The following is a 72,089-nucleotide window of genomic DNA, read 5'->3' as shown; positions in this document are numbered from 1 at the left end:
TAATAAATTGAATTTGTTTGAATTAGCTCAAGAGCTAAGAGGGCCACAATTGGACAAGGGGAAGGAAAAGGTGATCGAATAGCCGAAAAAGCCGTTCGACAACATCCGAGGTAAGTCCTCAAGAAGTGATCTTACTTGAATTATGTAAGATGAAACATGGATGTGTATGATTATTGATCATGTGTGTATGAGTATTTGAATTCCACCCGGCTAAGTCCCAAGGCGAATATGCTAATGATTATAATTGTGTTTGAGCCTTAGTAACGAAAATGAAATATGTATGTCCAATGATTATTGATGTATGTGTGCATGAGAAATTGAATGATATCCTGCTAAGCCTCAAGACAATTATGCTGAAATTTATATCCGGTTAAGACCAAGGCAATTGTGCTAGTAGCTATATCCGGGCTAAGACCAAGGCATTCGTGCAAGTTGTTAAATCCGGGCTAAGACCAAGGCATTTGTGCAAATCGTGATATCCGGGTAAAGTCCGTTGGCCTTGGTGCGGGTTACCATAACCGGCTATGTCCCAAGGCGATTGAACGAGTACCGACATCCGGATAAACTCCGAAGGTATGTGATTTGAAAATTATGAGCTTGCTGGAAAATTTCAGCTAATGCACTTGTGAAATTTCCCAATGATAAGGTAAGTGCGGTGTGTGCTTTATGCGCTAGGAGTAAGCATATGAATATCCGCTCCTATGATGGAGCGAGTTATCGGCCTTAATGAAGCCGTTATTTGTGTATGAACATAAGAGTTGGGATGGTAAAGTAAGTATGATTATGTGAATGCGCATTAATGAAATGATGCATTTAACTATGTGAATGTATTGCTGTAATTAGAGTTGATTATATTCCTTGAGACTTACTAAGCATAAAAATGCTTACTCACCGCTTTGGCTCTCGTTTTCTAGATTTCGCTCGATAGCAATCGGATTCGGGATCGTTGAAGTCGAAGTCATCCACACTATCAAGCCCCCATTTTGGTATAAATTCTTGGTTGAACTTGAAATGGCATGTATAGGACTACCCTTTGTTTGTTAAATATGTGGTGATGTAAGTATGTACGGCCATGCGAAAATGGCTCGAAAAGGAACATGAACTTAGAATAATTGTGGTTTGTATGTATATATTTGGTGTCATGATGTGGCTATGGCTTGAAATGGGAATGTTGGTCATATGATCAGCCATTGGCATGGTTAAAATGATCATATATGAACCTATGTATGGCAAAGACTAGTTGGTTCATGGAGACTACCAAATAGGTAAGACCTACCTTAAAAACAGATGCTGCCAGCTGCAGTGACGTGAATGTGAAAAATCACCAAAATTCGTAGAAATGGAATTAAATAGTGAATAAGCTATGTAAATGAACCTTGATGAGTCTATTTTCATATGGAAGAAACGAAATGGTCATAGGAGTTACATGTTAAGAGATATTAATGCTATTGTGAGACAGGGCCAGAACGGTTTCTGGGTTCCCTGTCGCAACTTTAAAATTTACTATAAATTATACAGAAATAATTAGGCGACATACCTTATATGTACAGATTCCATTTTGAGTCTAGTTTCATTAGAAACAAACGACACCAGCATTAAAGCCCTGTACAGAGAGATATTCAAGTTATACCGCGCGAAGGTCAGAGCAGTCGATCCCTGTAACATGGGTGACTTTAACTAATAAACTGTACCAATTGGCCCATCCAAAATTCTAGAAATAAATCCATGGATGGATATATGAGTCAAAATTCAGGGAAAATTTACGAAACCAGTTTTCGAGTTTTGAAACTCGAGATATGATTTTTAAGGCGACGGTGATGCAGTCTTCCAGCCTGACGGGAAATGTCAAATTGGTGGGCAAACCATGTGAACTTGGCTTGTTAACCCCTCGTGTCCGACACCGGCAATGGTCTCAGGTTCGGGGTGTTACAGCCCCGATTCAAAATCTATGTATTATTTTTCTTAAAATAACTTTCTCTATTTTTTTTATATACTTGGCATAAAATAGCTAATCATTGATGAATTTCTATAATGAAAAAAACCCAAATAAAACTTGAACTCCAAATATAGGGAATAAGCTGAGTAAAAAAATGGTAAGAAGATTGCAAAGAAAATTTATCTAACAGATAAAAAATGCATTAAAAGAGAAGAAAGAACCGTGGGGAGGCAAATAGTGTATAAAAAAAACTAAAAACTTCTAATTTAATTGAAGTAGAATTATATCATACACCACTTGCGGAGTTTTTGGATTCCGCAAGTCAGTTGAGGGTGTTACATGTATCCTATAAGATATATTAAAATAAATAAAAAGGAAAAAAAATTCATTGAATTCTTGATTTTGTTGTCAAAAACTGAGTTTGGATATGCTTTTCAACTAGTCCTTGAATTTTCCGTTAATAGAGTGAAGAACAAAAAAGATGAATATGTTTATTAGTTTTTATTAAAAAAAGTTAAGGAAATAATATTTAACTTTTAGTTAAAAATTACAAAATGTAACAAAATGATTAGCTAAGAGATTTACTCAATGGTTAGGGTAATTTGGGCAGTAGTATAGTTTGGGTACCACTTTAGGTTATGAAGTATAGTTTAAGAATCATTTGTGACCAAAAAAGGTTTACGTACCAACTTGAGAAAAATAAGTATAGTTTAGGTACCATTTTTTTTATTTAAGATTAATTTTTTAAATAAATTTTTACATTTTTAAATTTTTGTAATTTTAATTTTTTAATTTTTCGATGATGATGTCATAATGATGTTATTACCTAACACATAGCAATTTGTGATTGGATGAATATTTCATTTCATTTTTTGAATGTTCAAAGGATTGAAGTAGTGAACGATTAAAAATGTTAGACTCTAAAGTAAGAAAAAAAATCTTTAAAGACCAAAGTGAAAGACCAGTCTACTTTAAGGAGGAAACATGAATTATTTAATTGGTATAATATTATTTGGCAGCTAATTTAGATGTATATGCCCTTCTTTCTAAAAAAAAAATTAGTGTTTTAGGTCTTTTTTTTCAAAAATTAGAGAAATAGTCCATTTTTTGAAAGACAAGCGAAAAGTGAATCCAGCTGGGCGCACTTTCCCCCAACGGTCAATTCCAACAGCTTTTTGAACATTGGTCGAATGCACTTTCCTGCCAACTATACAGAAAGCGTGCCCAACTGGACGCGTTTTCCCCTAATGGTCAATTCCAGCAGCTTTTTGAACGTTGACCAAGCAACGATAAAAACAAAATTAATGCCCAACAGTCCAAATTTTTCCCTATAAATACCACCCAAATTTACTTTTTTTTTTAACTCACATCCTATTGTCTCAACTCCCTTAGTTCTCTCAATTTTCTCAAGCTCTTGTTCTAAAATTTTTGATATTCTCATTTCTAAAATATTATTTTTCCTACTTATTCCATATTTTATTCATTCGGATTAAGTTTTCACGAATAAAAGCCTCTTTAATTTGTTTTGATGACAAGCATATTCCTATCATTCAAGTAGTAATGGTAAGACGAAATTTTAAATTTCGTTATTTTCAATTAAGTTAAAGTTAAAGTTTTTTTTAATATTTTAAAATAATTTTTTTGTCTTTATAAATAAGTGGATGATCATGTTTTGGAGGGGATCATACATAATTTGACAATGCCTCTGATCACTAAAATTTGTGGTTACTTGTAAGAGGCAGGATTATTTCATACGTCTTGTATGCTCGGGGGCTACAAACACAATCCTACAGTCGTCAACGCGTTGGTGGAAACATAGAGGTCATTACAACTGCATGGTGAGTGTACAATCACACTCGAGGAAATAGCATTACAACTCAGCCTGTCGATGGATGGGTCAGTCATCATAGGATCAATGATCATTCTTGGTAAAGAGGAATTCTGCACGACATTATTAGGGAAGATCTCAAACTTGTTCGAAGGTGGTTAGATACAGATGAAGTGGCTTGAAACCAATTTCAAGAAGCTTCCTCCGCACCGACCTACGTCGTCAAAGAACAATACGCCCGAGCATTCATCTTGAGGCTAATCGAAGGAACTTTAATGCTCAATAAATCTCAAAATTTGGTGCACGTAAGGTGGCTGCTACACCTATTGGACTTTAAAGAATGCGGACGATTAAGTTGGGGATTAGTCGTGTTGGTTACGTTGTACTAAAAGTTGTGTCAGGACACAAAACTAGATAAGATGTTAATCAATGGTTGCCTGCTCCTGCTACAGTTGTAGGCCTAGTGCTGGCTACCGTTTTTACGTTCCCGAGTGAATGACCCATACATGTTCCCATTGATGACAAGGTAAAAATTATTTGTTAATAAATACATAGTTTGTATAGTAGTTACTTTTATTTATTATATGTTTGAACTAGTATATCAATTGTACAGGTAGTGTAACGCCCCAAATTTGGGCCTAGAAGTATTGGGCCTTGAGTATGGGTCCATAAAGAGGTTGTATATAAGTATTTAATTGTGCAAGGAAATAACATAATTAAATGTCTGCTCAAGTGGTTAATGTCCCTGAAAAGTGTTGGACAAATCTTGGGTTCAAACCTGGGCTTTAGCAAATATTTTGGTTTTAAGTGAATAAAACCCTTGGTGCTTGGAAAAGGCCTTTTAAATTATTGTGGTAAATAAATGACACAAGGAAGCATGTGGTCTAGTAGTTGTGGCGTCATTAAGGTTGCAAAGGAGCCTGGGTTCAAGTCTTGGCTCTTGCAACTTATTTTGGTTTTTCTTTTAAAGGAATTTGGACGTTAACACATAAGCTTTATAATTAATTGAGGATAAAATATGACACAGAAAGAGCCTATGGTGGAGTGGCAAGGTGGCGTGTTGTGTAACTGTGAGGTCTAAGGTTCAAGTCTTGGGATGCGCAATGGGGTATTTATTTTGCTATTTGAGCTGTGTAGGATGTGGAGTTGGACTGGAACTCTGTGGTTGAAGTGGTCATAAAAATAATAATAAGGAATTTTCCTAATGGTTGAAAGTAATCCCACATCGGGAAGCTAACATGGGATTTGGCAAGAAGCTGGCTTTAAATAGAGCAAACCAGATGAGTTGGAGGAGGCAAAGTGATTAAGACTAAATGCTGGAATGCCAAAATGCCAGTCACATGGCGATGGCAGCCACACGAGCGTGCGAGCGCATGTGTTGGAGCTTTGACGTGACGGTTGAGGCCATCATGAGTGCTCTCGTGGGCTTAGGTTGCTTTGGGCCCAAGTGGATAAATTGTATGATTGTGTAGTAAATATTGGATTGGACTATGTGAATCTCATATCTGTAGGCTAGTATTACTGAAATACCCCTGTAGGGTAGAATTATTGAAATGCCCCTATAAGGTAGAAATACCCTCGAATTGTAAAATTACTAAAATACCCTCGATTTGTAAAATTACCAAAATACCCTAATTTGGAAAGTTATCAAAATACCCTTAATTTGGAAAATAACAGAAATACCCCTGATTTACAAAATTACAAAAATACCCTTAACTTTCAAAAATTAAAGAAATACCATTGGTTTGCAAAATTAACGAAATACCCTTGGTTTGTAGATTTACCAAAACACTATTGTAGGGTGAAATGACTAAAATACCCCTAATAGGTATAAAGACCGTTCTGCCCCTCTAGGGTATATGACTCACTAATAATACAATTTGATTGATTTGACTATGTTTTGACTGAGAATGCATGACTGTGATTGGACTGTTGTGACTGTGATTTGTATGATTTTGTATGTCATATGTATATTTGCTGCATTCATATAATATTATGTTGCACATGGGTGGGGATTATGAAACGGAGGAAGAAATTGAGGATCGCATGGTTGCTTGACAACCGTGGATCCACCGATTGAGGATCGCATGGTTACTTGATGACTGTGGATCCACCGATTAAGGATCGCATGGTTGCTTGACTACCGTAGATCCACCGGTGGCTTTTAAGCCCATTATATGATTATTGACGACTCTGTGTCGATCATATTTACCCGAGGCTGTATGCCGACTATATTACTGTCGCTGATGGCTATGTGCCTAACATGATACAGCTACCAATGGCTTAAAGCCAATTATTCTTATTATGGCTTGCGCCAAACATACATATTGCTCTGTGCCAACCTGATTATGGTTGTGTGCCAAACGTATTTGCCTAAGGCTATGTGCCAATATATGATTATTGATGACTCTGTGTCAATCACATTTACCTAGGGTTGTGTGCCAGTTATGTTACTCTAGTTGAAGGCTATGTGCCTAACATAATGCAGTTATCGATGGCTTTGTGCCATTGTGCCATTCTACTTACGGCTTCCAGCCGTCTTGTTATCTGGCAGCGTTGCTGCGATGTTTATGGCTATGTGTTGTCCTGTTTACGGCTATGTGCTGTCTTATTTATGGCCTTTAGCTGTCCTGTTGAGGTAGTACCGCAACTGGGCTACCATTGATGTGTATCGGATGGATGGGTCGATATTTATATCCTCACATGATGTGCACCGGGGGACGGAATTGGTGTGTAGTGGTTGGATTGGGTTGGGTTGCATACCTGTTTTGTGATTATACTGTTTTGGGCATAGGTCCACACTGTCACTACATAGGGCTTAGGCCCAGACTGTACTAGTATTGAATAGGGCTCAAGCCCTAACCGTTACCGTATGCACTGTTACTATAATGGGCTCCAGCCCAGACTGATTCTGAATTTTGTCTGTTTACTAACTATTTTAGTTTAGGTGGGGATTACACACTGTTTATTAACTATGCAAGTAATCCCCAGCATTAGGAAGATCGGTGCTGTGAGGGACTCGGAGGTGGCCACACAACTTCCATGGTTTTCGATTTTCTTTTAAGTTGTTTATTTACAAGTACTTATATTTGATCTGGGTTGTAATATGGCCTCTTTTAATTTCTAGCTCTAAATTTGGAATTTTATATATTGTTTTATAACTGCTGGAGTAGAATACAGTTTTTTTTCCAAAACAATAACTGTTTTTCAAAATATCACGTTTCCACAAAAACTTTAAATTAAGCTTCTATAGAAAATAAATTTTTAAAGGTAGTAATGTTTTACAAAAGAATGACTTTTAATAAACCAACGGAAACTGAGGTTTTCACAAGTTTTAAAATGGCCAGAGGTTTTAAATAGTAAGAAGGATTTTCAATGAGAACATGGTTTTCGAAAAACACTTTAATGTGACATGCCAGATTCGGGCCTAACTTCTAGGCCGGGTTTGGGGTGTTACATTTAGTGGTATCAAAGCCAGGTTGTAGAACTCGACTGTGGAATTGGTTTTAAAATTATATTTTTGAAAGAATTGTTTCAAAAAGGTTTGAAAAGATTTGAAGTATTTGAAATTTTTTTCTGAATATATTCCTGAAAGTGTGGTTACCGAGTCTCCGACGCTGAATCCGTAAGTTTTCTGTTAGACTGTACTTAAAGTTAGATTTTGTATTTATTCAATGTATGTTCTGGAAAACAGATTTTTTATTTAGTTAGCAACAGTACTGTGATGGATTCCGAAGGCAAGCAAGGTCACAAGGAATTGCCCGTCTCCCCAGAACATGAGATGGTTCAAGAAACTGTAGTCAAGGTAAGCTCGCCAACTTCGGGTAATAATAACCTGGAGCTTGGTCGGAGGCACTGACCCGGTTGGTAAGGGAAGTGCTGGAAGAAGTGTTCGAGGCAAGAGTTAAGGCGTATAGTGAAACACTTCAGGCTAGGCGCTTGGAGTGCAGCAGAAAGAGGGATAACAGTCCTCTGAAGTAGGAGCCTCGTTCTGTGAAACGCGTTAAGGCACGCCCGAACTTTTCAACTTGTGAGTGCTGCAAAAGGAGCCATCCGGGCGAATGCTGGAGGAAGTCAAGAGCGTGTCTTAGATGCAGGTCTAAAGAGCATCAGGTTCGAGATTGCACAGTTCCTTTTAAGTCAGGTGTGTTTTGTTTGGATGTGATGTTTGAATATAGAAATTGTATGCATGTGTGGTAAATATCTATTTGCTTCTATGGTTAGATGTTTGGTTGGATATGAGAGGTTTTGAGATTAAGTTAAAAGTGTATTAGTGTAGTTTGGAACTAGAGTGTGTAGCGGGGACGCAGTGGTGTAGATTGAGCTAAGCGCTTGTTCAGATAGTTGGAAATTTTGAGGACGAAATTTCTTTAAGGGGTAGAATTGTAACACCCCAAATTTGGGCCTAGGAGTATTGGGCCTTGAGTATGGGTCCATAAGGAGGTTGTATATAAGTATTTAATTGTGCAAGGAAATGACACAATTAAATGTCTGCTCAAGTGGTCAATGGCCCTGAAAAGTGTTGGAGAAATCTTGGGTTCAAACCTGGGCTTTAGCAAATATTTTGGTTTTAAGTGAATAAAACCCTGGGTGCTTGGATAAAGGCCTTTTAAGTTATTGTGGTAAATAAATGACATAAGGAAGCATATGGTCTAGTGGTTGTGGCGTCATTAAGGTTTCAAGTGAGCCTGGGTTCAAGTCTTGGCTCTTGCAACTTATTTTGGTTTTTCTTTTAAAGGAATCTGGACGTTAGCACATATGCCTTATAATTAATTGAGGATAAAATATGACACAGAAAGAGCCTATGGTGAAGTGGCAAGGTGAAGCATTGTGTAACTGTGAGGTCTATGGTTCAAGTCTTGGGATGCGCAATGGGGTATTTATTTTGCTGTTTGAGCTATGTAGGAGGTGGAGTTAAACTGGAACTCTGTGGTTGAAGTGGTCATAAAAATAATAATAAGAAGAAATTTTCCTAATGGTTGAAAGTAATCCTATATTGGGAAGCTAAAATGGGATTTGGCAAGAAGCTGGCTTTAAATAGAGTGAACCAGATGAGTTGGAGGGGGCAAAGTGATTAAGACTGAATGTAGGATGTCCCAAAGTTGGTGATCATGGACTTCGGCGCGTTCTCATAAACAAGTGCGTATTTCGCACTATTCTAGCCGTAGAACGGAAAATGCCAGAATGCTGAAATACCAGTCACACGGCGTTGGCAGCCACACGAACGTACGAGCGTACGTGTGGGAGCTTTGACGTGATGGTTTAGGCCATCATGAGTGCTCTTGTGGACTTAGGTTGCTTTGGGCCCTTGGGCCCAAGTGGATAAATTGTATGATTGTGTAGTAAATATTGGATTGGATCGTGTGAATCTCATCTATGTAGGGTAAAATTACTGAAATGCCCCTGCGGGTAGAATTACTGAATACCCTTGGTTTACAAAAGTACCAAAATACCCTCAATTAGAAAAATTACCAAAATACCCTTAGTTTGTAAAATTACCAAAATACCTCTGGTTTTTTAAGATTACCAAAATACCCCTGATTTGTGAAATTATCGAAATACCTTTGACCTGTGAAATTACCGAAATACCCTCGACTTGTAAAATTATCGAAATACCCTCGACCTGTAAAATTACTAAAATACCCTTGACTTGTAAAATTACCAAAATACCCTCTATTTGTAAAATTACCAAAATACCCCTGATTTGGAAAGTTACCGAAATACCCTTGATTTGAAAAATTATAAAAATACCCCTGATTTACAGAATTACAGAAATTCCCTTGACTTTCAAAAATTATAGAAATACCATTATTTTGCAAAATTATCGAAATACCCTTGGATTGTAGATTTACCAAAACATCCTTGTAGGGTGAAATGACTAAAATACCCCTAATAGGTATAAAGACCATACTGCCCCTCTAGGGTATATGACTCATTGATAATACAATTTGATTGATTTGACTATGTTTTGACTGAGAATATATGACTGTGATTGGACTGTTGTAACTGTGATTTGTATGATTTTGTATGTCGTGTGTATATTTGTTGCATTTATATAATATTATGTTGCACATGGGTAGGGATTATGAAATGGAGGAAGAAATTGAGGATCGTATGGTTGCTTGACGACCGTGGATCCACCAATTAAGGATCGCATGGTTGCTTGACGACCGTGGATCCACTGATTAAGGATCACATGGTTGCTTGACAATCGTGGATCCACCGGTGGCTTTTAAGCCCAATATATGAATATTGACGACTCTATGTCGATCATATTTACCCGAGGCTATGTGCCGACTATATTACCGTCGCTGATAGCTATGTGCCTAACATGATACAGCTACCGATGGCTTAAAGCCAATTATTCTGATTATGGCTTGTGCCAACCTATATATGACTATGTCAATCACATTTACCTAGGGCTGTGTGCTGGTTATGTTACTCTAGCTGAGGGCTATGTGCCTAACATAATGCAGTTATCGATGGCTTTGTGCCATTGTGCCATTCTGCTTACGGCTTCCAGCTGTCCTGTTATCTGGCAGCGTTGCTGCGATGTTTACGGCTATGTGTTGTCCTATTTATGGCTATGTGCTGTCCTGTTTACGGCCTTGAGCTGTCCTGTTGAGGTAGTACTGCAACCAGGCTACCATTGATATGTATCGGATGGGTGGGTCAATATTTATATCCCCACATAATGTGTACTGAGGGACGGAGTTAGTGTGTACCGGTTGGATTGGGTTGGGTTGCATACCTGTTTTGTGATTATACTATTTTGGGCATAGGCCCACACTGTCACTGCATAGGGCTTAGGCCCAGACTGTACTAGTATTGAATAGGGCTTAGGCCCTGACCGTTACCGTATGCACTGTTACTGTAATGGGCTCCGGCCTAGACTGATTCTGAATTCTATCTGTTTACTAACTATTTTAGTTTAGGAAGGGATTACACACTGAGTTTTCATAAACTCACCCCGTTTATTAACTATGCAGGCAATCCCCAACATTAGGAGGATCGGTGCTGCGAGGGACTCGGAGGTGGCCACACAAATACTATGGTTTTCGATTTTCTTTTAAGTTATCTATTTACAAGTACTTGTATTTGATCTGGAATGTAATATGGCCTCTTCTAATTTTTGGCTCTAAATTTGGAATTTTATATATTGTTTTATAACTGTTGGAGTAGAACACAGTTTTCTTGTCCAAAATAATAACTGTTTTTCAAAATATCACGTTTCCGCAAAAACTTTAAATTAAGCTTCCGCAGCAAATAAATTTTTAAAGGTAATAATGTTTTACAAGAGAATGACTTTTAAAAAACCAACAGAAACTGAGGTTTTCACAAGTTTTAAAATGGCCAGAGATTTTAAATAGTAAGAAGGGTTTTCAATGAGAACACGGTTTTCGAAAAACACTTCAATGTGACACGCCAGATTCGGGCCTAACTTCTAGGCCGGGTTTGGGGTGTTACAAGTAGAACCATGGGTTGAGTTACGTGGGATTACCCCAACCAACTGGAAAGATATTAGGTCATTGTTAAATTAATGCTCGGAAGGCGAGGTTAGTTACTTATTCTTTTGAACCTATATTAATTACGCAATGATTTGTAAAATAAAATTCTGTATATAACGGAATTCACAATTATGCACTTCAGTTTAAATGGATGTCATACGTTGGCACCGATATCATATCTTGCATCTCGTCGAAATTGTTGGCCAATCAAAGGATATAGGACGTGAAGGTGTCTTCGATAGTGTATGCAATGGTGGAATTTCACAAATCAGACCGAGTGATATGGTAGTTCAGATGGAGGCAAAAAATTTTGCCGCCACCGCGAGACATGGAAGATATTAGGCTGCTGTTAGATCAACACTTGGAAGGCGAGATTAGTTACTGATTATTTTGAACCTATATTAATTATGCAATTATTTGTAAAATAAAATTCCATCCATAACAGAATTTACAATTGTGCACTTCAGTTTGAATGGATGCCATGTGCCGACACCGATATCATATATTACATTTCGTCAAAATTGTTGGCCAATCAGAAATTATGGGACATGAAGGTGTCGTTGATAGTGCTCGCAATGGTGGAAATGTACAAATTGGATCTAGTGTTACTGTAGTTCAGGTGGAGGCCAAAAATTCCACCGCCATCGCAAGACATGGAAGAGCTGCACAAGGTGGACCTGCAGGGGAAGAATGACGAGGACTGGAAAGAGGTTCACAAGGATTACATTGGCGCTTGGGATAGTAGGATGGAATTCTTACCCATCTGCGAACCATTTTTCTTTTCGGATACGACAACCTGTTTGGAGTACATGTCGTGGTTCAGAGTCACCAGCAAGTCGTATCTGCTTTTGGTGGAGGCGAGAAGTAGGCAACATTGTTAAAAGAGGCAACAACAACCACCCTAGCAATGTAGGGTCAGACACAGTCACACTATGGGTTCGTCAATACAATATCCCAGTCAACTAACTCCACTTATTCCTGTTCATTTCACTAACCCTTTGTTTTTTCACAAGCACCGCACATCCCTGATTCTTTTGTTCCCACAAGTACATATTTTGAGGCATCGATGTTGCCTAAATTCTACACCCCTATGCCAGCTTCAATTATGTCACATATGTTGAACCAGATGCTACCACATGTACCTTCAACGATGATGACACCGATGTCGTCACTGATCCTACAATCGATGCTAGTTTCAATGCTCAAGTCAATGCCGATGTATACAACTTTTGGGACACCATACACTTACATGTCAGTGGTGTCTCAGACACCCACCTCATCATTGTACTATCGAGGTGGATCATCGGTGCAACCATCTTCTACTGAAGTGGAGGATACATGATGGGAGGCTAGGATGACACCACACTCAAACATGGAGGAAAACGATAGAGACCAAGGTGAAAATAAACATGAAGCTGAGCAAGAGGGTGGGTGTGAAGACAAATATAATGAGGATGATGGCAACGATGGCGACGATTCAATTTATGAGCCCTCATTAATAATTGTACGTAGAAATCCTTCTCACAACTGTCACCCACTGTCATCCAGCACACATTCTCCCTAACGACGCTGATGATGTATTTTTTTAACTTATTTATCGTGATATAAATATAGATGACATCAATAAAGAAACCACAAATTTTCATTGCAACTCATACCTATCTTTGTTACATTCTAACGTAAGTTGTACGTAAGTTAATAAAAAACCCCAAATTTTCACCGTAACTCAGATTTGTCTTTGTTACAGTCTACCATAAGTTAATAAGAAGTAACAAATTTGGTACCTCGGAATAATAGAGGCATTGTAATAAATTTTATATCTTTTGAAAGTAAATAAAGCTAGTGATGTTGAGGCCCTAATGTACCCCATAACACAAAACATGTTGTCTTCGGATGTCTTGGGTTTCTACAGTACTCGCATAATCTCTATTGACTGTCCCTCTCTGAAGATCCATATTTTTTCTTATTCGGGTGGAATTCGGGCGACCTTTCGAGACACAACACATGTCCCTGTTTGGTGCCAACTCGAATGGCACACTAGACACTAGCAACCACATACTCTCATCTAGGACGAGTGGGAATTCAGGACTCCATACACTATGCATGCATTCTAGCTTGTAGACATCGTTGATGTAAGGCGTGTACTCAATTCTTAGGTTCCCACATGCAAAAATTACATGTGCACATGAGAACCAAAGTGCTTGGAATCTCCCACAATCACAAATCCATCCTGGTAGGTCGACACAATATAATGCTCCTAACATGTCCCGGTTAGGCCTAGCGTCCTCCGTGACTAGAAAATCTTGGTTCCGATGTGAGTGGCACACTACATACATAGTGTTCACTTTCACTATATTTTGTTTAATCTCTTTCATGACATCCTCGCACTAGGTATGGTCGTCTGTTATCTGTCCAGCATACCTTATTGCCCACTTTGGAAACAAGACAATCAGACGAAAGTATGTTTCTTTGACAACCGATGTTACCAACAAATAATGCATCCTTTTCAATATGGAATTGATGCACTCAGCTACATTTGACGTCATGTGCTCGTATCATAAACCCCCATCATATGATTACATCCATTATTTGAAGGGTATATTCACTAGGTATGCTACACTGAAGTTGTTGATGGTATCCAAGTTATTCAACATTTAATAGAAACGATGTTGGACGAGTTTGTAACCTGTTGAGAAAATCATACATGTGAATGCAAAGAACAAGCCCAGTATGGTATAACAAAACTGTGCAAATAGTGGGAACTACAAACCCATGTCAATGACTTGATCCCGCTCACTTTTCAAAGGCTATTTTGTGTGGTAGTTGGATACAACATGTTGTAAACAGTACCTATGATGGGTGCGATCCCAAAGGCTACCATGCCGTTCAATCTCAGACAGTATTCCGATTCTCCTATCCAATATGACACATATGTCGAGCTACGGGTAAATACAACAACATAATTGGTTTAGAAAGAAATCCTAATCATCTGTTATTTCTACGGGAGTTATTGCAAATTTTTTCGATAGAATCTTCCAATTACCATGCTAAGAAATAGTAATCAACAACCAATGTTGATACCTTCCGTATAGCCAGGTGCTGTCAATTTGCACCAAAGGCTTCCAATGCCGGAAAGCTTTTCTGTATTCCTCAAAGGTCTAAAAGAATTGATGAAATACTCTTTTTCCAAGGACCAATTGATTGTTGGAGTATGTTGGGTTCATTTCTAGACCGGTTATAGAACTTAGAACGTATCAATCCAACACCTGACATTATTGCCATAAATAATTGTAAGAAAAGTCCTACCCATGATGCAACTTATCCATTGCCTTCTATTTTGCAACTCACGCTTTGTAGTACGATGGAGTATAGATGTACTAGCTACGGATGTTCACAATCGACATCAGAACAAGAATCTTAGGACTCGTCTTCACTATCAGTAGAATAATGTCAGAAATCATGTCCAAGTCTAGCCTGGGATGATCCTAACTTGCACTTGCCACAACACAAGTATGTGGATCGGAATACTTCTTTATCATCCACAGCTAAATTTTCTTCCACAAAGATGCCATGATTTTCCACTTGCATCTCCGTCGCGTATTGCGTACTTTCTCTCGAATTTCTCAGAAAGAGACTTCGTAACATAGTAGTCTACACCATTCTTGAAGTTGTACCACTTTAGTGCAGCAAGAAAAGCATCTTTGTTTTGGTATTTCATTTCAACTTCTAGTACTTGTACATCACTCGATGTGCTTGCATGACTAGGTGTTCTGTGCAGTAGTTGCGAAAACTCTAAACCACCTTTGATCAATAGGTCGATGTTGGTCATGTGGGGCAAAGGTTCATATACCCTAAAGAGTGAATCTAGTTCTAAAACATTGTCCGAGCTGTCATCATTAGACCCGCAAGGTTTTAGCTCTATTGGAACCGGCTCTGGTTCAGAAAATAGTGCCACCTCTGAACCATCCGAACCGCACTACCAGATTGGCTCAAGGTTTGACTCATTCCCATCAACTGCATCTATTGCCTCTTCTTCCTCACCTGCATCTCTTTCTCGACTGTATCTTCTTCTTCATCTGTGCCTTCATTGTCACCTTCAAGTATGGGGTTCAACATACCCTCACCAGCCCCCATCGAGAGGACTAAGTCATCGATTTTCCTATAACCCATATGCCTGCCAAGATCAACATTTGTTTTGGGTTCAGTGTATGTCGATGAACCCCTAGTATAAGTGCTTCTTCCCCATGACATCAAGCCCGTACTGAAGATGAAACTGAATGCACTAACTGAATGTTTAGCCTAAGTGTCAAGATTTACGTTATGATCATAACCCAACTGGTACTGGCCATCAAAGTTTAGAATCGATGAATGTTTACCCATAGATGTTTAAGGGATACCGTAGTAAGGGCTTTGTAACAAGCCAGTAAACCCACTGTACAATCGTGTAGTAAGACTTTCTACCAATTTCAATTCCAACATTCGCCGCAATGGTGGTCGAAGATGGGCCAGATCCATCAACCTCTGCAAACTCGATGTATAACTCCATTACAACATTTCTGCTTAAGCAGTGAGATGGTATGATTGTCTCGAGCTGGAGCTCGCCATTCACATCAAATAGGTCATACCTATAGTGGTCAACAGAAGCAAGATATCTACATTGCAACCTTAAAATTTTTCCTCGGGTCGATCCCCCAACTTTTGTCCCTATTCTAGTCCGTAGCTTACGCATTTGAATGGTAGGATTGAACACCATTTCAACGGACCGAGCTCCTAGAAATACCACCCTAACCGCTATATTACAGATTTGACTATCATAGTAAATAACGAATTTTACTCATCGACTCATTTAAATATTAGTCACGAATTGGATTAACAAAAGTAATAAGATAAATGAGGGTTGTCTAAAGAAGTACATACGACTCTCGCAACTCAACTATTCGATGTTTGATATTAATTTACTGCATGACTAAGTTCTGAAAATTACATCTTTTTAATAGGAAAACTAGACAGCGAGAAATAAAATACATGCTTCGAAATCCATTTGTGAATAAATGTATTCGTCAAATAATGATGATGAAATACAAAGTACTATTTGAAAACACATTCCTAAAGTCATCTAATGTCATCAAAACTGTGCTCCTTAAGGTATTCTACGCCTCATAACGTGTATCAATTATATAGAAAGATTCTCTGGGCATTGTACTTTTAACCTGTAGAAGAAAAAATGTTAGAAAAAGCATAGGCGTGCTTTCTCTAATATTTTTCTTCTGCTGTAAGTTAAAAGTACCTAACTAGTCGTATTTTTTAGTCAATTGTAAGCACGTTTTGAATATATTCGTCCAACACTCTAGTTCTACAGTGCATTTTCAACAACGAGAAATTTCTTATTTGCAATCCAACATTTCCCCCGTGCCTATAAAAGGGGTTTCCCACTCAATGCTTCATCATCCCTCAAACAACTTCTCCCCAAGCCTCTTCATTCCTCCATTATAAAACATTTATCAGTTTTAAAAGTTTGGGTCGCTATAAATATTTGGTTCATGTTAAAGGTATTCTTAAGTTGTTGGTGATACGATATCACTCCAAGCCACACATATTTCATATATCATGCCGAGATGAGACCATTACCTCCGAAGCCTATCCTGGGGAAGCCGAGTTCTGAGGTGATTTTTCTTTGTATGATCATGAGTGAAAGTCTGCATGGAGGTCTCAATTGACGACCATTGCAGTCATGGATCAATGTATAACGGAGAGCCTACATGGCTACGAGCTTAAACTTTTCTAATACCCAAAAATGTTTCCTTATAAATACCATGCAGAAGTTTGAGGGCATAATCATATGGAAAAACTATGGGCCTTCTAGCTAATTGGCATAACTTTTTTCTCCATTTCTATTCAACTAGTACCTTTAACCTTTTATCTTATCCAAAGGCCCACACTGTTGTGGACGCAGGAGGACTCTCAGGAGGGGAATGGCTGTTTCAGTAAAGTAAAGGTGATGCTCCTTTCGGGCTGACGACGGTTCTCGTTATTAAACAACCTATTAATAACAACAACCACTATTGCGTCAACCCGAGTTTGACCTCTACTTCCATTGAAACATTGGTTCTCCCCTTGAGAGTCCTCTTGTGTCCACATCGGTGTCAGCCTTTGGATAAGAATGAAAGGTTAAAGATACCGGCTACTTGGAAATAAAGAAAAAAATTACGTTGATTACACTAAAAAATCTTCTGTTTTTCCTTAGAATTATGACCTCAATCTTATATATGGTATAAATAAGGCATCATTTGAAGGGTATCCAAAAAGCTTGAATTTGTGTCCGTGTAACGACCGTTAACTAGCTCCCAGTTATACTCAAATTCGTGACCGCATCACGACCTCCAACTGAGACCTCTACCTAGACTTTGACCCTTGTTCGTATCAAGCACTATCACCCAAATCCTGATTTCCCTAAAATTAGTTTCTGAGGTGATGGTCATTTCCCGCCATGACATATGAAATGTATGTGTTATGAAGTGTGTTATCATATCCCCGACTCCTCAAAACTACATATGAAATTCCGTGATTCCAATTGAAAAACCAAAACCCTCTTAAAAGCCCTAAACCTAAAAATATTAAAAATCCTAACCTAAGGAGAGACGCACTTTCCTACTAAGTGTACAGAAAACGTGCCCAGCTAGACACACTTTTCATTTCTCTCTCTAAAAATGACTTATTTCCCTAATTTTTGAAAAAAAAGGGCCTAAAACGCTAAGTAAAAAAATGGCACATACCTCTAAATTAGCCTTATTTGGCTCTCCAACTTTACAAAAAAAAAAACGCATTTTAGTCCTCCATGTAATTATTGTCTTTTTTAACCTTTGAACTTGCACTTTTTGTCAAATTAGCCCCAAAATGGATGAAAAAGTTAATAAACGTTAACTTTGCTAATATAGACATACTCATGGGTGCCACATCAACAATTAATTAATTTTTAATATATGATTTTGAATTTTCTAAAACATCAATAATATTTTTTTAATTTTACAAAAAATTTTAAAAATTTCTATTTTGGAAATTTTTAAAAATTTTAGTTAATTATTAATGTAACATATACGTGGACTGCCACATTAGTAAAATTAACATAGGTTAACTTTTTCATCCATTTTGGGGTGATTTGACAAAAAATGTAAGTTTAAGGGTGTTTAAGGGTTAAAAGAGGCCAAAATTAAATGGAGGGCTAAAAAGATTTTTCTTTTAAGCTGCAGGGCCAAATAAGTATTTTGCCTATTGAATTTAGTATTATAAAATGAAGGAAAAAGGATCCAAATAGCCCATGAACTATTAAAAAAAACACATCAATTGATCCCCTCCTAACCTTTTACACTCAATTGAGCCCTTGAACAGGCGAATTTCATTAATGATAGTTACTTCACCAACATGGTCGTTAATGATACTAATGTGTAAGCAAAATAAAAAAAAATTAAATAAAAAGTTAAATAAAAAAATTTCATTTTTTTTACTGGAATGAACTTGAAAAAGGGGTTGTCTAACTTCATTTCAAACTTAAAGTTTTTAATTTTTTAAAAAAATTATTAAATTTTGAAAAATTATTAAAATTTATAAAAAAATACTAATAAAATTCAAAATGTTCAAAAGTTAAAAATTAATAAAAACCATTTAAAGGTTAATTTACCCAAATTATATAAAAAAATTAAATCTTGAAATAAGTTGTCACAGGATTATTTACCAAACTAGTATGTTTTTTTTTGTGGAGCCTTTCTCATAGACGCCACCACTTTTTTTATAATAATTTTTTTACTTTTAAAAGATATTATTATTTTATTTTTAAAACGTTTATATATATACCGAGTCAAAATACAGTCAGCGGATCAAAATACGGGTTAAAATTGCCCGCGCGTGTGGCGCCACCTGGATTAGTGGCATCAGTCACGCTTGTCAGATAGGCGGTACTGGTCGCGCCTACCAGCAAGGCGGCACTAGAGTGACTAGTCCTCTCACCCCTGCACACTGATCTCCCAGTGTCTCAGCTTTCTCCTGCCCCCTGCGCACAACACACTGCCAAGGTAGTGTTTAGTCCCTTCAAAAGGGAAAGAAAATTTGCAATGGGGGACCTTATAAGCATGGTCCCCCAAGATTAAACACCGGTGTGTGGGGAAGAAAAGAGAGAAAGAAAGCAGAGAAAGGAGAAGAAAAAAAGATAATGTATTATTTTAGTAAATAATTTTGTTTTTAATTTAAAGAGTTTAATTAAGATGTTGTGAAATTTTTTTTTTTTAATTATTATTTATAAATTGTTTATGTTTAGTGTTTATGGTTTTGGTTTAATATTTTTATGAATGTAACTTTTTATAATTATTTTAAAATTAACTTCTTAGTAATTTAGAATTATGTTATAAATTGTTGTGTTTAGTTTAGTATTTAGTGATTTTTTATTAATGTAAAATTATTTTGATAAATATTTTATTAGTAATTTATTTGTTATGTTTTGTGAGTTTTCAGTAATGTAAATTTTTTTTAAAAATTATAGTTATTTTGTTAGTAGTTTATGATTAGGTTATAAATTGTTAGTGTTTTGTGTTTTGTTATTTTTAGTAATGAAATTTCTTTTAAAAAATATTATAGTTATTTATTTTGTTAGTAATTTATGGGATTAGGTTATAAATTGTTAGTGTTTAGTTTAGGATTTTGTGATTTTTAGTAATGTAATTTTCAAAAAAATAATTTTATAGTTATTTTGTTAGTAATTTATGATTAGGTTATATAAATTGTTAGTGTTTAGTTTAGTGTTTTCTATTTTTAGTAATGAACTTTTTTAAAAATTAATTTTATAGTTATTTTGTTATTAATTTATGATTAGGTTATATAAATTGTTTTTTGTTAGAAATGTAATTTTTAAGAAATAATTTTAATTCATATGTTTTTATGTTTAGATAGTTTATATTTATGTTAATTATATTATTATTGTAAACTAACATAAATTTTTTATTGTAGGTAAATTACGGTAAATTATGAGATATTTACCGTGTTTTTCTATTTCTGAAATTAGAAATTATTTATTGTATTTTTTGCAACAAATTAAATGAATTCATTTTTTTAATTACAGATTTGCAATAAATGGGTTCTTTGATTAATAATAATAATCACATATCAAGTACTATTAATGAAATGGTAATGAAATTTTTATTTGATACTCATGTTATTTGCAGAATTAAATTATATTGTATTAACTATTTTGTTAATTTAATAATGTCAGGACCTGTACCACGCATTGAGGGGTCGTGTTAATAGTGTAGGGTTTCTACTAGATGAACGTCTAACGCTATACTTGGAGTTAGGCAGATTCAGATCAGTGGCATTGATCCGGACCTTTGATCTACAATACGACTTGATTTCCGCTTTAGTCGAGAGATGACATCCAGAGACCCACACATTTCATTTGGCATGCGGGGAGTGCACCATCACTCTAAAGGATGTTGCACTGCAGCTCGGGCTCCCCATCGACGAGAATGTGGTCACGGGCATAAGTTCGATCTCTTGGCCGGTTGCCCTTTGTTATGACTTACTTGGACGCTCGCCAAGTGAAGAAAAATTTACGAGTTTGAAGTTTTCATGGCTAAAGGCCAATTTCGAGCATTTTCCAAGTAATGAATGGAAGGTGATGCATGCCATTCGAGCTTATATTATGCACTTTATAGGGGGTGTACTCATGCCAGATGCAAATGGTAATAGGGTCCACTTGATGTACTTAGCCCTACTATCTAATTTACATAACACCCGTTCGTACAGTTGGGGGTTTGCAGTGTTAGCCATGTTGTATCGCGGACTTTTTCAGACGACAGATCCTTCTGCGGTAGACATAGGCAGATGCCTTATACTGTTGCAGTCGTGGGCACTTTAAGTGTAACATCCTAAATTAGGGCTTAATCAGAATAGTAGATTCGGGACCCCAAATCTGACATTAAAATAATTATGTTATGATCATTATGAGATCTAGGATATGAAAATAAGCATGTTTCAAAGTTTCATGAAGAAATTTTATGTGTAAGGTGTCGAAATTAGGGACCAAATTGAATAAATTGCAAAACTTGGATTCTAGAAGCAATTTGTATGAAATTGCTTTGGAATATTAATTAGAGGTCCTTAAAGAGTAATTTGCCCAATTTCAAAGTTTTAGGACAAAAATGGGCAAGCATGGAAAATTTTGGAAGTTTAGTAATGAAGGGCATTTTTGTCATTTAGTTAATTAAATAATAAAAAGGGAAAAATAAGCCAAAATCATGTCATTCATCTTCTCCATGCTGCTGAAATTTGCATGCTCTCCATAGCTAGGGTTTCCAACATTTCAAGCTCAATAATAAGTGCTCCCTAGCCCCGTTTTTAATGCTCTTCATATTTTTGAGATCCTTGTAACATGCTCTCTCTATTTCTACCCATATTTCAAGCTAGGATTCATGTTCAAAAATTTACCCATGCATGAGATGTTTGCGTTTTGATGATTTATGGAGGAATATGAGAGTTTAAAGGATAGTAAACAACTTTTACTAAGTAGTTTTTCATGGAAATGGCTTAAGGGACTATTTTGTAAAAGTTGTGAAAATGGGTAGAAAAATGTGAAATGAAAGAAAATGTGGGCTGCTATAGGCAAGAAAAATATTCGACTAGGCTTGATAACTTAGAAAGTTCATGCATTTCATTATACGAGCCTTAGGACTAAATTGTAAAAGTGTGAAAGGTTAAGGGAAAATTGGTCATTTTGCTCGGGGTGAGTTTTAAATCCTAAAATGAAAATGCGATGTATTAATAGCCAAATTTTATTGATATAGACCCCGAGAAACCAATTCCAAAGGTTGACTGTGGAAAATGTTCGGTTTCAGAATAACCGAAATACGAAACCGAAGTAATTACCAGGTAAGTTCGTATAACCCGAAATAAACTCTTAATATACTTAAATATGCATGTTCTTAAATGTATGAAAAATTAGATATTCGTTGCATGATAATCCATGAAATGTGGTAGTGAAATTGAAAAGATGATAAATGTCCCGATTAAAATAGAAAGGGAGATTCGATGGATAAATTATAGCTTACATGACATGAGATCTTGCATGTGTTGCAGAAAAGAATTTAGCCCCGATGGGTAATCCAATGATCTCAAAATAGAAAGGATCTAGCCCGAACGGGTGTTCCTTGAGTGATCGAACCTCCTGAAGAATATGGGTGCATTAAGTATTTAGCCCAAACGAGTAATCCGATTTGAGGACTGAATTTAGCCTGGACTGGCAATTCAAATCCGAGCTTATGAGAGCAATTGTCGTTAAAAGGGATTTAGCCTGAACTGGCAATCCCAAAATTGCTCTGTGAGTTACTACTACCGAGGATTTAGCCTGGACTGGTAATCCCACTGTAAGATATAAGGTTCATGGGAGTGCGTACTTGAGATGATCACCTGTATGACTTGACGATAATTGGGCTATCCATTGAGATTTCTGGGGAATTCAACGGGATTAACATGAGAAATAAATATGGAAATATTGAGTTGATGAGCTCATCTAAGACAAACGACAACATGTATTGTTATGAGACTAACTTGATGATTGAGTGTATGTGATAGGGAAACTATTTCATGCTTGTTGGAATTTTTGCCTAAATATGGTTGTATGCTAATTAACCGGTAAGTTTACTTTCTAGTTATCCGGACTTACTAAGCATATAAATGCTTACCCCCTTCTCTTTTCCCTGTCTTAAAGAGCTCGTGAACTCGTGAAGATTGAAAAACTGTTGGAGAATCAACACACTATCGACTTGTCCTGCATTGGTATATAGATACTTTCATTTTGCGTAATGGCATGTATAGGATTTTTGGTTATTTTGTTATATGTGTCTTTTGGCTAGCAAATGTAAGGGCCTAAATTGTATACTTATTCTTTTGTATATGGCCATGAGATATGGCTCATATTGATGTAGGTAGTAAACCTACCAATGATGGATGTCTAAGTTTAATTGTATTATGAGATGTGATGATGAGGGTTATCATGAATGAATGATTGAATGGAACCTAATAATTTGAGAGTGGACATAGCATACAATGGTATATGGCTACAACATGGCCTAAATGTAAAATGTGCTATGTTAATCCCTAATACGAAAAGGATAATTTAGCATGTACTAAACTGATGAGATGAAGTTAACATGCAATGAGTTATGTCAAGGTTGTTTAAGAGTATAATTAGGCCATGTTAAATACCATTAAAGTCTCTAAGTGTGTATGGATGAAAGAGGGTAACCAAAGGCTTGGAAAATAACCCTAAAAAGGTCCACACAGGTAGACACACGGACATGTGTCTAGGCCGTGTGTGACACATAGTCAGCCCCATGGGCATGTTGTCTAGCCGTATGTCCCTTGCACCTAAAATTTTAGGTCAGATTGCATGGTAGTAAACACACAGGTAGGGACACGGCCATGTGTCTCAACCGTGTGGAGGCCTTGGCCGTGTGCCTTAAAATGAATGATGACATCATAAATAGAATGTTTGGGTTTTTGGACATGGGCGTGTCTAGGCCATGTGAGGGACACAGACGTGTGCTTGGCCGTGTGAAAACCCCTGTAGGTTCGAAATGGAAAATAAATCCAAATAATTCAACACGGGTGGGACACATGGGCGTGTCTCTAAGCATAGGGGCGTGTGTTTTGCCTCCACACAGGCGTGTGAAGCATAACCCTAGTAATTTTACTAGAATTTTCTATAGTTCTCGGTTTAGTTTTGGATCGCTTTTAATGTATGTTTTGGGCCTCACAAGTCCGTAATCGGGACACTATAATGTTGTGTGATCGATTTTAAATTAAAACAAAATTTTATAACACGTATCTTCCGAAAATAATTTAAGTATGTGTCTGGTAACGCCTCATACCTTATCCCAGTCTCGGGTACAGTAAGGGGTGTTACATTACGGATGTCATTCTTGGCATCCATTAGTCACCAATCATATGTATTTCCACTCGTTAATAGGTGATGAATTTTTACTCATTATGACAATTAGTTGACTTTTTTTCAGATTATATTATTCTAACAATTTCACTTCGTAGATGGAGCACTAATCCAGGTATCGGGAGGTAATACACGGTTTCGATATACCGTCAGATGATCGAGAATCATGCATATGTTTTTCTAATATCAACTTAATTTTATTATTTTATCTCACTCGACCTGTATTAATATAACCATGTTATTAGATGTGCAGTTCATTTAGATGTCATATTCTATTCCAGAAATTATGGTGGTTATTCTCTCGTCTGCTTACGTCCACTCAAACCTATAGTGTATTAGCACATCTGTTATCAATTTTCAGATAGTGAAATGGTATCATGGTGATCGAATACTCTGGTAGTTCGATTACATACAGTATATTCTGATACTGCCAGTACGATTGGGGGAGAACCATGGGATTAACATGAGGGAGAAACATAGAAATGATTGGGTGGAAGTGCATGAAGAATATATTACAATGTGGAACAATCGTTTGGAGAGGGTACCTTAGATGGATTGTGCTTTAGATCTGTAGTCCTCATTAGAGTACATACAGTGGTACTCTAATAAAAGGAAAACATTTTTGTTTGGTGGGTGGTCGATGGTAGTCCCCCCGTATACGACACGACTTGGGCAACTCCTTCCAGATCCACATCATGCACCTGATCCAGAGGTAGAGCTGGAGGCAGAGCCGAAACTACACTCTGGGATACTTCTTATCATCGAGATTTGGAGGGTGATAACTATTTCCTGGGCTCGTCAGGCAACGGATATCATTCAGATTTTTATATCTTCAGCTCACTACTACCTCAGTTCTCCAGTCATTTCAGCTTGTATCCACCTCAGTACTTCACTCCTCCTAGCCCGTATCCATCACTGTACTCCACTCCTCCCTGCCCGTATCCAACATCGTACTCCACTAATTTCGGCTCAAGTTTATCGATGGCGTTTGAGACATATGATTTTTCATCTATGTTTCACACACCCTTTCATGCGGGTGAAGAAAATGTTGATCGTTGCAATCACCCGTAATGTGAACGTTGAGCTCCACAAAAAATACCCCTAAGATCACACCATCAAACCATCAATTTTAGGGGGTTTTTGTAATTTAAATAACTTTATGTTTATGTAATGATTTTTTTTCCATTTTAGTTATAAATTTTAGGCCTTTTTTTGTAATTTAAATAGTCAACTTTGTATTTATGTAATGACTTTTTTTGCCATTTCAGCTATTAATTTTAAGGTTTTTTGCAATTTAAATAATAAACTTTGTATTATTTAAGTAAAAACGCATTTAATTCAATATAAATGAAACAAGCTTTAAACTAACTTTGTAATTCAAATTAGAATAATTGCAACAAATTTTAGACAAATTTTAGATTCAGTCCTATCTACATATAGTGAATGTAATTAATAGGGCTTCAACAATATCTCAATTCCTACCTGATCGCGACGATTGTCTAATATCGTAGTTTCAGAGCAGGCATTTACTCTGATTATGACCGCTAATCTGCATACGCCTCATAGCTCCCCATCAAATTTCTCCCTAATTTCCATTTCGTTATGGATTTTGGATAATTGTGGACGACTTTTCGGATTCCCATGCAACTCTTTTTTTGGGATAAGCTTAAAAGTTGTCGGAGGCATTTCTCATATAGATAGGCTAGGAAGCACGGAGAGCTTGTTCTCTTATACACTCAAGTGTGCTCGAGGGTGTACACTTCATCAATAAATTGTTCAACATTGAGCGAGACTTTAGCACAAACTGCCACGACATGTGCATGGGGATAATGAAGTGTCTAAAACCTCTTACAATCGCACCGTCTGTTTCAGAGATCAACTCCGTAAGACCTAGGTGGTATATCAGGTCGACGATCGATGGTCTTTGTAACTTGAAACATTTCATTACATTGTGCATATACTTCTACATTCATCGACCTCGCCATCCACTGGTTTGCAACCATTGCATTCCTGACATATTCGACAAACACGTGTCCCACCTCCATCTGGTTGACTTGGTGCTGCCCCATTCTTGGCATCAAGATAGCTAACCTGTAGAATGTAGCTGACAAAACAGATGAAATCAAAAGATGTAATGTTTTCAACAACACATAGTTAACCCTCTCCGCCAAATTAGTGGTCAGATAACCATAATGAAAGCCCTCGTTGAAACATTGAGCCCATTGCCACTACTTCATAGTACCTAACCATTGTCGAAAAGATGTGTTCATGTGACCCTCTATGTCACTCTCAAGTTGAGTCATCCTTTTCTGGAAAATGTGTGGCTCTAGCTCGTGCACTGTGTATGTATTAAGAAAATATAAGTTACAGTCTCGCCCTAAAACATTAGGTTATATATTAAAAGGATAAGGTTATTCTTTACCCATTCTCACAACTTGTCTCCGTCAGTCTGCATTCTTATAATCTCAGTGGAAGTTAGCCGCGATGTGCCAAATGCAGTAAACTGATCTCCATGGCACACCGGAACGCCTAATGGTGACAATTAATCATCTCCCTCTATTGGAGATGATCCAAATATTATTGTTACTAGTAACATACCTCTGCAGGTTTGTAAGGAAGAATTTCCATGACTCCATGTTCTCCTTATCTACGATGGCAAACGCTATCAAAAGTACGTTCTTGTTCCCGTTGTGAGCAATCGCAAAAAGTAGGATCTATGTATATTTACCGTATAGCCATGTCCCATCTACTTGCACAAACGGATTGTAATGGGGAAATGCACGCACGTATAGATAAAACGTCCAGAACATCCATTGGAAAATTCTTTTTCTCGGTTGTAGTTAGTCATCCAGGCCGTAATAAGGTCGTGTCTGTAACTCAATGATAGTCCCCAGTACTTACTCCCACATAACGATTATCTATCCCTGTAACTCATTGTATGACGCATCGAAATCTCCATACAATTACTCCATTGCCATCTGTTTAGCTATCCATGCCTTCCGGTATGATACTCGATATTGGAATCGTGCCTGTATTTTGGCAATCAGTACCAAAACTTTAATGGTCGGCATGTCTTTCACCATTGGCATGATGGACGTACAGATAGTTTTGGAATCAAATTTTTAATAATCTTTTGTCATACGGTTGAAATGCATGTGTGAGGCCCAACAAATTTTCGTATCTCTCATATCTGCAGCTTTTGGATAAATGCAGCTCGTATCCGCCAATTGCAACCTTCCGCCGACTTCCAACACTCCTCAATATATAATGTCGGTTTAGACACAATGACTTTGTAGTCCATTGATATATTCATGCTATACCGCTTAATGGAAAATACTCACTCTTCCTTACTTTCGAATCTCTTGCGCACGAACAACTCCTCAGGATCGAAATCTACGGCTAGCCAGTGAGCAGGTAATATTTTAGGGTACTTTGGGAACTTGGCCGTGTGTGCCGCATCGAGGTTTATCCGCAATATGTGTGCCCCAGGATTATTATGTATCACAATACAACGAATCTGGTTCCTGACTGAAGACGCGTTAACGTTTCCATCATCATTCACACCTTCATTGTCAATATCATCCGGGACCTCGTCTACGTCGAGATCACTATCAATAATGACCTAGTGATCAGAAGGATCATTACTATGGTATACATCATCACCAACCACATCAGTCTCGGGTGCAGTATTAAGATTGATGTTGATCCCACATATAGTTGATTGACTATCAACATATGATATCAGAACCACCATACACGGCTCTTGAGCTCCATGTTCTTCACCTAATGGAGTGGGATATTCATTTGGCTCCACACCAGCTAACTCAGAAAATAACTGAATCGATGCATTTTGGTTGCTCTGAGTTCCACAATAAAGAGCAACTGTTGTCTCCATGTCTTCATCGTCTACAAGTTCCATTTCTGTGAATTTTATGGGATCCGTCGAAACTGGAAACTTGTAGAAAAGTTTCGAGATCCTTCTCCCACAATGTCTATCAATTGTTGCACTAATCATTTCCTTCATATCATCAAACGAGATATTTCTATTAAATCCCATTACTACTTGTTGGCGACATTCAAATCTACATCCCACGGTTGTTGTCAAAATTTCTCCATCGATATAAATGCATACGAAAAATTGATTCTCCATCTTCAATACTAGATCTGTTAAAAAAATTAAAAATTCTCAAAACAGTTTCGAATAGCAAAAAAAGTACTCACATAAAATTTTTAATGCAAAATTTTTCATTTAAAAGCTAACAAAATTAGTAACCTAACAAAATAACTTTCATATAACAAAATTACTAACAAAACTCTCTATTCTATTTAAAAAGAAATAAACTAAAATACTTTATCCTTCTTTATGTTTTCCTTTCTTTCTTTTTTCTCCCTATTTTCTTACTTCTGTTCAGCTAAATTTTTTAGATATCTCCTACTCATTTGATTTTCAGGTGAGTTTAAATAGGTGAAAATTTAAGCACTGGTGCCGCCTATAAGGCTGGAGTCACCAGTGACGCCTACCAAATAGGCACCACCTATCCTATACCACATTTGTACATATACACGGGTCATGTATTATACCCGAAAAAATAATACAAGTGGTGCCGCCTATGAGAATGACACTACTAATAAAATAATATTTAAAAAAACACAAAAAAAATTATAAAAAACAGGTGGTGTCGTCTATGAGAAATGCTCCACCCAAAAAACATATCATTTCCGTAATTAATCTCGCTGACAACCCATTTCAGAATTTAATTTTTTATATTATTTGAGTAAATTAACACTATTTAAAACATCTAAATTTTTCAAAAAAATATTTTTTTTTTAGTTTAAAAAATTAAGTTTGAAATAAATTTGGGTAGATGATTGGCCAGATTCATTCTAATAAAAAAAGTAAACATTTTTTAAAATAAAATTTTATTTGAATTTTTTATTTTTGGTAACATGATAGCTGAAGTGAAGTGCCACATCAATGAAATAACGGTCAAAGATGGTCAAAAGATTTTTTTTATATGAAATTCTTCAATTTGAGGGCTCAATTAATTAAAAAAAAACTATAAGGGGCTTAATTGATTTGCTTGGAATAATTTGAGGGCTATTTGAACCTTTTACCTAAAATAAACATTTCCTCTACTAATTTTACATACTGTTGTGTTGTTCAGCAATTATTTCTGGCCAATATTTTACTTACGCTATTAGCTTTAATGCTTTTCTTTATTTTTTTGGCTCTACAATTTTACTGTCTGAATATTTGTCAAGTAAAGACCCGTCCAGGGCGTCTACCCCTCGACGCTCCAGCCCCTTCTCTTTCGCTCTCTCTTACTCTCACTCGGCTACCGCTTTCTCCGTTTAAATAAACTCGTAACAGATTTTCCATTATTCAACGAATTCCTTGCGCTTCTTTAAACAGTATGTTTCACAATCACCCTTTTTCCTTTCACTTGCTTTATTAAGTTTATGCGTATCTCTAGATTTTATGCGTCTCAATCTTCATTTTCACTCATCTCAAATGTAGTTTTCAATACGTTTATGCTTTGGAGATTTGAATCAACGGTTTTAAAGTTTTTAAAGGAAGATTCTAATTTGTCTGGAATGATTCAACGAAACTCTACCTAACCAGTGTGAAAAATTAAAGATGAAGGCAATTTTATGTCCCTCCTCCCCCCCCCTTTGGTCCGTCTTATGCTTTGATGTTGTTTGATTTTGATCTGGGAATAATTGGTAATCGTTGTGTGTGAATTGCATTATTATGCTTGTGAAATCTTCCAAGTTTCTATTGCTGACAGGAATGTCTTTTTACGAGTAATCCATTCTATTTCTATCCTTTATCTGCAGACTGGCTAAGTCAAATAGCTAGGTCAGCTATTGAACTTTTTTTTATCTATTGATAAAGTTGGAATTATTTGATAATGGCTTCAAGAGTGATCTTGCGAAGGAGGAGCTACATTTTCAATTCCCCAACTCGACTTACTTCCCTGATTTGGGGCTTTTCTAGTTTTGGGCATAGACAATCATTTACATCCGAGGATTCACAAGGATCACCCTATGTTGCAAGCCATCCCTATCCAAGTTCTGATTTTAAGAAAGTCGTTTTACCTTCAGTTCTAAAAAATGAGCTATCATATTTTCTAGCAGCACAATATCATAGGAGTAACTCATCCGGAATCTCAAACTCGGGTTTTCTAGTGGGAAATTTGGAATTTAAGTTTCCACTGGGAGTCCGATGGTTTTCACAATCTGCGCGTTCTGCTTTGACTTCCACCGCCGGTAAACCTGAACTAGGTGGTTCTAGTGATGGAAAAGAACAACAGGCTTCTAAGAAGGTGAAGGAGGCTTCACCCGAGGAATGCGATCAAGCAGTTGAAGGCCTGAGTACAGTGAAAGCCAAAGCCAAAGCTAAGCAGGTACAGGACTCCACCAAAAGTGGACAATCGTTAATCAAGAAACTATGGGCAATGATTCTTGGCATTGGACCTGCCTTGAGAGCTGTTGCTTCTATGAGCAGGTTTAAACTTCTCTAGTTTGTTTGTAGTTGAACTGATGTAATTGCTCTGATACTTATTATTTTATACCTTTCTGCAGAGAAGACTGGGCAAAGAAGCTTCGCCATTGGAAGGATGAATTTAAATCTACAATGCAACACTATTGGTTGGGTACAAAGTTACTTTGGGCTGATATTAGGATAAGCTCAAGGTTGTTGGTAAAACTTGCAAGCGGGAAGGGTCTTTCTAGAAGGGAAAGGCAACAGCTTACTAGAACGACAGCTGATATTTTTAGGCTAGTTCCTTTTGCCGTCTTCATCATAGTTCCATTTATGGAGTTCTTGCTACCAGTATTTTTGAAACTATTTCCCAACATGTTACCTTCAACCTTCCAGGACAAGATGAAAGAACAGGTAATTGCCTTAGGTTTTCCCATTACTGAAGAATTTCTCTTGTTGTACTATCTTTCTTATTTGTAGTACCCATGGCTTAAGAATTAGCCAATTTATGCTAATCTAGTATTTCGATCATTCTGATTGTTTATACTAGGAAGGAATGTTATCTATTTCTATGGCTGTCTGCCTTTTATAATAGTACTTTGTGAAATTTCTAAACAACAATCCACTGAACTTGATTTTATTACACATAATTTAAGATTGTGGTATCAGTTGAAATGCTTAACCTGCAGGAAGCATTGAAAAGACGGCTGAATGCTAGGATAGAATATGCAAAGTTTCTTCAAGATACGGTGAAAGAAATGGCAAAAGAAATCCAAAACTCACGGAGTGGAGATGTTAAAAAGACGGCAGAAGATCTTGCTGAGTTTATGAACAAGGTACTTTTTCTCTTTTTAAGTTTTTTTCCTGGCACAAAAGGAAACTGATTCACTGTTTTGGTGTTGGGGAAATTATGTGGGTTTTCCTTTTAAGAGAAAATATTAATATGTGATTCATTCCGGTATATGAACAGGTTAGAACTGGTGCAGGTGTATCCAATGATGAAATTTTAGGCTTTGCCAAGTTGTTTAATGATGAACTTACTTTAGACAATATTAGCAGGTTGGTACTTCATTTGGCATTGCCTTATTGTGGAATTATCCCACACTCCATCTCTTCATTGGATGTGTGTGCTTGTTCATTTCTTCTTAATAGATGGAAAAAGAAAAGAGGTATAGTTATGTCCTTCAGCTTATTACACTATTTGATGATGCTAGCTGATTCCTTTGTTGGTTACAGGCCTCGTTTAGTGAATATGTGCAAATATATGGGTATCAGTCCATATGGTACAGATGCATATTTACGATATATGCTTCGGAAAAGACTGCAAGAGTAAGACTGCCTTTTCTTTTGGGGATGTTTACATGATGCTTAGCTGACACAGTTTGAGCTTAAGCATCTTTTGTCCTGATCATTATTGCTTTATAAAAAACTAATGGTTGTTTTAGGAATCATGAATATGTCATGAACGAGGTGAAGAAAATTACGCAATTCTGTTTTGGGTGATTTATTGAAATTTTGCATTGTTAAATTTTGTATGTGTTTATAGAATCAAGAATGATGATAAGATGATTCAAGCTGAGGGTGTGGAGTCTCTTTCAGAAGCGGAGCTTCGACAAGCTTGCAGAGAGCGGGGGTTACTTGGATTACTTTCGGTGGAGGAGATGAGGCAACAGGTACTGAAAATTTTGTTGCTTCAGGCAAAAGTTTATCCAATATTTTTCGAGCCTATCACAAAATGTAATTGATTTGGATTAGTACGAGAAGGTTCAAACAGAAGAATAACAATTTGGTTTTGCTTCTTTCCCAAATAGTTAACAGCAGTAGGATTTTATGGCATGCCTACATGCATGATTACATGCATTCATGTATCAAATTTTGATAACTTAGTGGGATTGTATTTTGAGTAAAATATGTGCTTGGGAACCTCAATTCCTTTTTTCTACCTTGATTGACTAATGAGTGGTACTTATAGGATTTAGTGTAATAATAATATTATTTCCCTTGACAGTTGTGTGACTGGCTGGATTTATCTCTCAATCATTCCGTTCCCTCTTCTCTATTGATTCTGTCTAGGTAAGTCTGCATGTTCACTTTTGTATTTTTATTTGACCTATGACTGCATTCAAAAATCTATTTCCTTGTTTTTCTCTATAGAGCGTTCACCGTGTCTGGAAAAGTCAGACCAGAGGAGGCTGTTCAAGCTACACTCTCCTCTCTTCCGGATGAGGTCGTGGATACTGTTGGAGTTACAGCTTTACCATCTGAAGATTCTGTTTCAGAAAGGAGGAGAAAGTTGGAATTCCTTGAAATGCAGGAAGAACTTATCAAGGTTTATTGCGTTAATGCTTTGCATGACGTTGCAATCTCTTAAAAGAGAGGGAAATAATTATTTGTTCCATATTCAATTTCTTTTTTCGCTAGGCCTTGAGATTTTTTGTCCTGTTATTTGATTCCATTCTTTGCTCTCTTACATGATACTGGAAAACAAGAAAAAACAAACGTTTTGTCTTAACTGAATTATCATTTTATCAAGGTTTAGTTCATGTTATATAGGTTGATGCCAATGTGGGTTACAATGAAAAGGAGACATGTAAATCTCAAGGGTTTATTCCCATAAACCTAACTTTTGCATTGGGATTGCAGTGCTTAATTCCATGTTTTGAAGCGCACTAGTTGATTTTGTTTTTCTGTAGACATTTACATCTGTGAGTGTAATTTTATACCATTTGATTTTTAGATCTGTAGATTGGAGTTTTGTTGCATCCTATTGTTGTTTGTAACTGGATAAACAAATGTGTAGGAGGAAGAAGAGGAGGAGGAAGAGGAACAAGCCAAGTTGAAAGAATCTATTAGCAAACAAAAGGATGTGGCTTTGGAAGAGCTGGCTGTTTCCACAGCAAAAGAAGCGCAAGAATTAGCAAAAGCAAAAACATTGGAAAAACATGAGCAGCTATGTGAGCTTAGCCGAGCATTAGCTGTTTTAGCTTCTGCATCCGTAAGGACCAACGTTATTAATACCTTCTATGTGTATCTTATATTTGATGTTTTGTACTCTGATTCTAGACATTTTGCTACTATTTTCAGTCGGTCAGCTGGGAGCGTGAAGAGTTCTTGAGACTTGTCAAGAAAGAGGTATTTAAAGCAAAATAGTTCTGGAAAGTATACTGGTTATTGTTTCTTCAAGTTTTCATTCCATTTATCAGGGGACATGATACTATGTTCTTTCCCTAGTTTAATTTTATTCATGTGCATTATTAGTCAAGGTTGTTGATAGGTGATCTTTGTGAATTGTTATCAGATTATTAATCACACATGCACATTTTGTAAATGCTGATCAAGGTTGCATAGGTTCAGAGGCATTAAGGTCTGTGCCTTGAAATAAGCCAAGCCAACCTGAGATTTTTGGGTTGGCTAACTTTAACAAGCTCAAAGCTTGCCAAACCCGAAGAGCTTTATGAGTAAGTAGAGTAAATGGAGTGGAAAGAGAGAAGAGGGAGAGAAATCCAATTCATCTTGAGCACCTTAAGGGCAGACTAGCTGTGAACAGAAATGTTATTTTTTTCCCTGCTTGTATTGCCAAGTGGAACTCCTGGTGAGACAATTGAAGAAAGCACCATTTCTTCGAAATAATGCCTTAGCTCCTCTAGGCCTTTTAATCTTTCTACTTACCTGACATGCAAATAATGTGATTGTTGAGAGGACGGTGAAAACTGATAATCCAGTGTCCGCTTATGTTAACTCCCACCCCCTCCCCCCACATTCTGTACCTTATTGATAATCCACTTTCAGATAGACTTAAAATTTTTTGAAATAAAGAGTTGTATCATTTATAAATAGAAAGATTTCAACCTCATTTACTTTAAGCTTATTAAAGATCAAAGGACAAACCTTTCTTTTGTTTTGTGTTTTTATTCATTATATCTAATCTTTTCATTAGTTGATGATATCCAATGGTTCTTAGCAATGTTTTTAAACCTATTCATAATTCTATTCTAGTTATACAAATATTATATTGCAATTCAAATTAAGCGAGATATATAAAATTCAAATTTGGAACTTGGTTAGCAATATTTGATCATATAATCATCAAAAAATGATCTTTGAGTTGCATATTTATTTACCATTTGTTTTTCTTGAAATTGTGGCATGAACTTTCCAATGATATATGTAAACTTTGTATTAGATCCAATTCGTACAGAAACATTCATAAAGTTCTTAATACCAAATTTTTGATAAGCTTGTTTCAAAAGCTTGATCAATATAATGATCCAAACAACTAGAAACTTTTGTTCTGTTGTTTAGTGTGTGTAGGAATATTCTGTAAATATTTTAGGAATATTTTGTAGATATTCTTTTTATTAAAATCCCTTATTTTAAGGGATCATATCTCCTATTTAGTATCTTTCCTAACTTAGAGTTTCCTAAAGTAGTGTGTTGTATATAAAAACTCTGATTTTTGTTCTATTTAGTATAAAATACTCTGATTTCTACATGGTATCAGCTTAGGTTATGATTTCTTTTTCAACCTAGACCATGTCCAAACTCCTTCTCTTACTTGAGATTACTTCAAATCCAGAAAATTTTTTGGTTCCGATGCTCCATCGATTAAATGCAGTTCGACTATCACCGCCATCGATTGAATGGCAACAATTTTCTTGAATGGTCCCAATCGGTTAAGATTTTTCTCTTGGGCAGAGAAAGATTGGACTACGTTCTTGGTGAAATCAAGAAGCTCTTGTGGATCGATGCTGGTTTTGCTAAGTGGATGCGTGACAATGGTCGTTATGACTTGGCTCCTTAATTCCATGACCCCAGTATAAGCGAAACTTTCTTCTTTACACCACACCGCTGAAATTTGGAGTGCATCCATGAAACCTACTCTAGCACGGATAACATTGCTGAATTATATCATGTTGAAGATCAAGCACCACCCTTAAACAAGGAACCATGCTGTTACTCTCTACTACAATACCCTTATCGCTCTTTGGCAACAATTAGATTTGTATGCACATTATGATTGGGTAGATCCAAGAGATGCTGCTCTTTATCAGCAAATTGTTACTCAACAAAGACTTTTTCAATTTCTCCAAGGCTTAAATAAGGACCTGGACGAGGTTCGTGGCAGGGACCTAGCTATTTCTCCTTTTCCCTCCCTTCGAGAGGTTTTCTCTATGGTCAAGAAGGAAGAAAGCCGAAGGTGTGTGATGTTGTCTGATGAACCATATTCCACTTCTGAAAGATCTGCCTTACTGACCCATCAATCATCTCCCTCTTCCAAACGGGGAACCTTGATGTGATCATTGCAAAAAGCCTGGCCACTCTAAGGAGAAGTGTTGGAAGCTTCATGGTAAGCCTCGTGGATGGAAGTCCAAGCACTCTCGAGATAATAAATCAAGCCTTGTTGCCACTTACGTCACTAGTTTCACTAAAGAACAGATTCTTGAACTTCAAAACTATTTGGAAAGTTTCAAGGGTCTTGTGAGGGTAATCTGGTCATAAAAGATCCGAAGGTAACCTTTCTTCATCGCATTTTCTCCTCCCGTTGACTCCTAATTGAATCCTCGATTCGGTGCTACTGGATCATATGAGTAAGAAGGCATTGTTTCACAATTTTTCCATACCTTTGGTAAAAGTGTCAAACGGTGATGGTACCTTGTGCAAAATAGAGGACATGGCAATCGTTATTCTCAATGAACAGATTGCACTTAAAATGTTCTCTTTGTACCAAATCGCGTGCAATCTCATCTTTGTTAGTAAATTGTCCACAGACTTGCACCTGCTCTGTAATTTTTAATGATCGTGATTGTACTTTGCAGGCACTGAACTCGAAGAAGATGATTGGTAAGGCCAGCTTGCATAATGGTCTCTACATCCTCCCTACCTCTCCTAAAATCGAGATCTCCAAGTCATTTACCGCTTTAGGAAAAGTTGATACTGTTATGTTATGGCACTTTCGTTTAGGCCATCCTAGTTTCCAATACTTTGCAAAATTGTTTCCTGCTCTATTCATTAATAAAAGGCCTAATTCTTTTTCTTGCAAAGTTTGCTCTCTTGCCAAACATACTAAATCATCTTATTTTCCTTCTACATACAAGCTTTCTTACCCTTTTGCTTTGATCCATAGTGATATTTGGGGCCCTTCTCGGGTGAAGAATGCTGATAATTGTAAGTGGTTTATCACTTTTATTGATGATCACAGTAGGATAACTTGGACTTATTTGCTGAAAGATAAATCTGAAAGCTGCTAGTGTTTTTGTGCAATTTTATAACATGGTTCTCACTCAATTTGGGTCTAAAATCCAGCTCTTTAAATCGATAATGGCGGTGAATTTTTGCTAGGTCTTTAGGTGATTTTTTAAAGGAAAAGGGCATAGTTCAGATTAGTTCTTGTGTTGGAACCCCACAGCAAAACGACATTGTCGAAAGAAAAAATAGCACCTTCTTGAAGTTACTCGTTCTCTTCATTTACCACTAATGTTCCTAAATATTTGTGGGGAAGCCTTATTAATCGCCACATATTTAATCAACCGGATGCTTAGTAAGGTTTTAAAATTTCAAACGCCTCAATCTATATTTTTGCAGACTTTCCTCATTTTAAGCCTATTTCCTCCATTCGCCACTTAAAATTTTTTGGCTGACTGTTTTTATCCAAAATATTGCTCCTAATAAGTCCAAGTTAGATCCTAAGTCTTTAAAATGTGTATTGGTTGGGTATTCTTCACTTAAGAAGGGTTATAAATGCTATCATCCTCCTTCTAAACGATTTTTCACCACTATGGATATAACATTTTATGAGCAGGATTCCTATTTCACTCAGGTTGAAATTCAGGGGGAAACATGGAGTGATTTTCAGCCACAACAGGTATCTCCTCCTAATCTTCATTCTCAACCTTCAGAATTGCCATCTTGTTCGCCATTACCTGCAGATCTGTCACCTGTGAATGCTCCCATTGATTCTCCTGTAGTACCTATGACTAATTCACCTACACCCACTTTAAACACTTTTCCGAAAATACACTTACTCCAATTGATGTCTTCAAAAACACCACCACCCAAACAGCTTCGTGTCTACACAAGAAAAAGAAGACATATCCCTGAGACTGTTTTGCAATCTGATTCTTGCCGAGAATTGGATTTGGGTCCAGTTGCCGAAATGGAAGAAGAAATCAGTAAGTCCACTACTCTAGATGACTTTCCTATTGCTATTAGAAAAGGGGTTAGACAGTGCACCAAGCATCCTATTGAAAAATTTACTGGTTATAATTCATTGATGCCGTCTTTTCAAGCATTTACAGCAACTTTGGATAAAGAACAAGTTCCCACAAGCATAGCTGAAGCTCTAAAGGATCCAAAATGGAGAAGGGCTGTTGAAGAGGAAATTTGTGCACTAGAGAAAAATGCTACTTGGACCTTTACAGATCTTTCTCAAGGACAAAAGGCTGTTGGCTGTAAATGGATCTTTGCTGTAAAGTATAACTCCAATGGCAGTATCCAACGATACAAAGCTAGACTAGTGGCCAGAGGTTTCACGCAAACATATGGGATAGACTTCACAGAAACTTTTGCACCTGTGGCAAAGCTTAACACTATTCGAGTACTCCTAAGTTTGGCTGTAAATTGCGATTGGAAATTACACCAACTTGATGTAAAAAACGCATTTCTTAATGGCAAGCTTGAGGAAGAAGTCTATATGCAATTGCCACCTGGCTCTATTGAAGGTAGCAACAAGGTTTGCAAGCTCAACGAGTCTCTATACGGGTTAAAACAATCACCCAGAGCTTGGTTCGAGAGGTTCACTAAAGTCATTCTTCAAAATGGCTACAAGCAGTCCCTTGCCGATCATACGCTTTTCATCAAGGTAACTTCTACAAATAAGAAAGCTATCCTAATTGTGTATGTGGATGACATCATTCTTACTGGAGATGATGAGGAAGAGATTAGCAATTTGAAGAAGTTGTTAAACAGGGAATTCGAAACCAAGGACTTGGGAAAGCTAAGGTATTTCCTAGGAATGGAGGTGGCAAGATCAAAAGGACTTGTGATCAACCAGAGAAAGTATGTACTTGATTTACTCAAAGAAATTGGTTTTCTTGGTCGTAGTCGGTGATACACCAATGGAGGCAAACTTGAGATTCAATAAAGAAGATGAGTCCTTAGTAGACAGAGAGAAATTTCAAAGGTTAGTTGGGAAACTAATCTACTTATCCTTGACAAGGCCGGTATAGCTTTTCCGTAAATGTGATAAGTCAACACATGACTAATCCTCTTGAAGAGCATATGGCAGACAAATAGAATTCTCAAGTACTTGAAGAAAACTCGGACACGGCTTAATGTTTAAGAAGACACAAGATGAATCTGTTAAGATTTTTACACTCTAGTTGGGCTGGAGATCTCACCGAAAGAAGATCCACTAGTGGGTATTGCACTTTTGTTTGGGGTAACCTTACAACTTGGAGAAGTAAGAAACAATCTGTTGTTTCAAGAAGTAGTGCTGAAGCTGAATTTAGAGCACTAGCTTTGGGGATATCTGAAGGAATTTGGCTACTTAAATTACTAAAAGAACTTGGCACAAATCGGGAGGATCACTTTGAAGTTTTGTGTGATAATCAATCGCCATTCAGATTGCCAAGAACCCATTCAACATGACCGAACAAAGCATGTTGAAATTGATAGGCATTTTATTGCTGATCAAGTCAACAAAAAGACAGCCACTCTTTCTTACATTCCTTCAGAAGGACAGATTGCAGACATTCTTACCAAGGCTTTGCCAAAACTTGTGTTCAATAAATTCCTATTCAAGCTGGGATTATACAATGTATATTCTCCAGCTTGAGGGGGAGTGTAGGAATATTCTGTAAATATTTTAGGAATATTTTGTAGATATTCTTTTTATTAAAATCCCTTATTTTAAGGGATCATATCTCCTATTTAGTATCTTTCCTAACTTAGAGTTTCCTAAAGTAGTGTCATAGGTTGTATATAAAAACTCTGATTTATGTTCTATTTAGTATAAAATACTCTGATTTCTACAGTGTGCAGTAAAAAATATATTTTCCCTCTTTGATATACCTGTATATAAAATTTGACTATTATCTTCATATTGTCGTCATATTTGTGATATTATTTAGGAATTTGAAGTTACTGAGTTTCTCTCTTTTTTCTTGCTCTTACTGTTTTCAGGTAGAACTGTACAACAGTATGGTAGAGAAAGAGGGTACAGAAGATGAAGAAGAAGCTAAGAAGGCATACAAAGCTGCCCGAGAGCATAGTGACCATACTGCTCAGAAGGCAATTGGTGACAAAGTTTCCTCTGCACTTATAGACAGGGTAATTATTTCCATAGACTTTTTAGTTAAAACACTCTTCTAGCTTCAATCGTGCTGTTCTCAATTTGTTAACTACCTGCATTGGTGATTGTAACATTTGGTCTTTTAAACATGGAAACTAACACGGTATTTAATTTTTTTTTTTATTTTTATTTTTTGGCATTTCAGGTTGATGCTATGCTCCAAAAGCTTGAAAAAGAAATTGATGATGTTGATGCTAAGATTGGAGACCGATGGCGGTTGCTTGATAGGTTTGTTCATTGCAATTCTGAAAAAGTTGCATATTGTGTTCCGATTAGTGATTCAACATAAAATTATGGATTTCCAGCACCACTTTATCTACACATTCTTGTCTTTTGAACATGAATAGGCTGCTTACTAAACCAATACAGAATGTTGCTGAATTGGAAAAGTAAAAGAGAAGGATAAAAGAAAGAAAGAAATGTGCAGCAGTAGATGATTTTCTGTGTGCCTTTCTCATAGTCTCTGATCATAGCATTTGTCTTGAATGCCATATGAAGTGCTTCCAAAGCTGGAGCAATGTTCATATGGTAATCAGCCAAATCTGATTTATCATTTGTGATAAAATAGAAAGTCGGAGGCATGCCTAGTAAAACACTGAGATTAACATCTTGCTATTTAGCTGGACCAGGCTTATAAAAATGGCATTATTCTGAACTTGGATCCTATGTTTCCAAGTTTTGGTTCGATTCATGATATGTCTTCATTGTTTGTTTCTACCTGGCTTGTTCCATTGATTGTCTTTGAAGCCTTTCCTTGACCCATTTGTTAAAGTATTCCCCTTATCTGAACATGTCAAGCATGCTTTCCAGCCTTCTTCAGTCAACTTTCTAGTTCCCTTGTTCCTTCATTACTGTGTGAATGGACAGGCACTTTATTCATGCTCTTCTGCCCAGGTCTTTGGTTCTATTAATGAAATGGCAACTTTTAGTGCATTATTTTTTAGTATCTTTGTGAAAGTAGCTTATTATTAGAAGCATAATTAATTTTGTTTGCTATGCTTCTGAACTTGAGAATGCCCCTTCATGCTTTCAAGCAACAGTAGGATTCTGGCTTTATTTGAAAAACTTTTCTTGTTAAGGTCCCTACTAACTTCAAGTGCTTTGAGCACAATTAAACACCCAGGGGAGCTCCTTAAATACTTCAAAAGTAATTTCGGGATGGATGGCATATTGCATCAAATTGGACCTTAACCTTTCAAATACTTACCTAAAGTGTTTTAACTTTGCTGTATCACTATCGACAACTATGTATCACTTTTATGCATACAGTGCGGATTCTTTCTTGCAATCTTATTGTATTTGTTTTATTCCTATTTCATGTAATGCATTACTTTCTTGATGGAAGGATTTTGTCAAATCTATTATTTTGTCCCCTTTGTATGCCAGGGATTATGATGGTAAAGTTACTCCTGAGGAGGTTGCTTCTGCTGCTATGTATCTCAAGGACACATTAGGCAAGGAGGGTATACAGGAGCTTATTAGCAACCTCTCCATAGATCGAGGTAGAGTGTTTTTCTTTTTGGTGGTATATCTGGGAGCATGATAAATAGTTTTTGCATCAGGCTGGAGGGTGAAGGGGGTGGGGGTGGGATTAAGACAGACCCTCAAATGAGAAAGGGGGATATATGCTTAGGTCCTTGGATTTTGTTTAAAATGCTACTGTTGGGTGGCATAACATTGTCATTTGGACATTAAATTCTTTTTGTTTTGATTCTTCCTCTGAATTTCTTGCAACAGAAGGAAAAATACTTGTTGAAGATATCGTCAAATTAGGGGGTGAAACAGATGACGCTGACACTGCTGAAGCAGGAAGATCGTAGGGAACTACTGAAATTTTTGTTGTTAAACCCTGTTTAAAGGGTCATTAGTGCCTCTATTACAACATTATTGTATTTTAACTTAGAAATAATGTAGCACTTGACTTCAGTATCCGCTGATTTTATGTCACCTACTACAATCTGAATATATTACAAGTTGAGGAAAAATGAACCCTATGTATTCTTTGTCGCAGAAGTTATAGTGAAACACTGGCTGCTTGGAAAGTTATCTACAAAAGTGTTGTATATAATACCAATAATCAATGCCTTTTAGACTCAAAACGAAATTGACTGTCTTTTAAAGTACTTTTATGATGACAATGGCAGGAAATTATGCAGTTTGCTTAAAGTTTGATTTAAGTATGTTGTTTTGGGGGTTGGGGGGGTGGAAATGACCTTTTGAAATGAAGGAAAGATGACAAACTTTTTTGTAAAAACTTGTGCTTCATGTAACGCATCTACATATTGATGATGGCCGATCTCCGATCAACACTACATGAATGAGAAATAGAAGAAAGCGAATAGAGAAAAATAGAAGGAATTTGGAAATTAGGGTTATGATGGGTCAAAACTCGGATACCCATTCCGTTTATGGATACCAATTTTTATACAGCACTTCCTTACTTAGAATACAAAGGAAATACAAAGGAACTATGACTAGCCACAATATTAATAGAATAACAACTATTTACAATTGAATCCAAATAGAATACAATCAAAATTACTAACTGTATTAACAAAATAACAATTATTTACAGCTAAATCCAAAGAGAGTACAATCAAAATGAATTATAATTGTAACAATAATTCCCTCAGTAAACAATCCTTGACCTCAAGGAATGAAAGATAGAAACTTCCTTTGCAAATAGTGTAAAGCTTCCCATGTAGCATCCTTGAGGAAGGTGGTAGTCCATTGAACTAAAACTTCTGTTATTGCTTGATTACCCCATTTGCCCAAGTGTAAATTAAGAATTTTAAGGGGTTCTTTTACCAATATACTATAACACCCTTCACCTGTTTTGACAACTGGTACAAATGGGAGATGCTATCAACATACAATTGTGACAAAAGTCCTTGATTTATTTAAGAAATTAAACTTTAAATTTTTCTTATGAAATCATAGAAAATGGATAATTTCAATTTTAGAGCTCTAAAATCATATTAAAACAATTTAGAATTGATTTGTAGGTGTCCAGAGGTATCTGGGACCAAATATGAGCCTCGGAGTACTCGAAAGCACAAAACAATGTAGTGGTCTTGTCCAAGGGACAAGGTATTGACACTATAGGACTTTGCATTTTGCCTATTTGGGTATCGATGGCAAGGGTACCGAACCCTAGGCACTTGTGAAGCATTTTTGGTCCTTTAAAGGCTAAGAATCAATACCCATGGGTACCAAACCCTAAGTGCAGGGGACCAAAATTTTGAGTTTAAAACCCCTCAAACTCAATCCAAAACACCTTCGAGCATAGAACTTGTAAACCAAGCCAAAAGATATACATGAGATATTCCTTTTATAAAATGCGTTCAGATTAAATCACCATCCAACAAAATATGTATAAATCATGGCTAGCATAATAAAACCTTTATAGAACTAGACAAAATGAGTTTCATACTAATATAATCAAAGCCCTGTTGGGAAATATGCCAATATTATAGTAAACACGTAATTGTTTTCTATGTATTTGAATGATGGATAAATAAATAAAGTTAATTTCACATTTCACTATTATATCTTTTGTGTTTTTGTCTTTGATGTTTTGCATACATAGCAAAATTGTGACAAGCAAATATTAGCTTATCGATTGTCTAAGTTCAAGCTGATGATAAGTGGCATTGTAAGTACGTTTACATTGCGAGAAAGATAACTTACTTCAGTAGACATTCTAAATGAGTCAGTAATCCTGTAAAAGAATCAAAGTGAGCATTTGATTCAAATACATAGAAGGATTATTATTTCGTCTACAATTCCAATTAGGGAGATGACTAGTCTTGGATATTAGAGCAGTTGACTCCACGGGTAGATGTACTCATTAGAAGAATGATACATTGGACTAGACCCAAGTTGAATTAATTCTGAGTCCGTTTATGAATTAATTCACTTGTGATGTTCATGGTTACTCATTGGCCATGTGTAAGTAACTCATGTGCTTTGATATAAGTGGAGGTTTATGCTCTAAAGATAATCGAGTCGACAGTCGGTATGTTGGGTACATGACTTGTGTATCACATGACTTTACTAGCAACAATAGAATTCATAGCTTGATTAAAGAGTTAATGATATCCTCTCATTGGTATTGTTTAGATTGATAAATATAGAACGTGGCCAAGAGTTGCTTGTTCTCGAATAAGCAATTTATCACAGTTATTAGTTGACAGTGGTTATATTAATCTTTAAGAAAACGCAATGGTGACTGTAATATCCCTAACCTGTATCCATTGCCAGAATAGGGTAAGCAATTAAGCTTAGTAAGTTCATATAGCATAAAACTCAACTTACCATTTAATCTCAATTTAAGTAATTAAACACAGTATAATGCAAATCAATTTGATCCACAAGCGTAACATATATTTATTCACAAAGTTAGATATGAAATCCAAATTTCATAGATTCAATACTCATATGATTCACTTACATACCTGTACTAGTTCATATTGAATTCACATACTCTCGTAACATCACTGTACCCGTTGAACCATTTGGAATAATATCGGATACTCGAGTATCTTGCACATTATGTGCCAATACATGATCGAAGCCATCCCTATTTCATATCTCATATAAATGCTCACTCTCGAGCCATCCTTAGGTCTGCTCACACAAGCTGTAATGCCCCAAATTTTGGGCCTAGAAGTATGAGGTCTTGAGCATGGGAATAGTTAGGAGGCTGCACATAAATGTCTAGTTATGCAAGAAAGTGACATATTTATCTGTCTGCTTCAGTGGTTAAGTATTCTGGGTGTGTTTGAGAGGTCTTGGGTTCAAGCCTTGGCTTGTGCAAAAGTTTTGTTTTAAATGGATAAACCTCTATCTCTAGTCAGTTGGCTTTTAAATAAATATGGGTAAAACAGGTCAGAAAGGGCCTGCTAGTCTAGGGGATGAGTGGCGTGTTACTGTTGCCTGAGGTCTGAAGTTTGAGTCCTGCTATACGCAAGGGGAGTGTTTTATTTTGCTGCTAAGGCCATGTGGGAGTTTTGCTCAACCTGAACTACTGAAGTGTTGTAATGGGATTTGAATTAAGTGGTTGACGGAGGAGTGGACGGTATGGAGGGATTTGGGGAGGAAAATATGGGATTATGAGAGGAGTGGGAGTGTTGGTGCCGAATTTGAACTCCTAGCACTCAGAATTCTGCTTTGGATTAGTAATTTCTCTCCATTTCGGTTTCTGTCATTTCTTTTTTGGTTCTTTTCACTTCTTGGTTTTGAGGCTAAATATTGTTATAGACTTTTCGGGTATCTTCTCTTTTTTTTGTGTTTGTTTTTTTATTCCAAGTTTGCACTTCCCTCGAGTTCATTTGCTGATCGATTGGCTCCCCTCTAGCAGTCGTTCTTTCTGGTTTCTTTGCTTTGGCCGAATATTCCTGCTTCCTCCTCTCTCTCAATTGATTTTTCTTTGATCGATTGTTTCTTCTTCCCTTCCTCTCTTAATCATTTTTCTTCTTTTTCCGAATACTTCTTGTTCTCCTACCCTCACTGTGCGCTATTTTTTTCATTACTCTCTGTTGATTTCTTCTATTTCCTAACCTGCTTCTTGTTACAGCAACTTGACACCTCTGTTTGGTTCTTACGTTGCTGTAAGTTTCATAATTATGGTGTATTATGGTTGTAGATTTTTGGTAATCAATCGACTGTTTCTTTGATGAAGGTTAAGGGTGGGAGCGTTTCAATTAGCAGTGGAGTGGTGTGGTACTGCTGTACTCATTTGGTAGGTAAGGTGGCTATGATTTGGTGAAAGTTGGGGAAAATCTTTTCTTTTCTCTTGGTTATGGAATGTAAATTGTTGTTTCTTTTGCGGCAGATTAGAGGAGTGGTGATCTATCTTGCTCGGATTGTAGTAGGGAGTTGCTCAGTTTTGAAGGTAAGTAACGAATGGATTGAAAGATTTATTGTCAATACTTTGGTTCGGATTAACTACGAATTAGGATTGATTGGGGGGTTTGTTTGTCGGTCATAGGTGCTGGTGATTTCGGGAGCGCTTTTATGTCACAAATGAATCAGGTGTGTGAAAACACTGCCCTTAATCATAAATCGACAAAAAGACGAAAAGAGTGAATAGTCGACACCACACAGGTGTGCAACTACTCGTGTGGTAGGCTGTGTGACTAAACAAGGGTGAATGATTGACAAGGCTGCCATGATCGATTTCATAGGCTGAGACCGTATTGGGCTGAATTGGGCCGTATAGGCCCCACGGGCATGTGGGCCCCAACGGGTAAACCACATGGATGTGTGGAAATTATTGGGCCAGGCTGTGTGATATACACGGCCAAGGCCATTATGGGTCATGTGGGCCACATGGACGTGTGAGCTCACATGGGCCCTTAATATGGGCCTTGGGTCCATTTTCACTGTTTGATTGTTAAGGTTGCACTGATTGCCCAAGACGACTGTTGACCTACTGTTGGGTCGGTCAGTGTACCTAGACCCCTCTGTTTGATAAAATTATTGTTTTGCCCCTATGTGATGTATGACTGTATTTAGCATACTATTTTAACTGTATTGAGTACATGCATAATATTATGAAAAGACATGGCATGATGCATGATGTGTTGCATGGGGATGGGCTTTAATATGATTGGAGGAAGTGTACTGTACTGGCAGCTCTGCTGCAAATACTGTTTAATGCCGCAACCGGTACTATTTGGAGTGTAGGGATGGGTGGGTTGATTATATCCCCACATGGAGTGTAGGGTTGGACAAAGATGGAGTGTAGAGGTTGGTTGGGTTGCATATCTGTACTGTTACTGTTACTGAGATGGGATCAGACCCAAAATGATACTGATACTGTAATGGGCTAAGGCCTTAATTGAAGCTGAACCATTACTGAAATGGGCTTAGGCCCAAACTATATTTTCTCACTGTATGGTTGTTTGATTTGGGATTACACACTAAGTTTTCGTAAACTCACCCATCTGTTTATCTGCGCAGGTAATCCCCAGACTTAGGTGGATTGGTGCAGTAGGGGACTCAAAGGTGGCCACACAACTGCTATTATTTTCGCATATGATTTTAATTATAAGTATTATTAGTTGGGTTATTTTTATTGTAATAAGACCTCTTTGGATTTTATTTTTAATTTGGGATTTTTATTGGTTTTTGATTTAATACTGTTAGCAATAGGAAAAGATGCAGGTTTTCAAAAAGATAAATGTTTTTCAAAGATACCATGAACGTGAAATCGGTTTTAAGAGCTTTCGCAAGAAATAACGTTTTAAAATAATAATATATTAATAACATTTTAATGTGAATAACTTTTTGACAATAACTCATATGACATCACACAAGTGAGTAAATAGAAAAGGGTTTTCAATGACATCACACTTTACGATAAACACTTCAATATGACATCGCCAGATTCGGCCATAATGTTTAGCCCGAGTTTGAGGTGTTACACAAGCTGATGGTCAATACGTAGCTACACGGTGCTGCTCACACAAGCTGACGAGTAACCGCAACACATGTCAGAAAACTTTGCCACCGGTAGAACACACGGAACTAGCACCCAAAACACAATCACCCTTAATGACATGTCATTTATATCCTATTTATTCCTAAGGTTCAATCGGGATCCATACAATTGTCAAATCTCGTCGAGAATTTCTGTCGTGTCGTATCATCCCAATTATGTTAATTAAGCATGTAAACACATATAATTTAAAGCTTATTAATATATGAACTTACCTCGAATTAGCATGGAGAAAATTTACTGATCAATCCACTATTTTATATTTGCCCCGATCTAAATCTGAATGTCGCTTTTCTTGATCTAAATCATCAAATTTAACTACTTTAATCATTATTCTATTCAATTCAATCCAAAATTCATAATTTAGCAAAATTACTATTTTTCCCCTAGACTTTTGACTTCTTTACAATTTAGTCCCTAGCTCATAAAAATGCAAATACATACAATTTAGTCCACACCCATGCTAGACGAATATCATCTAAGCTTAAAGTAGCCCATACATTTCATTAGTTCGCACATTTTACCACATAAATTTCACTTTTCTCAATTTAATCCCTATTTAACATTTTCAACCAAAATCACTTTACAAAACTTGTTTATCTAACAACAACCATTTATTTTCTACTATCAAACATCAAAACACATACATATTCATCAATGGTAAAACCCTAATACTTTAATAGTTTCACAAATTAGTCCCTGGGCTAGCTAGATTAAGCTACAACGACTCCAAAAACATAGAAATCATTAAAAATGGGACAAACAATAATCACATGCAAGAAAAATTGAAATAGTTGAATGTTCAAGCTTCCATGGTGTTTTCCTTCTTTGATTTTGGGTGGTGAAGATGGAATAAATATGATATTTGTAACGCCCCAAAAATCCCGAAATCCAAAAATCCCGAAATCTTGAATTTTTCTTTTTGCGTTTAATAATTTTGGTTAAGTGCTAATCAAGCAAAGGTAGGTCTTGGTCAAGGCTTGAATCCTAGCTTAGTGTTTTTAGAAATTTAATTTTGACCTTCTAGAAGGATGGAAGTGGCGTGAAAGTGGACTCCAAGGGAAGTATTCAGGAGAGAAAATTAAGGAAAGGATCAAGGGGTTATCAGGGAGAAAAATGAGGAGATGAGAAGGGAGAAGTGATGGAGCCGAATGGGGAATTGGGCATGGGAAAATTCGGCTATAACGCTTATAAATAGGTGCTGAATGCTAGGGTATGAAGCTAATGACCGAATTTCCTTCACCTTGTTACCAGAAACTCTTTTCTCTAAAAGCCGAAAACCCTTTGCCTTTCTTTTTTATTTCTCCTTCCTTGTGCCGAATTCTATTCTTTCTCTACCTCATTCTGACTTTTATTTCTTTTTCCTTAGAGTCGTATAACCCTCTTTTTCCATACAAAATCGTAAAGGGCCGAACCTCTTTGGCCGGATACTCTTGGTACAATCACTACTCCTTCTACTTCGGTCAAATCTAGTGTAAGTGTTGTTCTCCCAATCGGTTTCGTTGCCAAGTATCAAATATTGTCCCTCACTCTTTCTAATCAACTGTGGTAGGGAATTAGTATCGGATCTCGGATCTTAGCTCATTGCCGAATTGCCCCTTAAGTGTTGCTGTTTTGATAAGTATTCCTCATCCATTGGCTAAGGTTGGCCGAATAGGCATAGTAAGGTAAGGGGACTTGTGTTGGATATGAGTCACCTATTATTCTAGTTTTAATAGTTACGATTGATACAGATCTAGGAGTTGATCGTGGTTAGTGAAGGGGCTGTTATACTTATCGCGCAAGGTAAGGTTAAGATGAGATTCCAGCTTTTGGTAAAGTATTCGATAAGTATGTAAGATTAATCTTTGAGTGATATCGGTTGTAAGCTAAGGAAATCGCAGCACGCTTGCCTACCAGGTGTGTACATGTACTGCACACACACAATGAATCGACAAAACTTGAAATGCTAAAATGCCAAAAAGCTAAAAAGTTGAAATACTGAAAAGCCGAAAGTTGGCCTACGGTAGTCACACGAGTACGTGAAAACTTGTGGAGAGGAAACTGATAGGTTGCCTGAGGCCCACGAGCGATTCTGTGGACTTGGGTTAAGAATTGGCCAAATGGGCCGGAATGGGCTAAATGGGCCTAATGGGCTGTTGGGCCTATAATAGACAAAGATTGTTAAGTGATGCTATATGTTAGGAAATTTGTATGTGAGCATGAGTATAATATGATTTGGGCTTAATGGGCCATATGAATGTGAATTGGGCCTAGTGGGCCATAAGAATATGAACTAGGCCAAATGGGCCATATAATGAGATTGGGCCCAGTGGGCCATATGCATGTATGTAGGGGTATTAGGCCTAGTATATGATGACTATATAAAACTTAATTAATTGAGACCGTGGACAAGTCATAGGGTTAAGGTGTGGCAACGAGTAGATGCATGTCTAGGATTGGATCTAGGGAAAGCTTGGTACTTAAGCAGTCTTAATGACCCACCTCCTCTTCTCTAGAATCCTACCTAGTGCATAGTATTCATTCATCTTAGCTCGCGGGACTTGGTAATTGGTCAAGGTAAGTGAAAGCCATAATTAAGGGAACGAAATGCCCTTAAGGGAAAAAATGACCAAAATACCCCTAAGTGTTGAATGTAAGTTTTATGGATGTGACATGCATACATATGATGTTCTGCTTAGGTTTCATATGGGGTGGGAACTATGGAACGGAGGAAGTATATGAGGATCGCATGGTTGCCTGACAATCGTGGATCCATCGATGGCTTTTAAAGCCTAATATGTAAATGAAGGTAGTTCCGCAATCGGGCTACTATTGGTGTGTGGGCTAGGTGGGTCGATATTTATATCCCCACATGGTGTGTCGGGGGACGGAGCTGGTGTGTAGCGGATGGATAATTTGGATGGGATTGCATTGCATGTTTGATGTATGATGATTTTTGAATGCTTGTTTTCCGTCGATGGTTGTACACACTAAGTTTGTGAAAAGTCACCCCCTCTTCTATTTTATTTTCAGGTGATGCTCAGTAGATAGTTCGATGTTTCGAGGGACTCTGGGTGGCCAGCTAGCAAGACAAAAATTGGACTTGTTTTTTAAGCTTATAAGTTTTATTTTATTAAGTATGTTTCAGATCATATTGTAATAAGGTTTTCATTATGCTATGGTTACTTGAATTATTATTACTATTTTCATTGTAATTACGAGAAGTTGAACATAGGTTTCCTAAATTATCGTATGTTTTCTACGCTTCCGTAACTCAATTTTTAAATGATAAGTTTTCTTAAATCAAATGTTTTAAACAAGGCTTTCGTAACTGAAAGGTGTGTTTATTTCTAAGTTAACTAAGGTTTCTTTTGTTTAAGAAGAGTTTTCAATGAAAACACGGTTTTCGCTAAAACACTTCAATGTGACACGCCAGATTTGGCCATAACGTCTAGGCCGGGTTTGGGGTGTTACAATATCTTTCTTTTCTTTATCTTATTTTAATTACTTTTTTACTAATTTACTTAATTAACCTTGATATATAACCTTTAAAATCACATAATAACTGTCCATAATTGTCCACTCAACATGTCAATGGTTTAATTACAACATAACCCTCCAATCATTTAATTTCAAACTATTTAATCCCTTTAGCTTATAGAACTCAGATTTTCCATTTTACGCTATTTAGTCCTTTTTCACAAATTAAGCATGCAAATGATAAAATTTCTTAACGAAATTTTCATGTGACTCTACTATCATGATGTAGACATTAAAATAATAAAAAAATATCTTCACATTGGATTTGTGGTCCCAAAACCATTGTTTCGATTTCACTGAAAACATGCTATTATAGTGACAATGAGATAAAACAATATTGAGTGAATGAATTTAACTTAAATCATATGAGGGTAACACACACATGGCGAGGTCATCGGACAAAGCAGTTGGATGAATTGTTTTCATAAAGAGTGTAAAATAAGGAGTTCACAATCATGGTACGTCTTGTGCACTGACTCAGTGATTAAGTAAATTGCGAATTATCGGAACGATGCCTTTGGACATAAGTGAAATTAACTTGTGTTTGATTGTATATGTCTGATTGGTACCTCTGCTAGCTCAATAAGAGTTTGATCGGACTGCATTTGATCAGAAAAAATTATAGGACTTCGAAAATAATTTAATTGAGTTGATCTATTCGATTTGGAATTAAATTAGCTAGTTGTGAGAATTATTCGACTAGAGAATTTGATTAAAGAATTTTCTTGAAAAATTAATTTGGAAAATCTTAGTGATTTTTGGGAAAATTAATTTTGATCAAGTAAAATTAAATTACTCAGAAATTAAAATAAATATGATATTTTTGTGTAACAGCCCGATTTTGGGCCTAGTCGGAACAGTGGTTTCAGGACGATGAATTCGACGAATAAAAATTTGTTTTTATTATATTTTCATGGCCTACAATTTTACAGAATGATTTCATGAAAATTTCGTTCGAAAATGTTAACGTTTGAGCACTCAATTTAGCAAAAAGGACTAAATTGTAAAAAGTGAAAAAGTTGAGTTCCACATGCTAAAGGTGTCAAATTGTTATGAAATTTTAAATTGTAAGTCCTTAGATGGTAATTAGACCATTTGACTTTAAGTTGGACAAAAATAGACATGAGGTAAGAGAATTTTAGTGTTTTGAGAAAAGGGCCTTTCGACCATTTGGTAATTAAATGAATTAAAAACCAAAAATCAAGCCAAAATTTGCAAGGGAGACATAGCTAGGGTTTTTCCACTTTTCAAGCTTGATTGTAAGTCCGTTCTAGCCCCGTTTTTAATGATATTTATATTTTTGAAATCCTTGTAACCTAATCTATCTATTTCTACTATTAATTTGAGAGATGATTGAGGTATAGGGTTTGGACCATGTTATAAATTTGAGTATTTTGATGTCTAATGGTAGATTATGCAAGTTTAATGCTAGATAAACGACTTTTACTAGGTGATTTTTGATGAAAATGTTAAAAAAGGACCAATTTGTAAAAATATTTCAAAATATGTATAAAAGTTTGATTAAATGTAAAATGTGAGCTGTTATAAGAAATAAAGAGGGTTGACTAGGCTTGGGTCTTGATGAAATTGAATAGATTTCATTTTACGAGCTAGGAACTAAAATGTAAATATGTCAAAATTTAAGGGTAAAAATGTAATTTTTCCATAATGTAAGTTTTGGACTTAATTGAGTAATTTGATTAATAAATGAGTTAAATTGCCATTATAGATCAACAGAAACGAGGTTCGGACCTAGATTGGGGGAAAAACAAAGTATTTGACGATTAGGTCCATTTCCTACTATTTTTGTACCGAGGTAAGTTCTTATGTAAATAATGCATTGTTATTTATACTTTAATTAATTTAATATTGTATGAATTGTGACTTGCTCTTGAACGTGATTGACAAAGTTTTATAAGTGAGAAATCTCGGTTGAACCTTAGGAATAGATAGGATACAAATGTCATGACATTAAGGTTACTGAGACTATGTGTAAGACCATATCTGGGATATGACATCATTATGAGATTTTCTATAAGACCATATCTAGGATATGACATCAATATGAGATTTCGTGTAAGACCATAGTTGGGCTATTGGCATCGAAACTAGATCCCATATAAGACCATATCTGGGATTTGGAATTGGTGTCGTACTATGCGTGCGAGATACCCGAGTATCCTTTATTATTCAAGTGGTTCAGTGGGAAATGAAACGAGAACGTCAAAGTCGTGAACTATGGTGAATGCATTAACTATGGATATGATGTTAGAAATAGACCGATTTTATATCACCCTTCAATTTGAACTAGCAAAAGCAATGTCTCCTTGCATAATATGGATTCCAAACATTCATGATCTGGATGTGAATGATATGTTGTAAATTGGTACAGGTATGTACATAAACTCATGCTTAATGAGCTTGATATGAGATGAATCCCTTGGTAAGGTTGTGATTGAGTAAGTTGGATTGTGAGATTCATAATGACATTAATGTTAATTTACTTCAAGTTAATTGTATGTTAAATGTGAGTTTATAATGCTTATTATTTGCATGGGAACTTACTAAGCTTTAAAGCTTACTCCTTTTTATTTTCCCTTGTCTTATATTGTCACCAAGCTAGCTCGGGGATCGGAGATTGTCGAAGATCCAATCACACTATCAACTTAATATTTTGGGTACCAATGATTTTACTATTTTGAGTTATGGCATGTATAGAGACTTGGTTATTTTTGTTATGTGTCATAATTGAATTGGCCTAATGTGTTGGCTTATATTGGTTGATAGTTCATTTTGTGTATGGCCATATGAAATTGGCTAATATTTGTCTAAGTATATATGCATATGATGATGTTTTCATAGATGTGGAAATTGCATGATTTAAGTTGATTAGTATGTGATGTTAGTGTATGATCAATGATAGCATGTGAATGAGGTATTGATGCCTTGGTTGTGGCTGATTTGGTTAAATGTATATACTTGGAATGGTGCTATGTTTTGTGGTGTAGGTTTGCGCATGGAAGGGTGACAATATAGCTTGGAAAATAGCCTTATTTTTGTCCACAAGGGCAGATACATGAGCGTGTGTCTAGGCCGTGTGTGACACACCACTCACCCTATGGGCGTGTAATCTAGTCGTGTGTCCCCTACACCTTAATTGTTGCGAAACAGAATGCTCAGTATTGAGTACACGGACAGAGACACGGGTGTGTGTCTCAGCCGTGTGGATGACACAACTTTAGGCAAGGGCGTGTGAAGTCTGCACCTATTTTATGAAAAATTATGAAAATTAAATTGACCACACGGCCTAAGCACACGGGCGTGTGCCTTGGCTGTGTGACTTCAATTTGTTCTTGGATAACAAATAGAGAGTTACACGGGTTAGGGACACGGGCGTGTGTGACCACACGGCCTGTCCATACGGGCGTGTCCTAAGCTACACAGGCGTGTGGCTCTTAAAACATGAAAAATTTTCTAAGTGTTGTGAAATTTTCCAAAGCTCTCGGTTTAGTCCCGAACCATTTCCAATGCATGTTTTGGGCCTTGTAGGCTCGTTTTAAGGAAGTTTTAAATTTGGATGGAAATTTACGTCTCGATTTTGTATGTTTGCTTATGTTTAAGTTCGATAATGCCTCGTACCCTATTTCGGCATCGAATACGAGTAAGGGGTGTTACATTTTGGAAATAAATTTTTAAGTTAAACAATTAGCTTAATGGGTAACTAAAATTGAAAATTGGACCCAAGAACCAAAAAAGAGATCAAAACTCAAAATTGGTTGAACTGGGCCTGATGTGTGAAATATGGTTGACAATCCAACTGGTGTCTGAATTGAACCAGTCGGGTCGTCACTAGCCTAGACTGAACCAGTAGCATCCTAACTGGCTACCACACTAGCCAGACAAGCGAATGCCTAGTCGATGGTGCCTTGGCCATGGCAGCAACATGTTCGAACAGCCTACTAAGGGTTTCCTCCAACCCTAATGACAACACTGGGCCAAGCGTACGAACGCCTAGAGAAGGGATGTTACACTCCGTGCACCTGGTCGTGCAAACGACTAACCTGGGTAGGCACTTATCAATTGGTGAAGAGGGGTAGGCTGGGTGTAGGACCGACCATTCGAACGACTAGCCCCACCCTAACCACGATCTAGCAATCTCACAAGGAGGTGCTGTGACCAGGCTCATTCGGGCAAAACGAAGGTTCGGGGTGCCAGGAGAGTCTCACCGGTGATGGCACCACCGAGCACAATGGTTGCGACGACAGTAATCTGGTGGCCTGCAGATGGTCGACGACAATCGTGTTTTAGTGGTAGAGTAGTGAAAAAATTAGACTCCTAGTGGGACTCTAATGGATAACTTGATTTGAAATTAATTTTTTCAAGGATAATATTTTTTAATGAATCTAATATCAAATTTAATTAAATATTTATCTAGATAGTATTTTATTAATTTAATATTAATTTGAGATATTAAATTTAATTTAATTTTTTCTAGATAATATTTTATGCCACATCAAGTTTCCTTTAAACTCGTAAATTTGGAACAATTGGGGTTAAATTGGAAGAAACCGTAAGTTAGTAGTTTCTATTGAAAAATTGGGGAAATATAGAGGTTGGTTTGGATATAGTTGAGTTCCAAATTTGGTTTAGTTGGATTAGAAACTGTTGGTCCGTTAATAGGGGACAAAATGATTATTAACAGATGATTTTTAAAAGGATGAAGATCGTACAGGAAGGGTTATAAATAGTCGGGGAAATGAATTTTCGGGGAGGGAATTCTTCTCATTTTCTGTTTCACTTTCTTCTATTCTTTATCTTCTTCCTTGGGTTGCCTTGAATAAGAGATAGTTATGGGAAGCTTTCCATAGAGCAGCAATCATGAAATTTGAGTCGGAAAAGTAGAGAATCCATAAAGTTGGTGAGGTTCTAAGTCTTTCGGTATACATAAGGTTAAGAAAAATGAAGATTTAGCTTTTCAAAAATCATTTTAGGGGTTCTACATGTTTTTGGAAAACTGAGTTCTAAGTTGTGAATACTAAGTCTAATTCATGATTTTGGTTGTCATGCTTAACTGCTAGGAGAATGAAAGCTCTGGCATTTGAAAAAGCTAAGCTGATAAAGTGAGGAAGCATCAAGTGAGTTTCTGTACTTCAACCCTGGAATGCTAAGTTTGTTTAAGATCATATAAGCATATGAATATCCACCACCTTAGTCAAATATACATGAAATAACTATGATTTCATGGTATTTCTTTTCTGAAATGCATGTATTGCATGTTTATAATAGTGGAACATGAAATGGAATCACTAACGGGTTAGACAAAGTTAGGATTGGGAAAAAGGGTGATCTTGTTAGATACTGTCATACGGTGTTGCTGAGTGCACCCGTGATGTGTGAAGTTCTAGGCCTTGTGGAGGGGACATTATAGTGTTCGAAAATCAAGGTTAGGAAAGGTAAAATGAAGGAATGAACAAAGAAATTGGAAAACTAGAATTCCGTTATGATTCAGCCATTCGATATTGCTGGGAGAAAACTAGAAATGGGGCGACACTGCGACGACGGTAAAGTCTTTCAGGGCAACACCTCATAGAGGTTTAAGGTTTAAGATCATAACTCGGCTATGACAACCAATGGAGTCTACCAAGATGTTAAACATGAGGGCAAATTGTGTAAGTGTTAGAGTACACCGAAAGACCATTCATGAGATTATTGTAATAACATACTTGTTTTTACCTCATTTAATAATATAAGACATCGCTAATATTATTTCAGTTTCTTTTCTGTGTATATAAATAAATTATTTTATAATAAAATCCTAAGAATAATATGATTTTTCTTAAAATGTCCTTAGTCAAGTATTATTGTGGGCTTGGAAAACAATAATGCATTAAGACTAATGTGTAGTTTATTGATGACAAAGTGTTGTCATTGACATGGGATGTCAATACATGAGTATTTGTGTTAGAGAACAACATATTGGATGACCTGCTATGGGTATGTTTATTGGATTATTATGTAATAGTCACAATATTGCTCATAGTGATTACAATGTATACGATCCTCAGACTTGAGATCATTATTGTCCCAACATTGCGAGTTGTATATTTTGATACAGTCAAACGTCCACCGTAACTAGTTATTCTATAAAGGCTGATGTTGGATATACCACAATCTATATAGGGGGATATGGTTGATCAATATAGGATTTGTCCCTCCTACATAATGGGAGAAATATCTTAGGCCACTTGATTGAGTGAGACTAGAAATGCATGGCCATGCTTGAATAAGTTGATATGAGATATCATACTTATTTGTTTATCATAGTCACTCAGGATATCAAGAAACATTAGATGGACCATGCAAGTGTGACTATTCCATGACTTGTGTCCATTGTAGATATAAATTGTAACACCCCAAACCCGTGTCTGTCACCGGATTTGAACACGTGGTGTTACCGGGCTTACTTCCCTTTTTTTTTCTCTCTCGACAATAATTGATTTCAGTTCCGGGCAGGCTAGCTAACTGCGTCACTGTCACCTTAAAAATCATATCTCGAGTTCCAGAACTCTAAAATCAGTTCCGTAAATTTTCCCTGAAACTAGACTCATATATCCATCCCTGGATTTATTTCTAGAATTTTTGGTCGGGCCAATTGGTACAGTTTATTAGTTAAAGTCACCCATGTTACAGGGGTCGACTACACTGACCTTCACGCGTTACAACTTGAATATCTCTCTGTACAGGGCTTTAATACTGGTGCCGTTTGTTTCTAAAGAAACTAGACTCAAAATGGAAACTGAAAATATAAAGCATGACTTCTAATTCTTTCTGGATAATTTATAGTAAATTTTCAAAGTCGCGACAGGGGACCCAGAAACTGTTCTGGCCCTGTCTCACAAGAACTCTAATATCTCTCAGTATACTGCTCATATGGTCGTTTCGTTTCGTCCATATAAAAATAGATTCATCAAGGTTCAATTTAATAATTTATTCACTATTTAATTCTACTTCTACTATTTTTAGTGATTTTTCAATCTCATCTCACTGCTGCTGTCAGCAACAGTTACTGCAGTAGACTATGCCAATTTCATGAATCTTTCCTTGGCCTTACTAATCATCCATCATACATGACACAATTTATGGCCACCTTATCAAAATTAAAGTTTCTAAGACTCGTGGCTATAGGTTCTAGCATCCCACTCGACGACCACATAGGCCATTTTCACATGGCTTAAAGTTTACAACCCACAATTCAACAAAATATAATAGCCTATACATGCCAATTGTTCTCCTAGTTCAACTACGAAGACAATACCAAAAGGTTTCCAGCCGGTGTGATGACTTCAACGACGGTTCCGAGCACGCAACAATACGAGTCCAAGAGACCTAAAATGGGTGACAAGAAAACACCGAGTGAGTTTATAACTCAGTAAGTCATAAGCATTAATCAACCAACCATTAATAAAATTATCACAACATGAAACGATAAACGAGGCTAGGTACTCCATTCATATCGAAACTATGCCATAATTCCTCGGACCTTTCGGTTCAATCTCATACCAAGCCATACATCCACATTTCATATTCTATACAATAAGATATTTGAGGCATTTTCACACACCAACTCATTTTCACCACAATCATACAAATGCAATCATCACATAGATTTAAAGCTTACCAAGCTCAACCCCGAGCATGAACATATTGCCTATTCGTCATGAGCTCAAGGTACTTACCTGATCCGCTGTCCGGGATTAACTCGATAATGTCGCACACTCAGTGCCAATTGTAATGCAAGAGCATATAGTGAATCCGCACACTTAGTGCTATATATTTTCAGCTCGCACACTTAGTGCTATATAATTTTCAGCTCGCACACTTAGTGCTATATATTTTCAGCTCGCACACTTAGTGCTGTATAATCAAACTTGCACACTTAGGGCTGTACAATTTTAAACCCGCACACTTAGTGCCAATCTTGTCACCGTATCCATTTATACCCGCACACTTAGTGCCGAGACCAATACTTTATGCAATTTACCACCTTTATACATTCAACGATGGCATCATTCCATACACATACATTTCCATTTACACATCAATTCATTAAACACAATTGCATATATATTATGATCATTTAAATCAATACCAAATATATGCTAAATGACTTACCTCGGGCGTTGTCGCACGTCTTCAACGGCTATTCAATTACTTTTTCTTTTCCCTTGTCCAACTTCGATCCTTTGAGCTCTTGAGCTAAATCAAACAAATTTACTTCCCAATCAAACACACACATACGACAACCATATATTGTTTTTAACACATTCGGTCACTTGGGCGACCCATTTAACTTTTAAGCATTCATTTCAAATTTTTAGTTAAACAATGCCGAATGCTATTAGCTACTAATGCCACACACACATATGCATAAAATTTAATCATACATGACCCATAGCTCATTTGGTCATTCATCTCTCAAACTTACCAAGCTTCATACCACACTTCCTTGGCGAATACATATATAAGCACAATTTAGCATTTTCATTTACTTAATATTTCATACCTATCATGCTAGCGAATATTGTTTAATCAAGTTCAACATCCTCATATACGGCATTAGCATCCAAACAACCTATATGAACATTTAACTAATTCAAGCTTCACCCATCCACACTCATTCATTTAACATAAAGAAAATATATCAACCTCTTCACTATCAACCATGGCGAATGCTTCATGGGTTTAAGGTAGATTCAAGAAAGAACCTCATAATTATTAAGATGTAAGCAACTACCTTTGTTCATCTAGATTTAGTATGAACAACAACTATCACCATTATTAATCACCATAGTCGAAAACCTCACCCTCATGGCGAATGTACCAAACATTTCCTAACTAAACTTTCACAAATTTTAACCTCATATCGATCTCAACTTGTTCAATACAACATGAAACAATCCCTTCTCCTAACCTCTTGATACACGGCTTGATGTTCAAACCCCCATGAAAGTTTGATTTTCATGACATTACCAAAATGCATTATGACAATTAGCTCAACAAACTCAAGAAGTTAAAGCCAACATCTCAAAGCATACCTCCAACTAGAAGAAGGGTTGCCGAATTTGCTTAATGAAAAGCTCTCCAATTCTTTCCTTTGGTTCACGGCAAAAAGAACAAAGCATAACCAAATTCCCCTTTTTTTTTTCTTTCTTTGGTTAGTCACGGCAATGGGGCATCCACACACTTTTTTTTTTTTGTCAACATTTTCTTTAATGCTAGCACATTATTTTATTGCTTCATATATCACTCACTAACCAAACATGTTGGGAGCATGTTTCCTTTGCCCATCAACACCCACCTTGGCCGGCCAGTATAGTCAAATTTGGGAAATTTGACATGCAAGGACAACATTTCCTAGTATGCATCAATAGGCCACTTCAACATTTGCCTATCTCATTTCTAAGTTTTCTCACACAAGTCCTTTCTAGTGAAATTCACCTTTATAATACTAAATCAAATCATCAAAAATGTCACACACAATTTAACACATATCATAGGCATCACAATAAATTTTAAATTATTTTTATGCCTCGGTTTTGTGGTTCAAACCACATCCCGTCTAGGGTCAATTTTGGGTGTCACAACTCTCCCCACTTAAGAAATTTTCGTCCCGAAAATCTTACCGTAAATAGGCTCGGGTATCGCTCTTTCATAGAGTGCTCAAGTTCCCAAGTGGCTTCTTCAATTCCGTGTTTATGCCACAACACCTTCACTTACGGGATTTTCTTATTGCGCAACTCTTTTACTTCACGCATCATAATGCGAACCGGTTCCTCTTCATAACTCAAATTAGGTGAATCTCAATCTCGGACAGGCGATTACGTCGATGGATCGACCTATATCGTCAAGCATCGAAACATGGAAAACGTTGTGAATCTTTTCGAGCTCGGGGTAAAATTAATTGGTACGCCATCGCCCAACTCGTTCAGATACTTCATACGGACCGATGAACCTCGGACTCAATTTGCCCTTACGGCCAAATCTAAGCACTTTCTTCCGTGGTGAGACTTTGAGAAATACCTTGTCTCCAACCCGATATTCAATATCTTTTCTTTTCAAACCGCATACGACTTTTGGCGATCCGGCGACTTTCAAACTTTCACGAATTACTCGAACTTTTGCTCGGCATCCTTAACCAAATCAACCTCAAGATTTTTCCTTCACTAAGTTCAGTCAGAATAATGGGGTACGGCATTTACGATCGTATAAAGCCTCGTAAGGCGCCATTTTGATACTTGATTGAAAGCTATTGTTGTGGCGAATTCAACCAAAGGTAAATACCGTTCCGTGCACCACTAAACTCAAGGATGCAACATCTCAACATATCCTCGAGTATTTGAATTATCCGTTCGGATTGACCATCGGTTTGGGGGTGAAAAGCAGTGCTAAAATGCAACTTGGTACCCAAAGCCTCTTGCAATTTCTTCCAAAATCGCGATGTAAATCTTGGGTCTCTATCCGACACGATAGAAATAGGCACCCCATGCAATCGAATAATTTGGGAGACGATAATTCGCCAATTTATCAAGCGAAAAATTAAATGCGAACAGAATAAAATGAGCAGACTTGGTCAGTCTATCAACAATGACCCAGATCGCATCCTTCTTACTTGCTGATAAAGGCAGTCCGGATACAAAGTCCATGGTGACTCGATCCTATTTCCACTCGGGTATCGTGATCGGCTGAAGTAATCCCGATGGCACTTGATGTTCCGCTTTCACTTGTTGACATATTAAACATCTCGAAACAAAGTCAGAGATGTCTCGTTTCATACCATGCCACCAAAACCGGCGTTTGGTCATTGTACATTTTAGTACTACCCGAGTGGATTGACATTCGACTCATCGTGAGCCTCGTTCAAAATCATCGAAACAAGTTCAATTCCTTGGAATACATAATCGACCCTTGAACGTCAAGCAATCATGGTCGTCAATCTGAAATTCGATTCCTCATTTGAAACACATTCGCTCGCTTAGCGACCAATTCGGCGTCGACCTTCCGAGATTCGAGTACTTGATGAATCAATAACGGTTTGGTCTCTAATTCGACTACTAGCACCTCATCGGGTGAAACGGATAGATGAGCATCCATCGCTCTCAAAGCAAAGCGGTGCCTTGCGACTTAAGGCATCGGCCACCACGTTGGCCTTTCCGGTGATAATCAATGATGAGTTCATAGTCTTTCAACAACTCAAGCCAACGTCTTTGTCGCAGTTTAAATCTCTCGAGTCATCAAATATTTTAGACTCTTGTGGTGCGAATAAATGTGACACCTTTCCCCAAACAAGTAATGCCGCCATATCTTCAAGGCGAACACTATGGTCGCTAGTTCAAGGTCATGGGTCGGATAGTTTCTCTCATGCGGCTTTAGTTGTCTCGACGCGTAAGCCACAACTCGACCTTCTTGCATCAACACACAACCTAACCCAAGCAAGGATGCGTCATCAGATATGACAAACTCTTTCCGGACTCTTTGTACTAGTCTGGGGCCTCGATTAAACAGTGTTTTAGTCCATCGAAACTTTCTTGACAGCGTTCCAACCACTCGAACTTAACATCTTTTGAAGTAGTTTTGTCATCGGTGCAGCTATCATCGAAAAACCTTTCACAAATCGTCGATAGGATCCGGCAAGCCCCAAAAAGCTCCTAACCTCGGTAACATTCCTTGGAGGTTTCCAATCGACTATGGCCGAAATTTTGTTCGGGTCCACCCTGACACCCGATGCGGACACTACGTGCCCCAAAAAGCTAACCTCTTTCAACCAAAATTCACATTTCTTGAACTTTATGTATAATCGCTTATCTCGTAAGATTTGCAACACTAGCCTCAGGTGTTCAGCATGTTCAGTTTCATCTCTCGAATAGACCAAAATGTCATCGATAAATACAACTACGAACCGATCCAAGTATGGCCTGAAAATTCTATGCATTAAATCCATAAACACCGCAAGGGCATTAGTGAGCCCAAACGGCATCACCAAGAATTCGTAGTGACCGTACCTCGTCCTAAAAGCAGTCTTGGGTATGTCCGATTCTCGGACCCTCAACTGATAGTACCCCGACCTCAAATCTATCTTTGAAAACACTGAGGCTCCCTTTAATTGATCAAACAAATCGTCAATTCGTGGCAACGGATATTTGTTCTTTATCGTCACTTTATTCAACTGACGATAGTCGATGCACAATCCCATAGTTCCATCCTTCTTCTTCACAAACAATACTGGTGCGCCCCATGGAGAAAAACTCGGTCGAGCGAAACCTCTATCCGTCAATTCTTGCAATTGAACCTTCAATTCCTTTAATTCCATTAATGCCATACGATACGGGGCTATTGAGATCGGCGTAGTACCCGGTACAACTTCGATGCCAAATTCCACTTCTCGAACCGGTGGCAATCCCGGTAACTCCTCAGGAAAAACATCTGAATACTCACAAACCACTGGTACCGATTCGAGTTTCTTTTCCATCTCTTTACTTTCAAACACATACGCAAGGTATGTTTTACACCCCTTTTTCACATATCTCCAAGTAGTCATAGAAGATATTATCGCTGGCACTCCTTTTAAATCAGTAGACTCGACTCGGACTACCTCGTTAATTGCACTCCTCAAATCAATGGTTTTCCTTTTGCAGTCCACCACTGCATCATGTACGGTCAGCCAATCCATACCAAGAATAACATCGAATTCATCAAATGGTAGAAGCATCAGATCGGTAAAAACAGATTCTCGAATTATTAGGGGGCATCTCTTGCACACTTTATCAACTAGTACGTATTGACCCAAAGGGTTTGACACTCGAATTACGAATTCAGTAGACTCAATAGGTAGAGTCTTACTGGATGCTAAGGTTTCACATACATATGAATGAGTAGAGCCGGGGTCAATCAATGCAATCACACTAGTATCAAAGAGAGTAAAAGTACCAGTGATGACGTCAGGGGAGGATGCCTCCTCTCGTGCGCGGATGGCATATGCTCTAGCAGGAGCACGGGTCTCGGATCGACACCGTATTAGAGGCTCCTCTCGATTACCACTCCTACCTCAAGAGATTCTCGGGGCCTACCTCCACCGTCGTTCCACTAGGTCTTGCACCTTGCGTCTTATTCCTCTCATCTAGCTCCGTGCAATCTCTAATGAGGTGGTCCTTGAATCGCATCCATAACAGCCCTATTATGCAGACTTACCCCAACATTCACCTAGGTGTCGTCTTCCACATTGGGGGCATCGGTCTCTCTTGACGATTATTGCCCACACTAGCTACCAAGTAGCTCGAGTCCGTCAATGGTCGGGCTCTAATGGAAATTCCCATGATCATCCTCGACTTCTTGGTGTCCTCCACGAACCTCTTTACAGCCGAGAATGGAGCTTTACTCGTCGATCTTTTACGGTAATCTCTTGTTTGAATTCAGCCTTCTTCTTCTCCTTCCCAAGTTCTTCCGCCTTGCGAGCTCGTTCGACTAGTGTCACGAACTCCTTTATCTCCAAAATTCCCACTAGTAACTTTAACTCTTCATTCAATCCTTCTTCAAATCTTTTGCACATCGCAACCTCATCAGCCACACACTCCCGAGCATACCGACTAAGTCTTACGAACTCATGCTCGTATTCAGAGATCTGATCATACGGCCTTGCTTGAGTTCCAAGAATTCCTTACGCTTTCGGTCTATGAACCGTTGACTAATGTATTTCTTTTGAAATTGGATTGAAAGAAATCCCAAGTAACTCGTTCATTTGGGACTATGGAAATTAAAGTCCTCCACCAATAGTAAGTGAGTCTCTTAACAAGGATATAGCACACTTAAGACATTCATCGGTGTGCATGACAGTTCATCTAACACTCGAATGGTGTTATCGAGCGTAATTCGGCTCTTTCAAGCATCATCGATGACTATGGCCTTGAACTCCTCGGCCCCGCTTCCTAATCAAGTCTGGTGGTTTGCTTAGCCTCACGGGATCGATGAATCGGAGGCATTGCGGACTCTTGGGGCGGAGTATTTAAATTCGGGAATGGTTGGACAGTAGGGTTGGTTCGGGCATATTATGCGACCCACTCATTCATCATGGTGAAGAAGGCTTGTTTCGCCCCTTCATTTTGATTATTCGCGGATGACTGAGGCTCAACAGGCGGTGTCCCTTGCGCGGGAGCAGCCGCTACACTTTCAACATCATCCGCCAAGGGTCTCTCTATTCCAGGCTCCATTGCTAATCAAAACAAAAATTTCAACCGTCAGAAGTCATCACATTATTAAGCACTAACAAATAGGCATGTATAGCTAGACTCACACGCTCTATGGTAGTCCTAGAACCGACTAAACCATAGCTCTGATACCAATATAATATAACACCCCAAACCCGTGTCCATCACCGGATTTGAACACATGGTGTTACCGGGCTTACTTCCCTTTTTTTTCTCTCTCGACAATAATTGATTTCAGTTCCGGGCAGGCTAGCTAACTGTGTCACTGTCACCTTAAAAATCATATCTCGAGTTCCAGAACTCGAAAATCAGTTCCGTAAATTTTCCCTGAAACTAGACTCATATATCCATCCCTGGACTTGTTTCTAGAATTTTTGGTCGGGCCAATTAGTACAGTTTATTAGTTAAAGTCACCCATGTTACAGGGGTCGACTACACTGACCTTCGCGCGTTACAACTTGAATATCTCTCTGTACAGGGCTTTAATACTGGTTCCATTTGTTTCTAAAGAAACTAGACTCAAAATTGAATCTGAAAATATAAGGCATGAGTTCTAATTCTTTCTGGATAATTTATAGTAAATTTTCAAAGTCGCGACAGGGGACCCAGAAACCGTTCTGGCCCTGTCTCACAAGAACTCTAATATCTCTCAGTATAGTGCTCATATGGTCGTTTCGTTTCATCCATATAAAAATAGATTCATCAAGGTTCAATTTCATAATTTATTCACTATTTAATTCTACTTCTAATATTTTTAGTGATTTTTCAATCTCATCTCACTGCTGCTGTCAGCAACAGTTACTGCAGAGACTATGCCAATTTCATGAATCTTTCCTTGGCCTTACTAATCATCCATCATACATGACACAATTTATGGCCACCTTATCAAAATTAAAGTTTCTAAGACTCGTGGCTATAGGTTCTAGCATCCCACTCGACGACCACATAGGCCATTTTCACATGGCTTAAAGTTTACAACCCACAATTCAACAAAATATAATAGCCTATACATGCCAATTGTTCTCCTAGTTCAACTACGAAGACAATACCAAAAGGTTTCCAGCCGGTGTGATGACTTCAACGACGGTTCCGAGCACGCGACAATACGAGTCCAAGAGACCTAAAATGGGTGACAAGAAAACACCGAGTGAGTTTATAACTCAGTAAGTCATAAGCATTCATCAACCAACCATTAATAAAATTATCACAACATGAAACGATAAACGAGGCTAGGTACTCCGTCCATATCGAAACTATGCCATAATTCCTCGGACCTTTCGGTTCAATCTCATACCAAGCCATACATCCACATTTCATATTCTATACAATAAGATATTTGAGGCATTTTCACACACCAACTCATTTTCACCACAATCATACAAATGCAATCATCACATAGATTTAAAGCTTACCAAGCTCAACCCCGAGCATGAACATATTGCCTATTCGTCATGAGCTCAAGGTGCTTACCTGATCCGCTGTCCGGGATTAACTCGATAATGTCGTACACTCAGTGCCAATTGTAATGCAAGAGCATATAGTGAATCCGCACACTTAGTGCTATATATTTTCAGCTCGCACACTTAGTCTTTGTATAATCAAACTCGCACACTTAGTGCTGTACAATTTTAAACCCGCACACTTAGTGCCAATCTTGTCACCGTGTCCATTTATACCCGCACACTTAGTGCGAGACCAATACTTTATGCAATTTACCACCTTTATACATTCAACGATGGCATCATTCTATACACATACATTTCCATTTACACATCAATTCATTAAACACAATTGCATATATATTATGATCATTTAAATCAATACCAAATATATGCTAAATGACTTACCTCGGCGTTGTCGCACGTCTTCAACGACTATTCAATTACTTTTCTTTTCCTTGTCCAACTTGATCCTTTGAGCTCTTGAGCTAAATCAAACAAATTTACTTCCCAATCAAACACACACATACGGCAACCATATATTGTTTTTAACACATTCGGTCACTTGGCGACCCATTTAACTTTTAAGTATTCATTTCAAATTTTTAGTTAAACAATGCGAATGCTATTAGCTACTAATGCCACACACACATATGCATAAAATTTAATCATACATGACCCATAGCTCATTTGGTCATTCATCATCAAACTTACCAAGCTTCATACCACACTTCCTTGGCGAATACATATATAAGCACAATTTAGCATTTTCATTTACTTAATATTTCATACCTATCATGCTAGCCGGATATTGTTTAATCAAGTTCAACATCCTCATATACGGCATTAGCATCCAAACAACCTATATGAACATTTAACTAATTCAAGCTTCACCCATCCACACTCATTCATTTAACATAAAGAAAATATATCAACCTCTTCACTATCAACCATGGCGAATGCTTCATGGGTTTAAGGTAGATTCAAGAAAGAACCTCATAATTATTAAGATGTAAGCAACTACCCTTGTTCATCTAGATTTAGTATGAACAACAACTATCACCATTATTAATCACCATAGCCGAAAACCTCACCCTCATGGCGAATGTACCAAACATTTCCTAACTAAACTTTCACAAATTTTAACCTCATATCGATCTCAACTTGTTCAATACAACATGAAACAATCCCTTCTCCTAACCTCTTGATACACGGCTTGATGTTCAAACCCCATGAAAGTTTGATTTTCATGACATTACCAAAATGCATTATGACAATTAGCTCAACAAACTCAAGAAGTTAAAGCCAACATCTCAAAGCTTACCTCCAACTAGAAGAAGGGTTGCCGAATTTGCTTAATGAAAAGCTCTCCAATTCTTTCCTTTGGTTCACGGCAAAAAGAACAAAGCATAACCAAATTCCCCTTTTTCTTTCTTTCTTTGGTTAGTCACGGCAATGGGGCATCCACACACTTTTTTTTTTTGTCAACATTTTCTTTAATGCTAGCACATTATTTTATTGCTTCATACATCACTCACTAACCAAATATGTTGGGAGCATGTTTCCTTTGCCCATCAACACCCACCTTGGCCGGCCACTATAGTCAAATTTGGGAAATTTGACATGCAAGGACAACATTTCCTAGTATGCATCAATAGGCCACTTCAACATTTGCCTATCTCATTTCTAAGTTTTCTCACACAAGTCCTTTCTAGTGAAATTCACCTTTATAAGACTAAATCAAATCATCAAAAATGTCACACACAATTTAACACATATCATAGGCATCACAATAAATTTTAAATTATTTTTATGCCTCGGTTTTGTGGTTCCGAAACCACATCCCGTCTAGGGTCAATTTTGGGCTGTCACATAAATGACAAAAGAATTTAATACATGAAGAGTTAATCACAAAGTGGTTATGTTGAAACATGACTTCTTGTAACTTTGGTAGCAATAATGCATTGCTAGATGCCACTCATTGTTTGTAATAGTAGAATCATTCTAGTATTACTGCTAACGTTACAAGAAGCTATGGGGTCACACTCTATGGTTGAAATGAACTGAATCCAAACATAGCTGGTATTGTTTTTAACTATCACATGAATTAAATTGATTATAGAATTAATTTAATTGGGCAGTTAAATATCGAATGAATTATATGTACAAGTATGTTGTACACATAATGAGAACTTGATTAAATTAATATATATGAATTTGATTCGTATAAAATTTAACTAAACATAATTTATCGAAATCCTTGTTAAAATTATTGTAATTATAATTTACAATCGAATATTATTATAATTATTGTAATTGTAATTATAATTGTAATTGTAATTTTTGGTCAAACATTATTATAGTTATGGTAATTATAATTATTATATTCAATTAATTATTATAATGAATTTTGATTCATATTAAAATATCAACTATTTACGAATTAGGAAATATAGGGTTTGTAAGAATGTAACAGTCCAATTTTAGCTAAGTCAAAATAGTAGTTTCGCAACCACAAATTCGATGTCAAAAAATTTATTTTATTATTATTTTAATATTTACAGCATGATATTAGAGTTGTGTGAAAATTTTGTGAAGAAATTTTACCGTTTAAATGCTTAATTCGGTAAAAAGGATTAAATCGCGAAAGGAGTAAAATATGAGTCCTATTAGTTAAATGAACCAAATAGCTACAGAACTTTAATGTGGAAGTCCTTATTTGGTAAATGGTCCATTAAAGAGATAGTGGATTTTGATGGCTTGGCATTAGTGTAAATATTAAATGTTTTAAAGGTTATTTTGGTAAATAAGTGATAAAAGACAAAATAAATAAAACTAAAGTAATTTCTCATCTTTATTTCTCTCCTCCACCGAAATTTCAAACAAAAAGGGCAGCCACGGATGAAGCTTCATTCGGCCATGGTGTTTTTGTATGCATATAGGTATTTTCTACTCGGTTTTTAATAATTTTTATGTTTTTGGAATCGTTGTTGCTTAATCTATCCAATGAAGGGACTAATTTGCAAAACTATTGAATAGTTTGAGATTTTCCATTGATGATAATGCTAGGTTTCAAAGTTTTATGGAAGAAAATAAATCCTTGTTGTTAAAAAGCAACTTTTGTTAAAGGATTTTTAATGAAATTGTCAAATACGGGCTAAATTGATAAATGTGAAAATAATGTGTCAAATATGTGAAATTATGAATTTTATGGGCTGATATGAGCATGTATGATTTTAGGCCAGGCTTGGGTGTGATGAAATTTCATGAATTTTAATTTTACAAGCCTAGGGACTAAATTATAAAAAGGTCAAAAGCATAGGGGTAAAATGGTAATTTTTCCATAAGATGAAATTTGATTGAATTGAGTAGAATAATGATTAAATGAGTTGAATTTGATTATTTAGATCAATTTAAGCCTCGCACTGGTCTAGATCGAAGGAAAAGCAAATATTCAAACTAGTTAATCTGTTCCGTCGTTTTAACGATCGAGGTAAGTTCGTATGCAATAAGCATTGCTATATTTATGATTTTAATGCTTTGATATCATATAAATTGTATATATGTGACTATTGTTATGTTTAAAGACATATCGGCTAAGAATGGCACTTAGGGTACAGTTTGAAATAGCTTCGGCTAAATGTGACACTTGGTGTGACATCCCTAAATTGACCCTAGTCGGAAAGTGGTTTCGGGACCACTAAACCGAGTCATAATAATAATTAACCATCATAATTGATGCTCATTATATGCATATATGCATGTGTGAAAATTTCATGTTTGGATTTTGTTAATTGTAAGTGAATTTTATCAATTAGGACTTGTGTGAGAAAACTTAGAAATGTGATAGGCAAATGTTGAAGTGGCCTATTGATGCATGCTAGAAAATGTTGTCCTTGCATGTCAAATTGCCCAATTTATTCTCTAGTGGCCGCCAAGATGGATGTTGATGGGCAAATATATATGTTTAATAGATATTAAATTAAGAAGTGGCATTAATTTAGATAAAATAATATTAGTTACATGAAGTAAAGAAAACAAAGGTGAAGGAAGACTTACCTACCAGCTTCTTCATTTTGCCGTGAATGAGCAAAGAAAACAAAAAATAATAATAATAAAGGAGAAATAAAGATTTATAAAGAGGAATTAGAAGAGGAGTGTTCATCTTCTTCTCCATCTTGCCAAAGCCGAAAACCAAAGGAAGGAATTAGAGAGCTTTTCATTAAGCAAATTCGGCAACCCTTCTTCTAGTTGGAGGTAAGTCTTGAGATGTTGGCTTTAACTTCTTTGCATTGTGAGCTAATTGTCAAAATGCATTTCGGCAATGTCATGAAAAATCAAACTTTCATGGTGGTTTGAACATCAAGCCGTGTGTCAAGAGGTTAGGAGAAGAGGTTGTTTCATGTTGTATTGAACAAGTAGAGGTCGATATAAGGTTAAAATTTGTGAAATCTTAGTTAGGTAATGCTTGGTGCATTCGCCATGGTTGATAGTGAAGAGGGTGATTTATCTTCTTTATGTTAAATGAATAAGTGTGAATGGGTGAAGTTTGGATTGGTTAAATGTTCATATAGGTTGTTTGATGAAAAGAAAAAGAGAAGAATTAGATATCATCTTTGATGCTAGTGTCGTATAGGAGGATGTTGAACTTGAATAAGTAATATTCGGCTAGCATGATAGGTATGAAATATTAAGTAGATGAGATAATTGATGGGGGAAGTGGCTAATAGGGACTTTTAAATGAAATTATGCTAAGGCCGAATGTATCAAATGCTAAATGTCCTTATATGTGTATTCGGCCAAGGAAGCATGATATGAAGCTTCGATAGGTTTGAGAGATGAATGACCAAATGAGCTATGGGTCATGTATGAATAAATTTTTATGCATGTGTGTGTGTGTGACATTAGTAGCTAATGGCATTCGGCATTGTTTAACTAAAAAAAATTAGAAATGAATGCTTAAAAGTTAAATGGGTCGCCCAAGTGACCGAATGTGTTAGAAACAATATGTGGTTGCCGTATGTGTGTGTTTGATTGGGAAGTAAATTTGTTTGATTTAGCTCAAGAGCTCAAAGGATCGAAGTTGGACAAGGGGAAAGAAAAAGTAATTGAATAGCCGTTGAAGACGTGCGACAACATCCGAGGTAAGTCATTAAGCATATATTTGGTGTTGATGTAAATGACCATAATATATACACAATTGTGTTTAAATGAGTTGATGTGTAAATGAAAATGTATGTGTATGGAAGGATGCCATTGTTGAATGTATAAAG

At 36.9% G+C, this 72,089-nt stretch overlaps 1 protein-coding gene across 1 annotated transcript; it reads left to right on the top strand.

Moving 5' to 3' along the window:
• Positions 1–29,424: 29,424 nt before the first annotated feature.
• Positions 29,425–42,148, top strand: LOC108463929 (uncharacterized). Its single transcript, XM_017763939.2, has 15 exons — positions 29,425–29,672; positions 30,099–30,768; positions 30,846–31,158; positions 31,434–31,580; positions 31,715–31,803; positions 31,981–32,073; positions 32,291–32,417; positions 32,753–32,817; positions 32,899–33,073; positions 33,545–33,739; positions 33,829–33,876; positions 39,925–40,071; positions 40,239–40,321; positions 41,480–41,595; positions 41,831–42,148. The coding sequence occupies exons 2-15, from the start codon at positions 30,173–30,175 to the stop codon at positions 41,911–41,913; spliced, it is 2,277 nt and encodes a 758-aa protein (XP_017619428.1). The 5' UTR covers positions 29,425–29,672; positions 30,099–30,172; the 3' UTR covers positions 41,914–42,148.
• The last annotated feature ends 29,941 nt before the right edge of the window (positions 42,149–72,089 follow it).

This window comes from Gossypium arboreum, chromosome 13, assembly GCF_025698485.1.
Source record: "Gossypium arboreum isolate Shixiya-1 chromosome 13, ASM2569848v2, whole genome shotgun sequence".
Classification (NCBI taxonomy): Eukaryota; Viridiplantae; Streptophyta; class Magnoliopsida; order Malvales; family Malvaceae; genus Gossypium; species Gossypium arboreum.
The sequence above is the reverse complement of the archived record's forward strand: the minus strand, read 5'-3'. Positions and strand labels throughout refer to the sequence as shown.

Coding starts and splice junctions, on each gene's coding strand:
- LOC108463929 (XM_017763939.2), top strand. CDS start 30,173: ATGGCTTCAAGAGTGATCTTGCGAAGGAGGAGCTACATTTTCAATTCC. Junction 30,769..30,845: donor GCTGTTGCTTCTATGAGCAG/GTTTAAACTTCT, acceptor ACCTTTCTGCAG/AGAAGACTGGGCAAAGAAGC. Junction 32,074..32,290: donor CTTCGGAAAAGACTGCAAGA/GTAAGACTGCCT, acceptor ATGTGTTTATAG/AATCAAGAATGATGATAAGA.